Genomic DNA, 60,948 nt, shown 5'->3' with positions numbered 1-60,948 from the left:
AAATTACAATTGATGTCTTAAGAAGTTAAACTTTTTTATTGAGGAAAAAAATTACTGATTGCACTTTTAATGTTTGAGTCTGATTTGTGTTTCTCTCTTGGGTTTCATCCTTTAGTTAAATGATATAACAGATATAAATAGAGCAGCTCAAGTGATTTTCCATTGAGCTGCCCAAAAATCCTTCATTCAAGTTCAAGTTGGTCTGCTCTCTGTTGCCACCTCGTGGATATCATTGTTGTGTTATACTTTCAGTCTTCTCATCTAGGTTGTTTCATCATTATTTCACTAATCCACAACAAGACTGATACAGTTATTTCATTTGTTACATTTTGAGGGAATGCTAACATTTGCGTGCTTGTAAATTATGTCCCTTCAAAGAACAACAGTAAAACGTGATCTCTCTCTCTCTCTCTCTCTCTCTCTCTCTTTCTCTCTGCCCCCTCACTCCCACGGTATTTTTGACGTATGTGTATATATATACATATATACATTTTACTCGGAGAATTACATGTAATGTGTCTCATGGTGTGAGTAGGTTACATGTCATCAGTGAGTCTGACCCCTCAAGATAAATCCGTGGATACATTATTCGCGTGGGAATCCCACTAAAATACAGAAGAAGTACATTTTCTGTCGGATCTGGTGTTTTGAAGGATAACAAACTGAAAACTGGCGCTGGAGGGATTTGTATCTTCTTGTGCACTCTTCTGGCATTATGATGTCACGTATCTCACAACCAAATCACGTCCTGTGAAATTTCTCCATTTCTCTGGATTCTACTGAGACCCTGAACACCTGTGACTTCGTAAGGTAAGATCTCAGCCTCTTTGTTTTGATCTAAAATAGAGCCATTTGTGTATTTTCTACATTGTTGGAAAAATAACATAAAGAGCAGAAACAGCTTTTATACTATTTATAATAGAATTAAATTATCCATTTTAGACGGTCTGGCAAAATAAGGATTTTTTTTTTTACCTGATCTAAAAACGTGGGGTAATTTCACACATGAGCAGAGCAATGATTTGTTGGCTATATTTCACGAAGTTCGACAATGATTGATGTGCATTATTTGAGAATATTTAAAGATCAGCTTAACTGAGAAATCAATGCGTCTTTTGTCTTTTTCTGAGTTTTTTTTTTTTTTTTTTTTTTTTGGTAAGAGCATCAGTCAAATGGATTGAGCATCTGACCTTCTGTAGAGCCATTTTTAAAAAAGAAACATTTATCATCATGACACCAATAATCGACAAATTACCTTGAAAATGATTTTTTTTTTCGGTCCTGGCGTTCGTCGACTTGGCTATATATGCTCTAGTTGAAGTGAGCAGATTCTTTATTTCGTCGTTTTAAATTATTCGATTTGAAGACCTCGTTACGGAGCCAATTAAGCCAGACTTCACGGTCTGGTGCGCACTGGTGCTCAAAGGATCTGCGACTGGAGAGCAAAACCGGACCGTCATCCAAAATACCAAATGATATAGCTCGTATTCTTTTCAAAATCACGTAATAAAATATATATTTATATTTGTGTTATTTGCAAAGTGCATTTGGTTTTCTTTATCAGTCTTTTGATGTACTGTAACGTGCGCGGTTCTATCACAGAGCGCATTTCTGTACATGGCAGAACACACGGAGCGCGCATGGCATGGCGCAAGACAAATTGTCCTATAACCGGGAGTGAATTACTGCCAGTTCAGAATGGATAAGAGAATAATTTGATGCTTGAGAATTATGCTGGAGATTCTTTGTGCTTATTATTTTAAGCAGGACATAAGAGGAATAGAATAGACCTACTTGTTGTAACCAAGTCTGAATGGTTCCATCACATCCTAAATAGTATCTGTGTATTTTTCCATGCAGCCTGGGATTCTTTTTTCAGTCTGAGATCTGAATTTACTGTCTGAGCAAAGCGGTGAGGTGTTTCTCCAGGAGTGATGGCGTCTTCAGCACCTTCTTCCTCGGCTGGTGATATGGACCCAAACACGGCTAATTTACGACAACCTGCCACAAGTAGGTCTCTCCCGGATAAAGCGCTTTTCACTTGGCTTATTTAGTCCGTGGGGTGGCGATGTTCATCAATGCCTTAGAAAAAGCACACAACACCGTGTGAAATGTCTATTAGCTGACAAATCACCCGCCAACAGCTGGATAGACAAACGGGCATGCAGTTTGTGACAGAATGTACAATATAACCTAAAGTGGGAAATTATTACAAATAAAAAAAAATAGATAGATTTATAATCTACACTATTCATAATGCATAGAAAATGTCCGTAAATCTCTCAATAGCCTAATTACTTATTGGAGATAATTATGCTCCCGACCTTGTAGAATAATGGTCTTGCATTTTGCGACGTTTTATGGGAGCAATCAAGCGCAATCATCTGCTTTGAACAGACTGGCCACAATAGGGTAATTACAAAAATTACCCTTCATTACGCTCGAAATCGCCGGGTTTTTTTTTTTTTTTTTTTGTAAATGTGCTTAAAATGCTGCCCAAAGTCAAGATTTAAATATAGACTATATTTAAAAAAAAACGGGTTTGATCTGGCTTTAATAGGTTGAATAAACTACACATTTAATTTGTGTATCTATATAGCAATAAAAAATATATATTTAATTTAATATTTACTATATTTAAAAAATATCTTCATATAATAGCAACTACTTCGTTTTGGGTCAAAGTCTATTTTTAAAATGTATATATATCTTGGGGGATGTATTCGGCGTGTTTTGCCATTATCTCCCTGCCAAGCTCTATCTCACGCTCACTGACCTGAGGGGGCTCGCGCTGTCACTGCCTGAAAATAACAGCGCGCGTCTGGGGCATATAGAGCTGGATTTGCCCCCAGACAAACACCCACCCCAGAGGATGAGACAAATACACACCAAACAATTAATAACAATATTGATTCCGCTTCTCCCTTTAAACGCACCTTTTATGCAAACACACTTATGACTGAATAGCCTAATTAATAATGCTTGCACCTGCTTATTGTTGTGAATTGTGAGTGTGTATGCATTTCGTTTATTTATTTATTTTTAAATGTTTAAATGTTTCATCTTTATGGCTACGCATCTGTCTGGTCTCTAATGCAGGAGGTCATTCATGTACTTCCAATTGTATTTTCATTTTCAGTTTCCAATAGTGGCAGTGTGAATGCTGGCAAGTGGGCGCCAGTCAAACACGCGCGTTTCACTCAATTAATTTCTGCCCGCGTTCGAGACCTCATTTCATGCCCGCTTATTTTAAACCGCCTCTTTGCCGGATGTGTGCCACCATCTATTAGCTGCCTGCCTCTCTGATAGACTCTATTGATTGCTTGATACAAATAAAAAAGAAAACCATTTAGAGCCACACACCCGGTAAAGACCCAATTGTGTAATTTGCGCATTTTCATTGTCTTCTGCATAAATGCATGATGCCCCCTCCATTGCGCGCTTTCTCAGGCACATTTTCACCCATAAATAGCTTATACAAAGTACAATATTTTGAACAGCTCTCCCAAACATCTCGTTTTAGCCTGTGACGCGTGGTACGGGGTTGCACACGGATGCACGAGGAAACTGGGCATGAAGATATGTGGTAAGTTCTGGCAATGTTCTCTCCATATAGTGGTATCATGTCAGTCTCTTAAAGGGTGCCATACAGGGTCTCTTAAGGTGGCAAGATTGAGGGCACCTTTACCTTGCTCTGTTGACCCAAGTTTGAATGCATTTAGATCTAAATCTGAATAGATATGGGGGAAAGACGGTGTCTTTGCGCGTTTCCGTCACATTAAAGGTCAGTGCGCAGTTATTTACCCTGTAGGGCACTATGTGAACAGGGTCTTAGTCTTTGTTCCCTATTCTATCGCCCCTTGTTCTCACTCATCACCATGGTATTTATTGTTTTGGACAAAGCAAACCGACTTTAAAGTCAGGATTATAAATCTCCCGAAAGGAGATGTTTATCGGCAATATAGCGCGTCAGGCGAGATTTTATATAGGCAGCTCGACAAGATTAGAGAAAAATAGCCTATAGAGACTGTGAATCAGTGTCTGGATGGAAACATTCCCTGCATGGTCAGTTAGATACGTTTTCGTAACTGGATTTGTTCTACAGTGAAGCCCTATACATCAGGAGAAAAGGGGGCTGCATATTCCCCTCTAGTCTATTAGTTTCCTTGTGGGTGGTTCTCTCTCTCTCTCTCCCTATCTTTTTACGCCACACTGCTTTTTATAGCCTGCTAAAAGATGTGAAGAGGATTGGGGGGTTTTAAAATGATGATAATGACGTCTGGGAGGATGTGGCCATGCATGTAGCTCCTGGAGAACTATTCGTTTCACAACACGTCCTTCACGTATCTGCATCTCAAAAACAGATCCTCAGAATTTAATTTTGGCCGGGTTTTTTTTTTTTTAAATGAACACCTAGTTTTTGCAAAACCACACCACATTCAGTTTAAATCAATTAAATAATGGGAGTCTAAAGCACAAACACACACACACACACACACATGCACGGATAAAAAAGGAGTGGATAATTATCATTCTGTGTACCAAACTCTTAATATTATATAAGGCGGATTGTCTCATTTTTTTTAATTAAACGTTTATTCTCTATGCTTGAAATTAATCACGCAAATTCTCAGGACACACATTTTATAAATATGTTAAACACATAATAGGCCATTTATGTATATACTTTTTTCCCACATATTTTAAAATACTACTAAAAAGGCAGTTTTCTTATATGTAACTTATAAAGTTTATGCCCTTAGGCCTATATATTCCCAAATAGTGGAATTTCAAAATGTACATTTATGTCCAAATAGATATGAACTATAATTTTATATTATATACATTTTCCCCCAAATATCATATTTCTTTATCATCTTTAACATCAGTAATGTGGTAGATATTCTGCTGTGATTATTTACCTCAAATGAAAAATGTTGTAGCTCTCCAGACTCGATTCTCATTGGTCAATAGTGCCCATCCAATAATGACTGGGCATATCACTGCCTCTGCAAGTAAGATAATACAGATTATTTAGACTAAAATCAATATTTTATGCCCATTTATTTGACGAGTTGTGTAATAATAAGTTGGATAGTGAGCAGCCAGACCCTCATTTTCGCAAAATAAACATAGACAGAACTCTGATATAAACATTGGGTTGAATTTAGCTCTTTCTTGAAACTCGTGCTCTCTATCTTATCACATAATAAAATAATTCCAAAGCAAATTATTAGGTATGTCCATTTGATTGGAAAGTAGCCGTGTAATAAGCTGGATCTGTAGCCTACCGCCAGCCGGTAAAACCCAACAGGGTGGATGGATAATGATACATAGATAGATTTAACAGGGGCGGGTTATGACTTGCAAATGTCCCGGGGCCAATTATCTCCAAGGGCCTCCCTCCAAAAGTTGTTGAATGGGGTGGGTGTGTTGTAGTTTTCATGGCCCAAAGTTGTCAAGGGCCCATGGGCACTGGTACAATTGGCCCGGTCAGTAATCCATCCCTGAGATCAAAATCCATCTTTTGGTAGAGGTATAGTCATATTTTTAGGTCTATTTATTAATGTTTATGTATTCATTTTGAAGAAAATATGTAATTGAGTTGGATAGACTCATCATAACGATTTAACGAAACGAAATAAATGCTTGATTGTGCAATAAAAATGTAGGTTAGTTTATAAAATAGGCATATTAATAGGTCTTTATCAAATGAAAATGATTTTATACAGCTACTTGTGAAAAATAAAGGGTACTCAAACTCATTGTTTGATGATCAGAGCCTTTGGCCTTTACTGTGAGAGAAAAAAACTCAAATCTATTTTGATAGCCGCAATAAAATCGTGTTGGATATTGACGTTCAGCCCATCTCTAAAGATTAACGGCATCCGTCATTAGATCTTATCAGAACTGAGCCTGAATGTGAAAGATGGGCTGCTGGTAGTGTAAGGGGGGCAGGAAAGACCATTCTCGGGGCGTCTGTTTTTTAGTGATAATATTATGTGATAGTGCTGCTCAGAATAAGAGTGATAAACATCACGCAATGAAAACCGGCTCATCATGACCTAAAAGACAGGTGTAGGAAATACGTTGTTAAACACTGTGCAATATTATTTACAATCGCACCAGACGTACAGTTATCTGCAGTCCATGCTGGTATGCAAGAGGTCTACATGGGTCTTCATAAATAAAATAAATCAAAATAAGAACAAAATTAATTTACATTGAATTCTGAGTAAAGTACAGCCTGAGAACCCCTGGGTCTCTTCCAATAATCGTTTGGACCTCTTTGTCCGTGTTCATGTAAGTTGCAACAATGTAACGTCCTCAATGAATCGGAGCTTTAGTCTATTGAATGTCCTGTCGGCAGTTAATGACATGAAGCCATTTGGTCACTCAAGCGGAATCTGTGAAAGAGCTGATGGAGAGACCTTAACTCAACCATGTTTCAAAAAAATCCTCTGATGTCATGACTAGTGCCACCTCTGAACCAATCCGTAAATAGCTGTGTCCCACTAAATACTTAAATCACTGGAATCACTCTTGGGGATGTAAACATCTCAGTCCAAACCTGCTAAGATTTTTTTTTTTTTTTTTTTTTTAACGTCCAGCATCAAGGCTGAGGACATGTTTTGCGATTCTTCCCCGTGTTGCAATAATGCAGGTTTCCTGCAGAAGAACAACAGTTTGGATGAGAAGAATCGCATGGTGGGAGGCTTCAAGGAGAGCGCAAAAAACCAGCTGTCGTGCGACAACAGTGAGCACTTCAGGCGCACAGAGACAGACTTCTCTAACCTGTTTGCTCGGGGTAAGAGCACACATTTATTATTTTAAATGCCTTTGTTTTTCAATGCACGCGCCAAAAACCAAGTGAGAGGTGTTATGGATACGTTTGTAAAAATAAAAAAGCACACATCTAATGCATGCAGTGGTGTCCAAAAGTCTGAGACACTAGTGAAAAAATATTTTGTATTATTATTATATGTATTTATTTATCTATCAAATGTGACCAGAGGGTCTTTTATCCCATACTTAGAGGTAATAGATATATAGGGCAAAATGTATGCAAAATAACTACACTATCTATTTTAAAATTGGGTCTTTTATAGGGTGCCTTTAGCCCCTGCAACAAGGGGATTTTTAATCTCAAATATCCTTTCATTTATTGAAAACATATTGAAAACTATAAGCATTTTGGCTAAAAAATAAATGAGATAATTTCAGGGATTTTAATTACATTTGCAACATTGAAAAGTTATAAAATTTTATGTCAAATTATCACAAATCAGGGCCTATTTCCCACAACCTCAGTTCTTTACTTAATCGCTACTATCTTAAGAGTTAGTAGTACTTAAAATCTTAATTAACCCATAGAAGTTCAAGGCACTCACAATAATTGTTTACTTTATATTTCACTCTAAGTTCATTAGATTATTAATATGTTGTGTTGTACACATTAATGCAAATTAAAGGGATAGTTCACCCAAAAATGAAAATTCCCTCATCATTTACTCACCCTCATGCCATCCCAGATGTGTATGACTTTCTTTATTCAGCAGAACACAAATGAAGATATTTAGGAGAATATTTCAGCTCTGTTGGTCCATACAATTCAAGTGAATACCCTTTTTGCATTTTTTGAAATGCAGGAGTTGCCAAAAAGGTTTTTATGTAGTCATAGACTTTTGGACATCACTTAATAGGTTATCCGTGTAAAATCTGATATATTTTATAATATAATGCAATCATCTTGCTAATCTCAATCTGACTTTTGTTAGAAATATGTTGATCTTTTTTGAAGAGAAAGATTGCTAGATGTAGATTTTGGAAGTCTATTTTCTTGGTATTTTGCACAATAACTCTCTGCAAAGACATTAACGAATCTCTTATTTACAAAATGTGTGATTAAATAGGCCTATTGAATGAAAGCACCTCTTATCTTTACTTGTATGCTGACTCAATTTATTCCAGATCTACTGCCAGCTAAAAATGGAGAGGAACCCACAATCCAGTTTCTTCTTGAGATGGTGGAGATCCTCACCAATTATGTGCGCAAGACCTTCGACAGATCCACCAAAGTGCTGGACTTCCATCACCCGCATCAGCTGCTGGAGGGGATGGAGGGCTTCAATCTGGAGCTGTCTGATCAACCAGAGTCTCTGGAGCAGATTCTAGTGGACTGCAGAGACACACTGAAGTATGGCGTGAGAACAGGTACAGACAATGTGTCACAATTGATCAGATTTCCAATTGTGTCCAACGTCAATTGTTACTTTATACATAATGTTTCTGATTCTGTGCAACGCAGTTTCGGTGAAAAAATAGAATGGTAGTGGAAGACAAAATTCACAAAAACTATTCAAATTTAAGACAGTTTTGAGGTAAATGTTTGAAACCAAAACCAATGCTAAATAAAAAAAATATAGTGAATTTTGAATTTTAGTACTAATTGTATTTATTGCCTACAACAGAGATTTGAGTGCATTCTTATTATGAAAGAGTTTTTGTTGTTGTTGTGCATTTTTCTTATTCATCAAAATGTAATTTAATAAAAGTTTGTAGATTTAAAATGGGCAATTTTGGATGTTTGGTTTAATTTCTACAGGTCAGTTATGTAGACAGTAAATAAATTGGATATGGATGTAAGTAATTGTTCCACATACTGTTTATCTGCATTTGAAAGCATATCAAAACAAAATGCTTATAATTTTATACTATAGTTAAAAGGCCATTAAGACCCATTTTGCTTGATTTTGTTTATCCAGTGCATTAAGCCACATTCAACAGCATAGTTTAAGTGTCCAGATACCTTTGGGGCAACTGTCAAGCTACCGATAATGCAGTTTGTTATTTGAATATAATGAGAAAGTCAAACTGCAACATGTTGAAGTTCATTTGCTTCAGTTAGTCCACTTAATGGAAGGGAAGAGTGTTTGTTTTTACACTTTTGCACTTATAGTGCCTGTAATATCTCTTCTCAGGTCATCCCAGATTTTTTAACCAGCTTTCTTCTGGTCTGGACATCATTGGCCTTGCTGGAGAATGGCTTACCTCTACTGCCAACACTAACATGTGAGTTATAAACATATGCTTTTATCCAAAGTGACTACATGCCAAATATTAATTTTTCTCAGTTTGTGTGTTACCTGCATGTGAATCGAACTCATGGCCTTGCTCTACAGTTGAGCAACAGGGAACTAAACTATCAAAATTAACCAGATCTGCTCATTCTGGTCTGTGTGCAGTCATTTGGAAAATAAATGTTGCCTTTGTTATGCATGCAAGTATTTCCGTTGCAGTTATGTAAAGTGTTTGTTTGAACGGTACAGCCGGAGGTGCTGTCTTTGTCAACCCCATATCGAGTAATGTCTCTGAATGCTGTAACCACACCGGTGCCCTCGGGGCGAGTGAGATTGCATATTGATCAGCCCATAGAGTTACATTTTTCCCCATTGTACTCCATGATATAAATAGCCATTTGAAGTGAGCTGTTCTATTGGGCATCTCTTTCTGATGAGTTACTGATGTATAAAGGCGATTTGCAAAGAAATTAAAGTATAGATTGCACTGTCACGCATCATGTTGAATTTATTTGTTTCCGTTCATACAGAAAATGCACAGATGTAAGTTTAATTGTCACCATTTTTTACCCTAGATACCTTAAAATCTTGCCAGAACAAATCTAGTCAACATTTCCTCCATAATTGCCCATGAAAATACTGTAGATATAGTTAATTTAACACATGTTGACTTCTTATGACGAGAGATGGGCATGTTGTCAGACTAAGGGGTAAGTTGTCACAACAGGAATTTGCAATAGGAATTAAATAGTCCAGACTATTCAGCAAAATGTAAACAGTAAAACTGTTATTAAAAGCAATTAATGAAACAGCCATTTAAAAATAACCCAAAAATAACAACCCATTGTTTTGGCCAACAAAAATTGACAGCATATAAGGACATAAGGACAGCTTGCTCCAAAATAAATGTGACAACTTGCCCCAACATGACAAGTATGTTAAATACCCATCTTTTACCCAGTGAAAATCTGCTTTCAATATATAGTTGACCCTAGCTTTAATGTCTGACAGAGTGGTTCCTGATGTAACTTCCCCTGTGACATCAAGCCCCAGTTTCCCCTACATCCAGTACAACACATGAGATAAAGCTAATGAGTTTTTCCATTAAGCTTCCTGTGCTGCTTTAAAATTTTGTTATGACTGAGTCAGTGTTGCACTCAGGAGTCTTACAACACTAAAGCACAGAATGGACTTGTACCAAATCTATTTAACAGTCCATTGATTACGTCTGACTGTGGGCTGGTAGGAAGTCTGTGCCAGCTGGGACCAGCCAGTCAAATCGTGCGTCCCAGCGGGCTGAGCAGTCTGGCCATCGCATTTTACTCCCGGAGGCCATTATGATCTCCAAGGACCAAGCACTTCATTACAGCTGTCTTTCTTAATATAAATACAGGGCTTTTTATAATAGAAGTCACTTAGGATGAAAAAGGCTTGTTAAATAGCCATAACTAAGAACAATGGCTTATGGCAATAGGGAATTTATTTGATTTATATGCTCTTATACTAATTCTTGCGACATGCAGAGAGGAAGAGAGAGAAAGAAACAAAGTTCTTTCTTTATCAGATTTAATCCATGTCATATTTGCACCCTTGTGTGTGTGTATGTATGTAGTTTGACGTATTTATTTTAACCTTCTTCAGAAGTGCAAACTCAAATATTCATTGATTCTGTTACAAAATCTAGCGAGGCATCATAGGCGCGATTCCATCGCAAATGCTGTTCGGAAAGGTAGGCAGCTTCATTATGCTATCTTCTAAGATACCTGCATATGGCCAAATCCATAGGCAAAGTTGCATGTAACCTTGGCGGAGAAGGCAAACATCATGAAAGTCTCCTTCCAAGATGGCGGACAAAGCAGAAATGTTGATAACAGAAATATACTCAGAAATAATTCAACCTAATAAATGTTTTCACTCCTTTACCTGTAAAATGTGTGTGTGCTTTATAGTTAATTCTCATTTGAGTATCCTGTCATTAAATTAGCAAAAGGCTATCGCTAACGCTTGAAATCAATCCGCATGATTATAGGGATTTGCTGCGTACAGTATGTAGATTTGCTGCGTACAGTATGTATCCAAATCGGCCACTTATTAGTTTCTGTTCCAGTTAGAATGCTGCCTTAAGGCCCCTGCACATGTGTGTGACATCATTTTGAACAAAATCTGGCTAAAACGAAGGTTTTTGTGTTTGTTTTGGTGGTTTGAAAACAGCTCGCCAGTGTGAAATTTCAGGACAACTTCGCACCGGCTGCTAAACACTTGACTGCCATTGGTCCACATCATCGGTGGACAGATTTCAGGTTGACAGATTTTCAGTTGTATTATTCATTCAGTCAAGATCAGTCAACATAAAACTACCAGCGTGCAGATTTATTAGCGAACTGGTGCCAACTTATCTACATCTGTATGATCGTTCACGTAGAGAAAATTCCCAAGAAAAAGTCATGTTTTTTTTTAAATATGCTGCCTTCATTTGCTGTCAGAATTATTCTACTTCCCACTTCTAAGTGGTAATTATGAGTACTTTGCACTGGAAACATGGACGATGCCAGGCTCGTTCATGCTTTTCTTGAGGAACTTTTATTTTGACACCATAATACATTTTACTCAGGTAGGCTGCTGATAGTAATGGCATTTTGGTCAAATTAAAAGCTATTTTCACAGTGTAAAATGTACAATATGCATAAAATGGTTGCTGATATACATAAATGTACATGACAGAAACAGCAAGCGTAAGCAATTAGCTGTATTTACCTGTCATTCTCTACAGAAACCGTCCAATCCTCTGCCATGTTTACATCTCCTCCCAACTCAGAAACTCTGGTATACAAATTGTCTTAGAGTTTCTCTGTTGTAATTACGACTTCAGGGGTCGTTCATGTGCAAATTCTGAATGTGAATCTCGTATTTACGATAATTCAGACAGCACCTGAAGGCAGCATTGGACTTCAAAAGGATTCAGTGTCAGTGTCATCATAAATTACAATAACTGAGTGTAACCTGTGCATATTATAGCTGCGTAAAGCATGTAAGCACATTAGCACCATGAAGGCAAAATGCGAACATAACAAATGACACATTATATACTGCATATATATTACTTTGGGTTTTCTTTTACTGATCCTGTGTGAATTCTACTCATAAAATGAGGCATGAAGACATTGATAACACATTTCAATCTCACATTAGTTAAAGTTTTACATAGTTTTGAGCTTCTTTATATTTAATTGTACCTCTGTATGCCTCACCCAGTGGTGTGGCTAGTGTCTGAATGTTAGCAGACAGTATACCATCGCTCAGCACTTTCAAACTTCTTTTTGGCACTGAGCCAAGAACGAAGAAGCACTTCGCCGTGAGTACCATACACTGGGGCCTTAAGAGACCGTTCACACCGAAGGCACTTTTGTGCCCATCTGTTCTGGGTTTAACTGTTTTTCTATGTAAACATGTGCTAAGAGGACGTCTTTGACCGTTGTGCCACGTCTTGTTTTTTTCTTCAAAGTCTTGCACAGAAGCACCACGTATACATGCAGATCCGTCAGTAAGCAGCTTTCTCCAGAGCAACGTAAATTCCCTGCAACACTTGTATAAATAACAAATATGGTATCTAAGGAAGACTTCAGAGTTGTTGCTGTGTTTGCAACCTTAATATTCTATTGTGACATGCAGTGGAACTGCTCTTCAATAGTGGGGTTTTCCTCTTACGTAAAACTCTGGGATTCCCCCAATGAACGAACGCATATACGCAAACATGAGGAAACTTCAATATTTTACATTAGTGTTTATAAATGGGTATGGTTTATAGTGTATGTGCTTTTCCCAATGTACTTCTAGAAATGAATGGGGCATATTCGTAAGCGATAAATACTCACTGTTTTAAAGGTATAGCCACAAGTCGTAAACAATATGTATAGTAACATTTACTATTAACACTTACTAATGTTTTCTGTGTAAAGTTACATCCAATTGGCTATATAATGCCGTAAACCCTGCAATCTCACAAAAATTATGTTTTAAACAACTTTACAGTTCAAATAATACACAAGTTTTAACAGAAGAATTAATGTGATTTGATAAAATTACAAGCTTAAAATCTTTGCCTTTAAAACCCCAAAAATTGTCACTATTCACTTCCACTACATTTTTTTTAAATAAAAGGCATTCTAAATAAAGTTTTATGGTAGTCAATATCATGGCACAAATGTTGATTGAGCTTAACTTGTATTCAACCCAGAATGTTCCTTTAAACTTAAAAAAACGCATTTCGAGACAACTGTCTTCTGTTCCATCCATTGTGCTGCATTTAAAAAAAAAATTGCGCAAGAATGGTATACTTGGGTTTTTCACGTACCGCTTTGTCACAAAGTGTTTGTGATGCAAATTTCATCCTCAACACAGTAAGCACGGGCTGTCCGTGTGCAGCCCAGTTTTCCAAGATGGCAAAATAGTATACTTTGAAAGACTAGAGCGCTCAACCATGAAATTAAAAATAACCTAGCCTTCAGAAGACAGCTGCCTATAGGCAGTAGACAGCAAGGCAATTCACTTGGTTTTGGAACAGAGCCAATAGAGCTTTCTTTTTTCTTTTTTACCTTGTGGCATTTGCTTCAGATGTCACCACAGTGTGAATTTCAATACAGCATACACGAAGAACACCCGCTACTGCCACTGACATTTAAAAAGTCAAGAGGTGATTGATTGTGTTGAGCAGTGGTTTTCATTTCTTATATTAAACATTGAAGTTTGCCCTCCATTCCTGTAAAACATGAACATGATATTAAAAAACACTATTTTTGTATCTGAAAATATGTGAATACAGTATCTCACAAAAGTGAGTACACCCCTCACATTTTTGTAAATATTTGATTATATCTTTTCATGTGACAACACTGAAGAAATGACACTTTGCTACAATGTAAATTAGTGAGTGTACAGCTTGTATAACAGTGTAAATTTGCTGTCCCCTCAAAATAACTCAACACACAGCCATTAATGTCTAAACCGCTGGCAACAAAAGTGAGTACACCCCTAAGTGAAAATTTTCAAATTGGGCCAATTAGCCATTTTCCCTTCCCGGTGTCATGTGACTCGATAGTGTTACAAGGTCTCAGGTGTGAATGGGGAGTAGGTGTGTTAAATTTGGTGTCATCACTCTCACACTCCCTCATACTGGTCACTGGAAGTTCAACATGGCACCTCATGTCAAAGAAATCAAAAAAATAATTGTTGCTCTACATAAAGATGGCCATGGTCGACCAAAGAAGTTGAGTGTACGTGCTCAGCGTCATATCCAGAGGTTGTCTTTGGGAAATAGACGTATGAGAGCTGCCAGCATTGCTGCAGAGGTTGAAGTGGTGGGGGGTCAGCCTGTCAGTGCTCAGACCATACGCCGCACACTGCATCAAATTGGTCTGCATGGCTGTCGTCCCAGAAGGAAGCCTCTTCTAAAGATGATGTACAAGAAAGCCCACAAACAGTTTGCTGAAGACAAGCAGACTAAGGACATGGATTACTGGAACCATGCCCTGTGGTCTGATGAGACCAAGATAAACTAATTTGGTTCAGATGGCGTGTGTGGCGGAAACCAGGTGAGGAGTTTGTCTTGCCTACAGTCAGACATGGTTATGGGAGTGTCATGGTCTGGGGCTGCATGAGTGCTGCCGGCACTGGGGAGCTACAGTTCATTGAGGGAACCATGAATGGCAACATGTACTGTGACATACTGAAGCAGAGCATGATCCCCTCCCTTCAGAGACTGGGCCGCAGGGCAGTATTCCAGCATGATAAGACCCCAAACACACTTCCAAGACGACCACTGCCTTGCTAAAGAAGCTGAGGGTGAAGGTGATGGACTGGCCAATGTCTCCAGACCTAAACCCTATTGTGCATCTGTGGGGCATCCTCAAATGGAAGATGGAGGAGCACAAGGTCTCTAACATCCACCAGCTCCGTGATGTCATCATGGAGGAGTGGAAGAGGACTGCAGTGGCAACCTGTGAAGCTCTGGTGAACTCCAAGCCCAAGAGGGTTAATGCAGTGCTGGAAAATAAAGGTGGCCACACAAAATATTGACACTTTTGGCCCAATTTGGACATTTTCACTTAGGGGTGTACTCACTTTTGTTGCCAGCGGTTTAGACATTAATGGCTGTGTGTTGAGTTATTTTGAGGGGACAGCAAATTTACACTGTTATACAAGCTGTACACTCACTAATTTACATTGTAGCAAAGTGTCATTTCTTCAGTGTTGTCACATGAAAAGATATAATCAAATATTTACAAAAATGTGAGGGGTGTACTCACTTTTGTGAGATACTGTATGTGGTTACATCCTTGGTTGATACGTAGCACGGGGCTTACTCCAAAGATACTTATTATCACTAACTCATGTTATTCCATACTATCGAGAGGTGTTTAAGGGATATGAGAGTGTAAAAGTCTGTCTGATGGTTCTGTCTCAAAACCTTCTAAGTTGCCTTGATGCCTACAGTCTACAAAGGCAGATGCCTTCTAAAGCAATGTCCACACTAATTCGATTTTGGTTTAAAACACACTGATTTTGTATGTTTATGCCTCTCAGCCACACTGGAACAGTGTTTCGTCCACTGAAAACTGCTCTCGAGAGCCACGTTCTCTGGAATACAGTGACATTAAGAAACAGAAAACGTGTTTGTGTGGACGTGGTCCAGGTTTTGGAACAGAGCCATTGATTAGTACTTCACTTTCTCTCTGAAGCTCTAAAAACAGACGCATTTGCAGCCTGGAATCTCATGCTCAACATTTCTCCATCTCACACACATTATTTTGTCTTCTTGCTCAATGGATAAAGCTATTTCATCCGCCTCCCACTGCTCCCTGCCCCCATTTTAAAGGACTTCACCTGTGATTTTTGAAAACATTTAATTTCTTCACTGCCGTGAGTGTCGCTAATGGTTTCCCCACCTCCCAACTTAACTCACACACACTATTTATAGAAAGGGATTTGTGAAAAGATAAAGGGAAGTGTCCTGTTGTCCGTGATTCAGTGAATGAACAGGCTGCGAATGCTGCTTATTCTGTCATTATTCACTGTGACTAATTCACACCCATTATTTCTCATCAGCAGGGACACACACTGACCGGCAGCTAATGGACTAACACACACACACACACACACACACACACAGAATTACCCATACACACCCTTAAAATAGCTTCACATAAAAGACATAAATGACTAGATTTTTTTAATATTTGAGAAAATGTCTGTGTTTGATGGTGCAAAACTTGCCACCACTATTTTGGTGTGCACAACACAGTTGCTAAGTTATTCTGAGGGTTTGTTTTTTCGTGCATTGCTATGACATTCTATGAGGTGTTAAGTTCTTCTAAGCATTGTTAACCCTATAACGACGTGTGTATCAAATATGATGCACAACGTTTGACGGCTCCTGTTTCAATCTCTGTTCAAGCTGATGAGCCAAACAACCTATGGTATGTAAGTTTCACAAGTTTATGGCACCATCTAGTGGTTATTTGTAAAACAAAAAGTGGTTTCAATGTTTATGTTTATCTATTTATGATGGTGGCAGACCTGGCAGCAAAAAGTGACTCTTTTGTTGGGATAAATGACAGCTTATTTTAATAATGTAAAAGTGACAGTAATTATTAGATTGTTACTGATATTTTAAAAATGAGTATTTGCTGAATATAAGCAACTTGTGCTTGGTTAAAATTTTGTATATTAATTTATTGAAGAAAAAAAACATGGAAATCCATGTATCAAATATGATACAACAGGCTTTTGAGGCACATCTCTCAATAACAAGTACATTCCATTAATGCCTTTAAAAATTCTACATATACATTTTATAAGATATATTTCAAGTGTGAACTAATATTTCTATTTATTTTCATATATGCAGCCTGTGCTGTCTTTATAAAGATTTCATAATTTTAAATTACAAGCGATTATGTAATGAAAAAAGTAAAAAATGTTCCCTTTTTAAATGTCAATATAATGTTTGGTGCATAAAGAACATATGATAAAAATTGTTTTTTGAAAAAGTAATATTTTATTCATATTGAATTTGATGCACTGAGTTGAACTGTGATATATTTCAATCCATATATATATAGTCCAAGGAGAGGAAGTTGTCATGGACAGACTCTCAAACATTTAAAACATGTGCATATATATATATATATATATATATGATTTATTTTTATAGTTTGTCCAATGTTACTTAAAACATTTTAATGTAAAAAAATTTAGTTTTCTGACAACTCTTTCATATGTCAGTCTTTACAGGGTTAAGCGGTTGCTAAGGTGTTCTTGTTAATGAATAGGACATTGCTAGCTGGTTGCAAGGGTGTCCTAGGTGGTTAGGTTCACTGGTGAAAAAAATTTACATTTGAAAATCTTCACATATGTGATTTTTGTTTTTTAGGTTATTATTATTAGGTGGTTTCTAGAGTGTCCAGGGTGGTTGATAGGGCATTGCTAGATGGTTGCTAGGGTGTCCAGTTTATAGGGCATTGCAAGGTGGTTGCTAGGGTGTCCTGGGTGGTTAATAGAAACATTTTCTTGTTTCTGGATCTTTGGTGTATCCATTTATTGTACATTCAAAATGATATTTTTTTATTCATGTCTGTTGCACAAAAATGCTACATTTTAATACTTGGTTTGGGGGTTGTCAAAAGTTATGTTTATCTAGTGCATTTTATTATGATTGTATGATCTGTTCTGCACATGCATCTCACACTAAATCAAATTTCATTACATTACAGTACATATAAAATAGTCTCAGCATGCAGTAAGCTGAAATAATACTTTATTCAGGCTGGTATTCAATTTCCTGTTAATTTCTATGTGAACATGGACAAAAAGGCAAAAAAAAAAGCACAATTTGTCAAATCAAACATGTGTCTAGACCCGCATAGAAACATTATTCTGCATATGACAGTATGACAGCAGGAATCGTGACTTAACTGCACATTATTGATGATTCTCTATTATTTTACGGTCCTAAATCTTTGTTCCTCTTTGTGATGGAACTGAACAATGAGTCTGCCCGAGGCTGTTCCTTGTCCTAGTTGTTTCATCACATAGTCATCCACTTCGGTCCATCCTTTTGCGTATGAGATGGATTTGTGCTGAAGCGTATTCTTATCTCGTCTGTGCAGACGTCCGCTGATGTGTGCTCTGTCTGTCTCACGTCAGGCTGTACTCCTCCATTTAGACCAACTGATATTCATCAGAGCACTGACTCCCTTCATTAAAACACCCTGAAATGAGCTCTTATCTGGCCCATCACACCCGTCTTTTAATTAGCGAAATTCAAAGCAGCCAAGAGGGGCTGAATTTATCTCTGATGGAAGTGTACATTATGCTAAGAACCATAACGCTCAGAGGTGTAGTTGCCTGATTTTTTACCATTTTAATGTTGTTAAACATAAGGTGTAATCCCATGAAACCTGTCAAGAAAATGTCCAGGCCACATCTAAATTAAAATCAAATCAAATAAAAAAGAAGAAATGATGTTGTGTAAAAAAAATACTTAAAAAAAAAAAGAAAAGTAAGGTTTCTTGCATCGTGACATTATTTGCATGACAATTAAGCATTAATGTAATGCAAAAAACTATTAATTATACATAATGACATATTAATTAAATATAAAAGTGCTTTTTTATAAAAGGTGTTTTTTATTATTATCATTACAGTAATGAGAATCTAATTATAATAACTATTCTGTGTGTGTGTGTGTGTGTGTGTGTGTGTGTGTGTATATATATATATATATATATATATACATACATATATATACATACATTTTGCATTGTAAAATTATTTTCAGCACACATAACATTTTATCCAATTCTCGGATGTTTTACTTTTACTATTCCCATTGTATTCCATGATGATTCTCATTATCGTAACAAAGTCAGTTTTTACAGTGTGAAGATTTTTTTTTTATTAAAATCAACGGAAAAGTAAAGGAAGTATCTAGGGATGTATGACGTATAAATACTTTACGAATTCTGGTGAATTTTTGGGCTGCTATCCGTAATTTTTCACAATTAAATTTAAAAGTCATCATTCACAAATCTGTGGACTAATTGCCAAAAATTTTCACATTTTTCTGAAATCCCCCTAAATAAAAAAAGACACTTTTTATGTGTTTATCATCTATGATAAACAAAGTTTTTTTTGAAAAAATAAAATAAAAAACATTTTATTTATTGTTGTCCTAACATTGTAAACATGCAATTCTGGTTTTGTTCACTCTACCTCACTTTGAACATATTCATTTTATTCAACTAGATGGCAGCAAGCACTAGAAAAAAAAATGTCTATCACATTCCATCACAATTTACAGGTCTGAAATGTAGGTGGCGCTCTAACGCATTTTAGCCATCACAGATGTGCTCGTCCATAGACATTCAGTCTAATTTTCAGTTCAAGCACCACCCTCATTGTTTCATTGAATATCTCGGCCTCTGAGTGGACTAGAAGCTCAATCTATGTCTTAATAGAAAGCTGAGATGCTCCTTTTGTGATTATATATACAAACATTTTATCATCAGTAGTCGAAAACATATTTTTTTCTGATTACTTTTTAACATGCTTATCCTGCTGGATGGCATATTTTGTTCTTGACATTTAAAATATAACATTGGATTATTCAGCCACACAAACAAGTAAAAAATGGCTCTTTGGAAAACTGCCTAAGGTAAAAGCAGATATAAAGTTTTTAGCTGTTTGGGGCTTACAGCAGCAGTGATCAGCACTTTGTATTTGATCGACATTTGTATTTGATGACTAAAATAATCACATTTTAATTTGTGATTCAATTGAAAATCTTTTGAGCTGTGGTTTTAGGGCAACAATATATACTGTAAAGTCACATTCCTGAGAATAAGAGCTTTCATTTGCTATATGATTTGTCAATTTCGGTGCTAAATGAAGGACTTTTATTTTCGAATAAGTATTTCTACCCCATTACCACTGGGGGGCACTCATTTTCAACGCTAATGATTTGAGGCCTTATTTTGTTATTTTAAGTAACATAAATGCAGAACTGATGATGATCTCTGAAAGGTTCAGATTGTAAGCTTTCAAATGATACCTCATATGCCTGACTTATTTATTTGGAAACTTTAACGTTTTAAGTGTTTTAAGCGACCCCTTTGGGTCCAACAGTGTTTAAGGGGTTAAATAATATTTATTTTCTTTTTTTAAGTTGCAGTAATGAGAATTGGGGGGGCAATATGTGTATAACTGTCTTAAAAATAGCGTCACAATGTACAAAAAGTAAAAATAGGCTTCATTTTGAATGTGCAAAATAAATTGTCTAATTTGTTTCCTTTGATCTTATGGTAGAATTGGAAGAGGACATTTTCTTGACAGGTTTTGTTAGAACAAACCTCCTGATCATGGTCTTCTGTGTGTGTATCTCTGTTTCTCTCCTCTGACAGGTTCACATATGAGATCGCCCCTGTGTTTGTTCTCATGGAGCAGCTGACCCTCAAGAAGATGAGAGAGATCATTGGCTGGCCTAACGGAGAGGGCGATGGACTTTTCTCACCTGGTAAACACATTAAATAATCCATAATAAACCAAACAAATGACACATATAGTAAGTTGAATTTTTACCCCCTCTACACAAATATATTGATATTGCTCACAATGCAGGTAATAATATTACTAGGGAAAATATCTGATCTTCCTTCATAGGAATTGGTCTTTTACATACAACAGAAGTGGGAGGTGATCTATGCAAAAAGGAAAAAGAAAAGCTTAATTAAAGTATCACAGTTGAAGTCTGTACGACTCGTATACTATCTCATTCTTATTAGCGCGAGTGTTTGAAAAAAATTGTGCTAGGTTTGACGTCGATGACGATGATTACTTAAATTTAATTCTGTTTTTCACACACACTAACATCTGATTTTGTGTTACATGAAAGAAAAGAAAATAATACATAGTTGGAATGACATGAGGGTGAATAAATGGTGACAACATGTTAATTTGGGGGGGTTAATGACATCTTAACATAATATTTATTTGAAAAAAGCTGCTGTCTTTGGGCCTGGACATGAACTGATTGTCTTATCTCTCTTCACAGGTGGGGCCATATCAAACATGTACAGTGTGATGGTTGCACGGTATAAGTACTTCCCAGAAGTCAAAACCAAAGGCATGTCTGTTGCACCACGACTGGTGCTTTTCACATCTGAACATGTAAGTAGACACTGCTTGTGCTAAAGGAATCTTTCAACCCAAAATGTAAATTCTCTCATCATTTACTCACCCTCGTGTCATCCCAGATGTGTATCACAAACAAAGGTTTTTAGAAGAATGTTTCAGCTCTACGATGCAGTTGAATAAGGTCCAAAACTTTGAAGCTCCAAAAAGCATATAAAGGCAGCGTAAAAGTAATCCATACTCCAGTGGTTTAATCCATGTCTTCCGAATCGATCCAATCAGTTTTGGGTGAGAACAAACCAAAATAATACTCCTTTTTCACTATAAATCTTGACTTCAGCAGTTTCCTTGGTGATCATGATTTCAAGCTTGGTTACACTTCCTAGCACCATCTAGTGCTCTGTGCATGCTTCAAACACTAGGAAGTGTAATCAAGCTTGAAATCATAATCGAGCCTAGAGACTGCAATGGAGTTATATTTTGGTCTGTTCGCACCCAAAACCGATTGGATCGCTTCAGAAGACATGGACAAAGCCACAGTAGTTTTATGGATTACTTTTATGCTCCTTTTACATGCTTTATGGAGTTTCAAAGTTTTAATCACCATTCACTTGCATAATATGGACCTACAGAACTGAGATATTCTTCTAAAACTCTTTGTTTGTGTTCAGCAGAAGACCGAAAGTCACACATCTGGAGAATTTACATTTTGGGGTGAACTATCCCTTTAACAAGTAGAGTTCCCCATGAACAATAGCAAGCGTGCAATCCAGTTTTACAAAGGATTTGTCTCCCTCTAGGGGGAGAATATATAAATATATATCATTTTAGTTGAATTATTAGTGAATATACAGAACAGAAGTGGAATTCTCTTACAGTTTATTCTGTAGTATTTTGTGAATTCAGTTAATTTGGCCACTTTGTTGCTTTTTTGTAGAGTCATTATTCAATCAAAAAGGCAGGAGCTGTTCTGGGCTTTGGCAAAGAAAATGTTATCCTGCTCAAGACAGATGAGAGGTATCATCACAATACACTTCTGTGTCACTTATATAAGGGTAATAAGAACATAAATATCAGAACAAATCATTCAATATATTCAGAATAACACTAAAGTCAACATGAAACCAAAATTGACGATGATTTATCCGCACGTTATTCTCAAAAAGAAAAAATGTTCATCAGAATGTATTAACCTCTTAAATGGAAATTATTTTGTTGAAAATCCTTGCAAAAGTTAAAAATGGTTTCAAACTGGTTTGCAAAAGCCATTTCATGTTGACTTTAAGAGCTAATGCTGCTGTTACAGAGATACATAATGGCTTATGTTAAAAAAATATGTTAAAAATTTAGATTTACCCAAAAAAAAAAGATCTGTCATAATAGAACACAAAAGGAGTAATGCTGATGAATGTACTGGTCGCTCTTTTCTATATAATCAAAGTGAATAGGGTCTCGGGCTGTTGAGCTTGGAAATCACAAAAAAAAGTTTTAAAATATTAGCCTATTGTGCACTACGTTCCAAGTCTCCGGAGTTCATTCCATAGCTTTGTGTGGCAAACATACAGAAATGCAATTTGTTATTCACTTGCCCACTGTAAGACCCATCATGCCAGGTTCAACGTCAGTGACAATTGGTCATGTCATATTGAGCCACAGAAGAACAAATGTCATGTTTTTATTCACGTAGTACGTCCCTTCCTCTTATATCTCATTGGCTGTCTTGTTTCAGGGGGCGTGTCATACCGGCTGACCTAGAGGCCAAGATCATTGATACCAAACAAAAGGTTAGTAGCTGTACTATCCTGTAATTATAGTCCCATCAGTACTCAGAGCTGAGACAAGTGAGTGAGAGTATTTAACCCCAGTGCCTGTAGACTTCACCGGATCAATACTGGAGCAGGTATTCCCCAATGGATGATGGATGAATTCACTTTCAAGAACTAATTTTAGGTCCATCTGTTAATAAAGTGGTGACTCTTAGGGCATAAGATTACTCCATTCTCATTATCATCAGGACAATCAACAGTGTCTCTCTTCAGTGAATGTGGCTTGTTGAAGGTGATTTTAAATGTTTATTTTAGGGTTATGTGCCGCTGTTTGTGAACGCGACGGCTGGAACCACGGTTTACGGAGCATTTGATCCCATCAATGACATCGCCGACATCTGCGAGAAGTACAACCTGTGGCTACATGTAGATGTGAGTTTAATTTGTTTTAAACCTCTAACCTCCTAACGGTCCATTGTGTTTAATAAGTATTTTAGAGTATGAATCAATCAAAGTTGTTTGTTTGTCTCTAGGGTGCATGGGGTGGAGGACTGTTGATGTCTAGGAAACACCGTCACAAGTTAAGTGGCATTGAAAGGTATGTGAAAACCACACCTGATGGGGCACTTAAATTACGGTATATTACAGTAATAGTGCAGTTTAACTTCCTGAAACCCTTTGCCTGTTTGTTGCAGGGCAAACTCAGTCACGTGGAACCCTCATAAGATGATGGGTGTACCATTACAATGTTCAGCCATCCTGGTCAGAGATAAGGTAAGAATTTGGGCCAGAAAACGCTCAAAGATATAAACAGTTTTTATCACATACTAAGTCCGCCCAGAGTGTGTATGCTGCACATAAACTGGAAAAGCACTTTCTTTTTTTTTATCCCCTTTTCTCCCAATTTGGAATGCCCAATTCCCACTACTTATTAGGTTCTCATGGTGGCGCGGTTACTCACCTCAATCCGGGTGGCAGAGGACAAGTCTCAGTTGCCTCTGCTTCTGAGGCCATCAATCCGCACATCTTATCACATGGCTTGTTGTGCATGACACTGCAGAGACTAACAGCATGTGGAGCTCATGCTACTCTCTGCGATCCATGCACAATTTACGATATGCACCATTGAGGGCGAGAACCACTAATCGCAACCACAAGGAGGTTACAACATCTCTGGTGGAGTGCGCCCGAACTCCCAAGGGGCCCGGCAGGTCTTGTGAATGGTAAGCCAAAGATATGGCATCCACAATCAAATAGGCCATCCTCTCTTTGGAGACAGCCTTCCCATTCTGCTGTCCTCCAAAACAGACAAAGAGCTGCTCTGAGCGTCTAAAGCTCTGCTGTCCAGATAGATGCACATGACATGAACTGGACAAAGCAACGACAAGGTCGGGTCTTCCTCCTCTGAAGGGAGCGCTTGCAGGTTCATCATCTGATCCCGAAACGGAGTGGCACGTAACCTGGCCGGGGTCTCAAGATCACATGAGAATGTCCCGGCCTGAACTACAGGCATTTGCTGGTGACAGAGAGCGCCTGCAGGTCCCCAACCCTCTTGATAGAGGTGAGCGCTACCAGAAAGGCTGTCTTCAGCGACAGAGTGCTGAGCTTGGCCTGCTCCAGGGGCTCAAAGGGGGCTCTCTGTAAGGCCGGTTGGACCACAGAGAGATTCCAAGAGGGAATCAGGCACGGCCTAGGAGGATTCAATCTCCTCGTGCCCTTGAGGATCCTGATGATCAGGTCGTGCTGCCGCGAGGGTCTACCATCCAGTGTATCATGATACGCTGCTATAGCAGCCACGTACACTTTCAGGATGGAGGGAGACAGCCGTCTCTCCAGCCCCTCCAGTAGGAAGGGCAACACAGATCCGACCGCACACCACTGTGGATGAACCAGAGTCTCAGAAACTAAAGTAAAGTACAGAAACTGTACTCTCCTCCACCATGTTGAAAGTTTAGGACACCTCCCATCTCAGAAACTCAAAATTATCTCTTAATTTCCCAGTTGGAATTATAACTTGAGGTGTCGTTCATGTGCAACTTCCGAGTGGGAAACTCGTATTTACGATAATTCCGAAAGCACATGAAGGCAGCATAAGTGGACAGTTTTTGGCCAGAATAAGCTGTCATGTGGACCAGACTTTATGTTGTTAGTGAAAAGTCTCAACCTCTGTTACAGGGTATTCTGCAGGGCTGCAACTCCATGTGTGCAGGATACCTCTTCCAACCAGACAAACAGTATGATGTGAACTATGACACGGGGGACAAGGCCATCCAGTGTGGAAGACATGTGGACATCTTTAAATTCTGGCTCATGTGGAAAGCCAAGGTGGGTCACAATGGCTTCCATTCTCAATTAACATGATGCAGATGTTAGATTATGTAGCTGCAGTGTGCCTTATATAAGAATGTATAGTTGTAGTCCTGGATGCTGATTGGTCAATACAGCATTACAGATGTGCTAAACGTTAAGCAATGTGGACTTTTAGAAAATAAAGTCTTGTTTAAAATGTTTTTCACTCTTACAAATGTTTAAATATGTCTATAAACAATGTCCAACAGTGTGTGTACATGCATCACAGGATACTGATGTGTCATTTTTGTATTTTTTTCTGAAAGTCATGAAAATTCTCACCACAATGTCATTTCCAGCACATCTTAAATTCTGTATTGTGTTGAACTGAATTCTGTGGTAGAATTTTTTTTAAAATAAAATAGCTGACTCCATTGTTTTGCTAAGGTTAATTTCATAGCAAACATTTTATGTATCCTAAATACACACAATTAAATGATTACAGGATATTTTCAAATTTTTTGCTTAATTTGGAAATATTAGGTCATTTGGAAAAATGTGTCATAATTACAACAAAAAAAAAAATTATTGATTTTTTTTCAATATATATTCAAATGGTTTATGACTATTTCACTCTTTGTTTCGATTATCATAGTTATAAACATGTAATACTTTGTATTTTATTAAGGATTTTCATAGTTTCATAATACTGCAAGTCTGGGACAAGGCTAAAGGTAAAAAAAAAAGTAGCATAGCCTATTTTAGATTTATTTTAATACTTGCTGAATCAACAGTATTTTTGGTCACCGTAACAGATTTTATTCTGATGTTGTTGATTCATGCAGGGAACAATCGGGTTTGAGCAACATATTGACAGATGTCTGGAGCTGTCGGAATATCTCTACAACAAAATCAAGAACCGTGAGGGATATCAAATGGTGTTTGAGGGCCAGGTTTGTATCTGACACACAAACTGCTCACTCAGTTTTGATTTTAATGTGCTCTCATTGCTTGTCTTTCACTCTCTCTAGCCCCAGCACACAAACGTTTGTTTCTGGTATATTCCACCGAGTATGCGGGGCATGCCAGATGGAGATGAACGAAGGGAGAAGCTACACAGGGTACATTATCTCATCTCTTACCACTGCCGCACATTCTCAGTAAAGTCACCATAAACATTGGGTTTCAAAGCGAGGCCACAAGTGAAAATTCTTTTATTTTGCATATTTCTAATTTTCTAAAGTTTGTGTAAAACCTGATCCATGTAATCCATTTTGTGTGCTTCATTGGAAGAAAGTCAGACCTTTTGTACAAATGAGTTAACATGGTCAATGTCACATTCTTTACGCAAGTGAATGCAGTCATTTCTAGATACGCAAGCTAAATTTTGTGCATTGTTGCGTTCCAATATGTGTCATTCCGCATTTCATAACCCACCGCAAGTGCCACAAAAGGCGCTAAGCAGACATCTTCTACAGTGAGATTTCTGTTTCAAGCCAGCTACTGTCATGGTGCAGCAACAGTTAATAGAGAATTTTGCAAAGCAAGTAAATTAATATATATTTATAGCAACCTACCTGAATAATCACAAATCCAATATAATGGATTTGTTCGATGGTAAACTACTTTTTTTTAATGAATCATGGCCAAAGTATACTTCGGTTTTCCGCATTCCGGATAGTCTCACACACGGTCAAGTGCTCAGCCATTTTAAGTACACTCTTTTGACCACAAGCGAATACAAATGCGCTCAACGCATGCGCACTACATCTGCTTTGTGATACTCTTTTAGTACAGTCAACGCCAGGCGCATGCGCTGTGATGCAGACAGATGAGGACTGTCTGTGTGTCAAGAAAATTGTGGTGATGACGATATATGCATCACACATACATTACGCATTAAATGCAGAACCTAGAAAAATGAAGTAAACCCAAGCCTTCAGTTGAGTCAATGATTCAATTATAACTTAAAACACACACATTTATTGCCACCTACTGGGGTCAAGATGTACCGAACGAATCAGTGAACCTTTTTGGGGAACAGATTCAATGGCAGGAGCATACACCAATGATGCAGACAGTTGAGGACTGTCCGTGTGTCGAGAAAATCTGGGTTGCACATGGACAGCCCACGCAGACTGTGGTGATGACGAAATGTGCATTACTCATTCTGTGCGCGATCCAATCTGGAAAGCAGAAAAACCAAATAGACCCCATCCTTCAGTTGAGTCAAAAATTCAATTATAACTTAAAAGATGCTCATATGTCGCCACCTACTAGCACGAAGATGTACTGAACGAATCAGTGAACCTTTTTTATGAACGAATTCAATGGCAGACGCATTCACCATCGATGCAGACAGATGTGGACTGTCCACGTGTCAAGAAAATCTGGGTTGCACACCCCGCAGACTGAGGCGATGACAAAATATGCATCACACATACTGTGCGCGATTAAATACGGAACGCAGAAAAACAAAGTAAACCCGAGCCTTCAGCTGAGTCAATGATAACATAAAAGACGTTAATTTGTCACCACCTACTGGCGTGAAGATCTGTACTGAATGAATCAGTGAACTTTTTGGTAAAAGGAGTCTCGACTCATTGGGATGAATCAAAATCCCAACCATTCTTTTAAAAAGCCACGAAAACATAAAAGCAGTGTTACACAAATAGTTGAACATCCCAGTGCTGTTATACTGAATATCAGCACTCTAGGAATGCAAAGTCCTAACTAACTGTTGTATAAGTGTTGTACAATTATAGTGCCCCAAATGTTAACAACTGCCCACAAGAGTAACATGTGCATAGAAAATGATGTCATAATAACTCTGCCTCCCCTGTAGGTGGCGCCCAAGATCAAAGCATTGATGATGGAGTGCGGTACAACCATGGTCGGATACCAGCCGCAGGGAGACAAAGTCAACTTCTTCCGAATGGTCGTCTCCAATCATGCCGTGACCATGTCTGACATCGATTTCCTCATCGATGAGATAGAGAGGCTGGGTCATGACCTGTAAGAGCGCCGCTCTGCTGGGTGGAGTTTGGAAATGCAGCACCATGTCTGCACGTTTAATGGCTATGTTTTGACATTGTGTTGTGGTCCAATGTGTTCTCCCCTCCATCTCTATGTCATTAGATCTTAAACTTACAGATAGCATAGCCTCTATAGCTACACGGTCACCTTACAGTGTAGTTTAACTCCATTGGGAATCATACTCTGATGTGCGTAACAGTCGGTGCTTCGGTTTATACATACAATATAAAGACAAGCACGGCGCAGCACCCTTTTAATGAAACTCAAACCCCTTTCTGTGTAGTGCTGGGGTCTGTGTGATTGTAACCAGTGGTTGTAATACGATCTGTATTTAGTGTTGTGTACTTTAGCCTTACTTAACCTTGTAGTAGGTCATGTAAAGTGTTTTAAACAGCACCTTTGTGAGGTGACACATAAGTGTTCAATTTTCAGCTTGAAATGTTCGACTGATATAAATATAAAAAGGCTATTTATATTGTGACCTAAGCAGTGTTAAAAGTTTCCCATTTGTAACATTTCTTCATTTGTATTCTAAGAAATATTATATAATCAAATAAGTTTAGGTTAATGTTTATAGTCCAGTATAGTGTATTTGTGAGCCAAAGACAGAACTTGTGCCATACATTTTACAATATACTCAATAATCTTTGAGATAAGCAAGCAAGCATATGCATTATAATAAGTCTATTCACAAGAAAATTTATATATACATATAAATATGGATATAATATATATGTTTGTTGTCCAGGCCCTGAAATCTGTGCAATCAGTGTGTCAGTGTTATAATGTTATTGTGTGTATCTCTGACTGAATGTTAAAAGCAATCCTATCAATTATCTGGAGATAGTTACTGTATAATTACCACTAGATATTTATTACTCATTATTGATATTAAACTCAGGCGATTATAGGCTATTATGAAAAATAAATAAACAACAAAAGACAGTAAATAAGCACAAACTTAGAATAAAGGATGGAAACGTTGTTCTCAGGATGCTGAAAGATTGTGTTCATATAAACATATACAACAAGTTTATTGATATTTCACTGCTGTATTTAGATTCAGCTGTTGTGAGTCTTTGAAATGTAAAAGATTTCAGTTTATTTAATGTTATCTCTTTGTTCAAAGTGTTTTTGACAAGTTAAATTAATGCACAATAATCTTTTTCCTCTATTGCTGTAAAATGTTGACTGTATATGTTGAATGTGAGGAGGGCAGTCTGGTCTCCTCAGTAAGGCTGGCACTTTAAAATGCAATCACACTATATGTAAACTGTTATTAACACTTGTAAAGTGCACAATAAAATCTATTAAAGTATAAGAATGTTCTGTAAGTCGTCTCTTCAAAATGTAAATTATATAATAGATACTAAAATATATGTTCAACTTTTATTTTAATGCTCAAAATAAACAATGATTTCACTCAAAGTTTGAGTTTTCTTTTATGTATATTTTGACCCTTTTTATTATCACAAATTTACCTTTAACTCATTGTCATGGGTTAACCCAGGTTTGATGCTTTACAAAACGAACTGCAACAGAGAGGTATCTTGGCTAAATGATGGTAAAAGATGATTTTGATTTATGTATGCTACTGACTGAATGGCAAAATTGCATTTGATGGAATTACAGTTGTTCATGCCCATTTGCCATTATACGTTGATTATACATTAACCAACCTCTGCATTATAGACTATCAATAACAACTAATTTTACCAAGGGGGTGTTTCTTTCATATTTTTTATTTTCTCTGTACAGTAATTCACTTGTCACAGGGAGCAGAATATCACTGTGTGAAAGGAATGTTGCTAGAAACACGCTGCAAACAAAACTTCCACCAGGGGGCGCTCGGTGGCTCAAAAAACGAATGTCCATTGGGAAGCATTAAAAACTCGATACGTTTTTTTGACTTGTTGCTGGAGATGTTGTTATATCATAATTAATTATATAATATTATACATATACAAATGTAATCTGTATGAACGCGACATACAAATTAACGTTCTGTATCAGCAATCTTAATTAAACGATGTTTAAAATTAATTCTCCAGTAATCCCGTATAACCGTAATTGGTCCATCCCAACCAGTAACAAATACCACCTGACCACGTTTTCTGAGGCGCTATTTCAACAGCAGTCTCGACAATCATTTAAACCTGGATAATGCTGTTGAAATACTTTAAAGGCAACTAAATATATTATGTTTATTTATTATGATAATATGATAATTATTATTTAACCCTTGTGCGCCAATATAAAACATAAATAATTAAAAAATTTAAATTTTTACCTTAGAGAACAAAAATGTTCGTGCCAAAAACTGCTATAATAATATTATTAAAATTATATCTTACACAATTAGTACATTTTTTAACCATCAGTCATGATCATTCATAACTACCAAATATTCATTCATTTTCAGGATTTTTACCCTTTAAATGCCGGTTGGTTTATATAATGTCACTGTTGTTTAAATCACACACACACACACACACACACACACACACACACACACACACACACAAACAAATGATTGTTTTCCTTATACTAAATGCTAAGGGAATTTATTTAAAAAAAAAATATATATATATATATTATTTTGTTTTTTTTGGATTATCAAATTCTGGGATATTGCAGTTTTAGTAGGTTTCAATGGGGACATTTTTGTCTTTAAGGTCCTGAGTGTGACTATTTTGTGTACACAGTGTATTATAAGAACTGGAACTGAGGTTGAAATATCAAAATTCCCCCAAAACTAAATACACACCTTTGGCAAAATGAAAAAGACAAAAATGTCCCAAAGAACGCACAAGAGTTAAGCTCCACCCAGTTTTAGACCTTGTTGCATGTTCATTCAAACAAATTTACATACGTATCCTCGGTTCCCTAAGACAAAGGAAATGAGACATTGTATAGTAACACATATGGGGAGTGCCTTCTTACACAACCTAGTTGAAATCTCTCTACAATAATGGCAGTATTCTAATATTGGCTATGGTGTTTTAGCCCTGCCTGTTTTGGCTCGAAACTATCTGCTATAAAAACAGGTGCACAAACACCATTTCCTCAGAATTTCTGACTGAGAACAAGGAGCGCATTGCTCGTGTCTCAAGAGTCTTGTAGTGAGGCAAGCATTCAAAATGTCTCATTCCCTTCGTAACTGAGACGATCCCTTACGACTCAGTACACTCGACATTGCGTAGTAACGCATATGGGGAACAGAATCCCATCACGCCACACTACACGACATAACTTCCCAGAGAGGAAAATGCCTCCGCAGTCTTGTGGGACAGCAACCGACATGAGTATGCCGCAGTGAGTGATCCTTGTGTTGGCCAGGAGGAGAGCATTCATAACGAATATATGAACTATAGTCATATAGGTTGAATTAACGCCTTATGAAACCAGTTGGGAAGGAAGTTTATTTATAATGAAAGTGCTTGTGACTTCATGGTAAATTATAACAGCCTGAATGCAAGCAGTTGTGTAAATGATGTGGAGCCCGTACTTGAAGGCAAGGGCATAAGTATATATATTTAGCCAATGAATAGCATGTGCTCTGAACAGAGAGGACTTCTGAAGAAAGAGATGTTACGTCTAGGTTGAAAACCTTGCAAATGTGTTTTGAGAGGACCATCCTGCTGCAAAGCATATGTCTTGTAAGGACACACCATTCGTCCATGCCTATGAGGAGGCCATGCCTCTAGTTGAGTGTGCCTTAACACCAATTGGGTAAGTCTTACCCTGTGACTCATAAGCCAGGGTAATTGCATCGACAATCCAGTGAGAGAGCCTTTGCTTGGAGACAGACATTCCTTTTGTGCATTCTCCATAGCATATAAAAGAGCTGATCAGACAGTCTCAACTGGCAAGTACGCACAACGTGTGCATGTAGTGCCCGCACAGTGCATAACAAATGGAATGATTGTTCCTCATCCAAATTATATTGAAGAGGGAAGATGTTCTGAAGGTGAACCACCTATGCTTTGAAGGGCGTGGTTAGGACCTTGGGTACATAGCCTTTCCTGGGTTTGACCATGGCTCTTGAAAGACCAGGGATAAACTCTAGACATGAATTGTCGACTAACAGTGCATGCAGGTCAACTACCCGTTTTACTGAGGCTAGAGCCAGCAGTAGTACAGTCCTGACGGAGAGCATGTGCAAATCAAAACATCGAGTCCAAAGGCTCGAAAGGGGGCCCTGCGAGAGCTTGTAGGACTAAAGTTAAGTCCCAAGTCGGGACTGTAGCCGAACGAGGTGGGTTTAATCGCCTTGCTCCCATAGGTACTTTATGATTAAATCATGCTGGCCTATAGAGGTGCCAAATTCATGTGCATGATACGCAGATATAGTTGCCACATACACTTTGAGCGTTGACTGGGTGAGTCCTGTGTCTAATCACTCTTGAAGAAATATTAGAATTTCATGAGTGGGTAAGTTTAGTGGGTCCTTGACATGTATGAGACACCAATCTCGTACATGGTGCTCTGGCCTGTAAAATGGTGTTCATGACTGAAGCGTGAGTTCTGGTGCGTGTAGTGCACCCCTCTCCATTATTTCCGGAAACCATGGCTGGTTGGGCCATTTTGGTGCAACTAATAGAACTGTTTCCTTGTCCTCTCAGACTTTGTATATGACAGAGTGAATCAGGCATAATGGGGGAAACACATATTTGCATTTCGCCAGCAATTTGTGTGCCATTGCATCCGTTCCCAGCGGGGCGTGGGACTTTGAGTACCAGAGGGGACAGTGGGCATTCTCCACTGAGGCAAATAGATTGATTTCTGCTTTGCAGAATATTTCCCAAATCCTCATTACAGTTTGAGGATGAAGTCTCCATTCGCCAAGCATCACCCCATGGATTGACAGTAGGTCCGTGCTGTAATTCAGGCAGCCTGGGACATATGTCGCTCTCAGGGAGAAGAGATGATGCTTGATCCATAGGAGGAGGTGACACGTCAGTCTCAACAGTGGCGGTGAATGAATTCCGCCTTTTTCCGGTTTTATATATGCCACAACTGTCATGTTGTCTGAGCAAACCAGGACATGACGGCTCACTATTTCTGCCTGAAAAGCCTTTAAAGCTAGAAATACAGCCAATAGCTCAAGGCGGTTGATGTGTCACGCCCTCCTCACACCTGTCCAGGTGCCGAAAAATGGGTGTCCATCTCACACTGCCCCCAATCTGTGTTGGAAGCATCCGTGGTCAACACTTTCCACCTGACAACTTGCCCCAGCGTGACACCTCGCTGGTAAAAGGCAGGAGTTGTCCACGGTGCTAAAGCAGATATACAGCAGCAGGATTTAGTGATGCGCATGCACCCTTGGCACTAAGTATGTTGTGGCACATGGTGCTTCAGCCAGCACTGAAGAGGCCTTATCCTTAACCATTATCCTATAAGAGAACTTATAGGATAATGGTGGGTGCCTCCACTATAAATCCCAATGTTTTCTGAAACAGCTTCAGTGGAAGAGTTCTACCCAGTTTGAACTGAGACAGACACTGTAGAATGTCCTGAACGTGCATGCTCATGAGGTGCACGCGCCCGCTTGTGGAGTCGAGGCGGACTCCCAAAAAGGAGATTTGTTGGCTGGAGGAGAGTGTGCTCTTTGCCCAGTTTACATTGAGGCCCAAGCTGTTTAGATGCTGAAGCAGTAAGTCTCTGCGCTGGCATAACAGAGCCTCTGATTCCACCAGTAACAGCCAAGCATCAAGGTAGTTCAAGATGTGTATGGCGCTCAGTCTAAGAGGGGCAAGAACCACATCGTTGCACTTCGTGAATGTGCGAGGAGCCAGAGACAGTCCGAAGGGCAGGACTTTGAACTGATGCACTGTTCCCTGGAACGCGAATCTCAAAAACATCCTGTGATGTCCATCAATTTGGATATGAAAGTATGCATCCTTCAGATCTATCGACTCAGGGCATACATGTGATAAAATCAGTTTTTGAGTAATCATTTTGAATGGGTGATTTATAAGTGTGTGATTTAAATGTCTCAGATCCAGGATTGGCTGAAATCCGCCGTCTTTCTGGAGCAAGAATATAACGGCTGTAAAACCCTTTTTGTGCTTGACAATTTGGTACAACTTCGTGCAATCATGTTCGATCGTTTTTTTGCACCCATTCTGAAATACCCGTTGGGCTCACCATGCGTCCGCATAATAGGACAGAGGGCAAGTCAAGTCAAGTCAAGTGGTTTTTATTGTTGTTTCAACCATATACAGTTAGTACAGTACACAGCAAAACGAGACAACGTTCCTCCAGGACCATGGTGCTACATAAAAACAACAAAGGACCAACATAGGACCACATGAGACTACACAACGAAATAAAATACCTATATAAACTACCTATATATACCTATATAAAAACATGTGCAAAAAGTACAGGACAGTACAACAAATTACTGACAATGAACAGGACAATAGACAGTGCAGCGCCGACCAGTACTCAGTAGTGCAAAAAGATGACAGTTTCTAAAAATGTAAACATAACATACTATGAGATAATGTTCTATGCACATAGCAGTTATTGAGGTAGCAGACAGTTATAAAGTGACAGTAATTAAAGTGCAACTCAGGACACGTGTGTGTCAAACCAGTCTCTGAGTATTGAGGAGTCTGATGGCTTGGGGAAGAAGCTGTTACACAGTCTGGCCGTGAGGGCCCGAATGCTTCGGTACCTCTTGCCAGACGGGAGGAGGGTAAAGAGTTTGTGTGAGGGGTGTGTGGGGTCGTCCACAATGCTGGTTGCTTTGTGGATACAGTGTTTTTTGTAAATGTCTTTGATGGAGGGAAGAGAGACCCCAATGATCTTCTCAGCTGTCCTCACTATCCTCTGCAGGGCTTTGCGGTCCGAAACGGTGCAAGTCCCAAACCAGGCAGTGATGCAGCTGCTCAGGATGCTCTCAATAGTCCCTCTATAGAATGTAGTGAGGATGGGGTTTGGGAGATGTGCTTTCCTCAGCCTTCGAAGAAAGTAGAGACGCTGCTGGGCTTTCTTGGTGATAGAGCTGGTGTTGAGGGACCAGGTGAGGTTCTCTGCCAGGTGAACACCAAGGAATTTGGTGCTCTTGACGATCTCCACAGAGGAGCTGTCGATGTTCAGCGGAGTGTGTTCACCTTGTGCTCTCCTAAAGTCAACAACCATCTCTTTTGTTTTGTCGACATTCAGGGACAGGTTGTTGGCTCTACACCAGTTCGTCAGCCACTGCACCTCCTCTCTGTATGCTGACTCGTTGTTCTTGCTGATGAGACCCACCACGGTCGTGTCATCGGCGAACTTGATGATGTGATTCGAGCTGTGCATTGCTGCACAGTCGTGAGTCAGCAGAGTGAACAGCAGTGGACTGAGCACACAGCCCTGGGGGCCCCAGTGCTCAGTGTGGTGGTGGTGGAGATGCTGTTCCCGATCCGGACTGACTGAGGTCTCCCAGTCAGGAAGTCCAGGATCCAGTTGCAGAGGGAGGTGTCCAGGCCCAGCAGGTTCAGCTTTCCAATCAGGTGCTGGGGAATGATTGTGTTGAATGCTGAGCTGAAATCTATGAACAGCATTCGAACGTATGAGTCCTTATTGTCTAGGTGGGTGAGGGCCAGATGGAGGGTTGTGGTGATGGCATCGTCCGTTGAACGGTTTGAACGATACGCAAACTGCAGTGGGTCTAGTGAGGGGGCAGCTGGGTCTTAATCTGCCTCATGACGAGCCTCTCGAAGCACTTCATGATGATGGGTGTAAGTCGCGACGGGACAGTAGTCATTGAGGCAGGACACTGAAGACTTCTTTGGCATGGGGATGATGGTGGTGGCCTTGAAGCACGTTGGAACAACGGCGCTGCTCAGAGAGATGTTGAAGATGTCGGTAAGAACATCTGCTAGCTGGTCTGCACATCCTCTGAGCACTCTGCCAGGAATGTTGTCTGGTCCAGCAGCCTTCCGTGGGTTGACTCTACGTAGAGTTTTCCTCACATCTGCCGTGGTAAGATAGAGCACCTGGTCGTTGGGAGGAGGGGTGGACTTCCTCGCCATCACGTCGTTCTGCACTTCAAACCGAGCGTAGAAGTTGTTCAGCGCATCTGGAAGGGAGGCATCTTTGTCACAGGCAACTGATGTTGTCCTGTAGTTGGTGATGGCCTGGATGCCCTGCCACATGCGCCGCGTGTCACCGCTGTCCTGGAAGTGACTGTGGATTCTCTGGGCGTGTGCGCGCTTTGCCTCTCTGATTGCCCGTGACAGTTTGGCCCTAGCTGTTCTTAGGGCTGCCTTATCGCCTGCTCTGAAGGCGGAGTCTCGGGACCTCAGCAGCGTGCGCACCTCCGCAGTCATCCACGGCTTCTGGTTGGAGCGTGTGGTGATGGTCTTGGAGAAAGTGACATCATCAATGCACTTGCTGATGTAGCTGGTCACTGATGCTGTGTATTCCTCCAAGTTGGTAGAATCACCATATGTTGCAGCCTCCCTGAACATGTGCCAGTCAGTACACTCAAAACAGTCCTGAAGAGCAGAGATGGCTCCTGCTGGCCAGGTTTTCACCTGCTTCTGAAGCGGTTTTGTGCGTCTGACGAGCGGTCTGTATGCTGGAATTAACATAACAGAGATGTGGTCTGAGTAGCCGAGGTGGGGGCGGGGCTCCGCCCGGTATGCACCTGGGATGTTTGTGTAAACAAGATCAAGCACATTCGCCCCTCTCATTGCAAAGTCCACATACTGATGGAATTTAGGGAGCAGTGTCTTGAGATTTGCATGGTTGAAATCTCCGGCGACAATAAACAGTCCGTCGGGATGAGCGTACTGCAGTTCGCTCATAGCCCCATACAGTTCACAGAGCACTTCCTTAGCGTTAGCGCTGGGGGGAATGTAAACTCCGGTTATGCAAACAGTGGTGAATTCCCGTGGTAGATAAAAAGGTCTGCATCTAACAGTCACAAGCTCCAACAGCGATGAACAGTAACTAGAGACTAGCATAGAGTTCTTGCAGTATTCCGTGTTGATGTAAACACACAAGCCACCACCGCGAGTCTTACCGCAGAGAGCTGTATTTCTGTCGGCACGAAACGAGGCGAGCCCGTCTAGCTGAATGGTGGCATCCGGAACTCTGTCGCTGAGCCACGTCTCCGTGAAAACAAAGACGCAGCAGTCTCTAAACTCACGCTGCGTAGCCTGCTGGAGTCGGATATAGTCCAGTTTATTGTCCAGGCAGCAAACATTTGAGAGCAGGATAGACGGAAGAGCCGGCCGGCCGGGGTTTGTTTTTTGTCCAGGCAGCAAACATTTGAGAGCAGGATAGACGGAAGAGCCGGCCGGCCGGGGTTTGTTTTTAGCCTAGCATGGACCCCCGCCCTCTTTCCACGCTTCCGCTTTCTCACACACCGCTTACGACGTCCTCTCCCCCGGCCACCGGCATCAGGCGACGCCGAGGGCTGGAGGCCTAGTCTCCGCAGCAAGCCGAGTACGCGTAGCGCCTCCTGCAGGTCATCATGCAGCTTGGTTTTTGCATGAGTCTTATATTTACATTTATTCATTTAGCTGACGCTTTTATCCAAAGCGACTTACAATTGCTATATATGTCAGAGGTCGCACGCCTCTGGAGCAACTAGGGGTTAAGTGTCTTGCTCAGGGACACATTGGTGTCTCACAGTGATTCAAACCCGGGTCTCTCACACCAAAGTCATGTGTCTTATCCATTGCGCCACACCACCCCCATATTTCAGTAGTGTCTGGCGATGGTAGACACGAACACCGGTTGCTCCGATGTCCATGTGTTGCAAAAGTCGGGCTTTTTTAACAAAAATAGCACCATTGTGGATCCGGAGTGGCCGCTGCGTGCTACCGCGCCGCCATCTTGGATCAATCCCGTGCAATTTGGTTTGCTCATCGTATGATATGATGCGGCGCTCACTATAGAAGAGTGGTTGCGCATAATGTGTTTGCTTTGAAGAGGAAAAGGGCTCTTTTTTGAGAATGTATGAGCATCTTGTGCATTTGCAACAAGTGCTATATCCTTCATTGCATTTTGTATAGCATTTTTTATTGCTTAGGACACAGAAACAACATTTTGCAAAATATAGTGAACACTCCTTTCCTGACAAACAGCAGTGGGGAGATGGGGAAGCATTTTCTGTGTCTCTTATCAATCTTTCTTCAGGGCACCGGAGGGAACCACGGGCTCTGTTTTCCACTTCAAAGCGTTGCATCCATCAGGAGCGCTTCCGCTGCGTGATGGTGTTCCTCACGTCGGTGCGAGGTGGGTGCTGGTATGGCTGCTTCCATCTGGGCCATGGCTTGCATGCCCTCAACGGTGGCAGGTGCTGGCACTGAGGTAGCGGGCATGGGTCATTTAGCCAGGTGCTGACTTGAAACAGAGTGAGAGTGAGCCATCTGTGCAATGCACCGTTAGGGCATTAAGTGTCTTATAGCTTGAGACTGCTGCTGAATCGCGATCTAATGCTCAGCAAATTTACTCACCGCGCTGCCAAAGAGGCTGGCTGAAGATACTGGAGCATCCAACAGAAATGTTTTCTCTCAGTTACTCATCTCCGTGAGGGTCAGCCATATATGCCGATCCAGAATGACCAGGTTGCCCATGGATTTGCCGATGGCTGCACTATGACTTCTGTGGCATGCAGCATTAAGTCTGTAGCGGTCTGTAGCTCTTTGAAAGTTTACGGATTGAAGCCTTGCTCATCCATTGTCTGAATGCAGGGGGCCAGAGTTCGTCTCGCACATAGCATATTGGGAAACATGTGCTTCGTAGAGATTGATGGGCTCGCGGGGCTTGTGCCGGCATGAGATCCACCTCAAATTCATCCTGCTCAACCTCACGGCCCCACCAGGCATACTCATGTGAATCCTTGGGTATCAAAGAAGAGGCGGGTGGGTGGTGCAAGATATTGAATCGTCCCTCAGAACGAAGCCAATTAATGAGCAAAGTGACTTGAGACTCATGTCCTCACAGTGAAGATAGTCTGTCTCCACGAGAGCTGACTTTGCGTGGGAGCAGCCCAGACAGAAAACGCAGCTTTCATGCTGCTCTGACGGCGGGTTATGTCTTTCACAAAATGAACACATATGGAACGACATCTTGAAAAAATGGCTCTTTTCTATATTTATATTTATATCACACAAATTAAAGATTGCTTTTAAGGATACCCTACACCAGCTGACGCTCTGTGGAGAATCAGGATGCTGAGGTCCATTCTCCAGCGAAGCGCCAATCGGTGAGGCGGAAAGATGTTCGCTGGAGCTCTGCAGTGGAGCGGAGAGTCTTCTCCCTGCTATGAAGATTCTGCCCGCTGACTCGTGCATATCCAGGTGAAGGTAGAGGGCTTCCAGACAACAGATGATCGCTGTCTTGAAGGAAATTCTGAGGAAATGGTGTTTGTGCACCTGTTTTTATAGCAGAAAGTTTCGCGCCAAAACAGGCGGGGATCAAACACCATAGACAATATTAGAATATTGGCGTTATTGTAGTGAGGTTTCAACTAGGTCGTGTAAGAAGACACATCCATATGCGTTACTACGCAAAGTCGAGTGTACTGAGTCATAAGGTAACGAATGTTGCACATAGTACACCAACAAATGGCCAAACAAATAAACCCATGCTTCATTGACTAATAAAATAAAAACTAACTGAAACCTTCGAGAGAACTGCAGCGCACTCACCCGTGCGCCACAGAAGCACAAGCCCTTCTTGCACTGCCACGTCACTCACAGCCGTCGCGCGCATCCTGGGAAACTCGCTTGCGCTTTCTCTGTCCGACGTGTCTGTCCCACAAAACCGGCTGGTGAGGGGAAAAATAAAACAGACGACATTCTCACCGGTGACACGGACACGTTGCGGGGATCATGGGGGGATCACAGAGTGTGGAAATACCCGGAGGTGGTTCGGAGGGCTATCATGTTCTCAGAGTGAGTGTGTTTCTCTCAGTTCTCTCTCTCTCACTCGCGGGGTAGATCGTGCGTCCCTGGCGGCGTAGCCTTCAAAGCGAGGCCGGGGATATGAGTGCGGCCTGCTAGCAGCGGCTACAGGCCAATGTGGCTAAATAAAAACCTCTGGTGTGGCATTGGTACATTTGACTTGATTTTTAGATTGAACATCCACAAACAGATGTCCTTTCAAAATTATGCAGAAATACAACTTTATTTGTTCTACTGTGTCATTAAATGTAACAGTGAATGTTGTTTGATGGACTGATGGGGTTCAAAATTTAAGCAAATTTTGCTTTGCTGACCAGTTTTCGTCATTCATAATAATTCATGTTAATCTAAAGCAGTCGAAACACATGGAATATAGCCTAATCTAGGCATGATCAGGATGTTATTTTAATAATTGGGGAAATAGATGCATGATAGCTTCTATTGAAGGTTGAAAACTCATGCATTAGTTATTCGGTTAACACATTTATTTATTTATTTATTTGTCTCTAACTAGTAGTGGAATTGGCCAGTTTGGAGTTTTGCGTGTGCATATAGAAAGAAAGAAAAAAATATTTTAATAGATTGGTTTGAGTGGGTTTTTCTTTCTCTTATGCAGGTGCAGGAGAATTCGCCCGGGCACAGAGCAGGTCTGGAGCCGTTCTTTGACTTCATTGTGTCCATTAACAACACTAGACTGGTAGGTTTATTGCATATGATGCAAGGGCGGTCCACATGCGATCAAAACTGAACATCTGTTGAACACAATTTGGTGTTCTTGAGTTATAAACATGAGAAATATACGGTTGGAGAAATAGGCTTGATGCTCACTATCAATACATGAGCTCACTATTGTCACGGTTGTGATATAAAATCTTATTACTACAACAGTATATATCCATATATTTATTTCAGTGGATAACATTTTGTCTTGAGTTTAGTTCCACTCCATATTTTGCATTAATCTATGTTTCTTCGACACTCTAATGTGTAAATAACGTAAAGCAGTTATGCCCCACTACTAGTCATTCAAATACATCAACCACTTTGTAAATGGTATGGCAAGGTATATACCGGCTTACACATTTCTGCCATTGTTTGGTATGTAGTGTACCGTAATACTGCCCAGTATCTTACCTAGTTGGATTGCTGGATTTTTCATGAAGGTTTTGTATTTATTTTTTATTCAGAACAAGGATAATGACACACTGAAAGACATTCTGAAGGCCAGCGTGGAAAAGCCTGTGAAGATGCTGGTGTACAGCAGTAAGACGCTCGAGCTGAGGGAAGCCACTGTAACGCCTAGCAACATGTGGGGCGGACAGGGCCTTCTGGGGGTCAGCATCCGCTTTTGCAGCTTTGAGGGAGCCAATGAAAATGTCTGGCATGTTTTGGTGAGTAAATGATTCCCAATGGTGGAATTTACACCACTTTTTTTTTCTTTCTTTTTTTCTAAGGGTTGGGTGCCATTTGATGAAACTCTTTTTGAAATCCTTATGGTGAATTTGTCGTAAAACAAGCCACTAACAATCATTTGTTATAGCCGCTGCATGCAATAATCGTGCTCTGCAAATGAGACAGTCATGGTGTTCTGAACGGGTGTGTTCTTGCTAAACAGACCGGTTGGTCGAGCTATGAATGGAGGCTTTGCTCAGTCTAGAATGCTCTAATTCCAACCTTTTTTGTATGAATTTGTCTGATTTTATAGGAAGTAGAGCCAAATTCTCCAGCAGCATTAGCAGGATTAAGACCACACACTGACTACATCATCGGAGCAGACACGGTTATGAACGAGGTATTTTTCTTTCATTCTCACCATCAACTCATTACACTATTTGAGAATAGTTCACTCAAAAAATAATATTCTCTCTCTTATTTCCTCTGTGGGACACAAAATATGTTTTGAAGAATGTTCATGCTGCTCTTTTCCTATAAAGAATGTAAAAAGATGTTTTGCTGTTGAGCTCTAAAAATGACAAAAAATGTATACCATGTAATAAAATTAGCCCACATGACAACTGTGCTATAGTCCAAGTCTTCTTAAGCCATATAAAACCGTTAAGTGAGGCCTCTATGGACAAAGAGAATGAATTTTGTGTTTACTCGCCAGACTTTTGAGGATTTGTAAGCAAAATGCAACTACAAAAGATATTAAGAAAATTGAAAAAGGGGCATCTACACATATATTATTCATTTAAATGACATCCCGCGCTGTAGAATGTGTTTTAATGAATTACGTTTTTTGCGTTTTAATCATTTTAATCACATTTTAGCAGTTTTAAATTGTACAAATTGCATTTATAATAATGATACAAGCTGTTGTCACTGTTTGAAATTTCATACACATTTTTAATACAAGATATTCACAAGGTCGGAACCAAATAATAAAAATAGAATTCCACATCTAACATTTTAGTGTTACGGTCTCTTTAAGAGTACCGGTGGTTCCAAGTGTTTACAGTTGAATGAGTATATTAACGAGAGTTTTGTTAAATGTTCAAATTAAAATCTACAAGTTCTTGAGTTTTGCAACACTTTTTATATAAAAGCATTAAGATGAATTGTAAGACGTTTATGAGAATGTTTCTAATTGCTAATCATTAAAAGGGTTGTAAGCGATTTCAGCCGTTCTACTTCCACAAAACTGAGCTGTTGAATTAGCCACGCCTTTCTTTCCTAAACCCTACACTCCAAAGATATCAAATGAGCTTTATTGAGACCGACATTATGCAGAAACGGTTGCTAAAAACAACAGCAGCAAAATAGCGCACTCAATTGGCAACTGTTATGGACAACATGGCATTAAATTGGCATTAAGTCTCAAAAATTCGCTACTACTACAATACTGTGAGAAGGTGCAAAATTATCGACAGACAGAAAGCATTATTGAGCGTGGACAGATTTTTGTTTACGGAGTCTAGAGCTGTCACTGAGACCGGTGAGATATCTCACGACACTTATTTCAGTAATATCTTTTAGTGAGTAGGAAAAGATTTTGCATACCTTTACATGAAAAAAATCGCTCGCAGTAACTTTAAGAACATTCCTTGGAAGTCTTTGTGCAAAAACAAGACTCCAGAAACTAAAATATGAAGATACAAAAAAATATTATTTGATAATAATTTCCTTTTTAAGAAAGTTTGTGAATTCAGCCCCTGGTGAATGAAACATTGCATTGCTTTTTGGAGCTGAACTTTTTTTATTTTTTTTTCATTATTTCTGTGTGTATTATGTTTTCTCTCCAGTCAGAAGACTTATTCTCATTGATAGAAACTCATGAGGGCAAAGGACTGAAACTCTACGTCTACAACACAGACACAGATAACTGCAGAGAAGTGGTCATTACACCCAATAGTGCCTGGGGTGGAGAGGGCAGGTGTGTATGAAACTCTCTTTCTCTGGTTCCTGCCTGTGTGTAGAGGCTATTATTTTCCTATTTAGTATAGGCTAAATGTGTCTGACACTATTATTTTTCTCTGTTCAGCCTCGGCTGTGGTATTGGCTATGGTTACCTGCACAGAATCCCTACTCGACCCTTTGAAGAGGGCAAGAAAATTAGTTTTTCTGGACACAACCCCAGTGAGCCAACCAGCCCGCTGAAGGATGGCTTCACAGAGGTCAGTAAGAGTGTATATGTGTTTTTTCAGAGGTTGCCTTGGTCAGATATTTCACTTTCATGATTTTTCTGTTTAGGTTCAGCTGTCTGCAGTAACTCCACCCCCTGTGTCACAGCCCACCCCCATAGGGCTTGAAGAGAGCCTGTCTGGCCTGTCACTCAGCTCTGCCCCACCTAAAATTCCCAGCGAGCTCCACACAGGTGCTGCACATTTTCTAATTATATATAATATACTGTTATTCTACAGCCTTTTGTTTGGAATTTTTCCAAAACCCCGAAACCAGGGGTTTAAACGGGGCGGTACCACACACCCAGGGGGTGTCCAAGGATGCTAGGGGGTGCTGAGAGCAAATTAGTGGGGGGATGTGTTAGGTTACAAATGGGGGGTGTTTATCAGTCATTATAAACTATCATCAAGTTCCTCTTTGCATTTAAATGTTTATCTAGACTTGGATTAAATGAGTTGGTTCTCAATTAGTTCATCTGATTTTTGAAGTCTAGCGAAGAATCTGGTTTAGCAGAGGCACCTGTATGGCTCTGTAAATGGTAAATGTTAAATAGTCTGCACTTATATAGCGCCTTTTTTAACCTTAGAGGTTACCAAAGCGCTTTACAATGTGTCCCATTCTCTCACACACACACACTCACACACCAATGACGGCAGAGCTGCCATGCAAGGCACTAGCCTGCCATTGGTAGCAACTTGCCGTTCAGTGTCTTGCCCAAGGACACCTCGGCATGTGGGCCGGGAATCGAACCGCCAACCCTGCGATTAGCGGCCGACCCACTCTACAATCTGAGCCACAGCCGCCTCTGTAGATGATACGGCTCAATGGACAGAGCAGCGGGAGCGCAAAGCTCTTAAAGCTCAAGCTCTTAAATGTGCAGCTTTGTGAGTAGCAAGCGGAAACCATTTGAATTCGGCACAGAATTCTTCATCACCAGCCTTAAGTTTACTATAGTAACACTATCTGTACTTTAGGCAGAATATATCATAATAAACATAAATATTATCATATCACTACTATTCAGCTCTATTAAATTTGTCATAGGCTACATTAGGGGAGTGAGGGAATTTAATAAATTTTTGTTACACCTTATAAATATTTAGTATTTATTGTTTTTACATGTGTAACCACTGCCCTAAACCAAGAACAAAATCTTAGAGCTTTCAAACTATGTCCACCAAACTTAGCACAGACCTTCAGACTGTTCTGATTCATGTTGCTATATTCTTGATGGAAATACACATTTTTGCATAGCAGACTTTCAAAAATAAAACAACATAGACATTGACAGAATGTTCAGACGGGCCAGTGGAATGCTTGTTAATTATGTGGGCTTGACAAAGCCAAATCCTGTTATTCTACTAAATTGGTTTAGTGGTTATTCAAAATCTACAAACCGAGACCAATATTTCCTAGAGCATTCTAGTTTTACTCATCTAATTTGGTACAGACCTCCAGACTGTTCTGACTTCGTGTGTTATGTATTTTCTTATTGATCGGACTTAAGGTTTTCACACAGAAAACGTTCAAATTTGAGATAAAACGCATAACTAAGTAAACCAGAAGATAGTTTGACCAAGAGTAACTTAATTGTGAATGATAATTGTTGTTTCTGTTCAGGTGTTCCAACAGTTCCCCTGTTGCCCACTCATGTGACCCCAGGGTTGGGTTCCCTTCCATCCATCAACCCCTCTAACACCTTACCAGGTAAATAAAAATAACCCTGTCCTTCCTATTACTGTTACATGAATAAAAGCTTACAAAATATTTGTAATCTGTCCTCAAGAATGAACATTTTCTTGCGCTAAAAAAGCTTGACCCGTTTCTTATTTTAAGCTGTCTTTCACTGAACACAGCATCTAAAAATACATGGCACTCCTGCGCAAGACACTGTAAAAAACAGCGAGACTCAGCGCAGCGATCAAAGACGTCTTCCTAGCACATATGTACAAAGAAAAACTATTGAAAAACATCACAGATGGATGCAAAAACATGTTCTGTGTGAACAGCCACTTATTGTGGTACTTTACTGTGCTTCGAAATGTGAATATAATGTAGGTAAATGATGTTTATATATTTTGTTTATCCTCAGGTTTGATGCCCTTACCGTCTGGCCTCCCTCCGCTACCCAACCTGCCTAACCTCCCGAACCTCAATATACCTTTACCGGACTTTAACGCTTTATCGTTAGCTGGATTCAGTGGTTTACCTCCCACCACAGCAGGTACACACACAAACACACTCTCCGTTCTTGTGTCTAATACTCTTACAAAGCCAGACTTTACCATTTTTATTTAAAATCATGACATTCCATTTAGAAGGCACTGAAATATAGAATTAATGTAATAATGTTTTGTTTTAATCAACTTTACGTATCTACATTTGCTGTACACGAGAGTGCTCTAACGAAACCATGCGGCTGCATTTTGCATTACCGCAGTAGAAATGAAACTCAAATTTCGACAGATTTAACGGGTATATTGCCCACCCCTATATTAAATATTTGATACCACAATGAGTGGTGTGGGGAAAAACTCATTCAGATAATAGTTTTTTTTTTCTCCCCAATTTGGAATGGCCAATTCCCAATACGCTCTAAGTCCTCGTGGTGGTGTAGTGACTCACCTCAGTCAGGGTGGCGGGAGATGAATCTCAGTGACCTCCACGTCTGAGTTGGTCAATCCATGCATCTTATCAAGTGGCTTGTTGAGCGCGTGCGTTACTGCGGAGATGTATCGCTTGTGGAGGCTTCACGCAACACATCGCGGCATCCATGTACAACTTGCCACCAAAAGCGAACCACATTATAGTGACCACGAGGAGGATATCCCATGTGACTCTACCCTCCCTAGCAACTGGGCCAATTTGGTTGCTTAGGAGACCTGGCTGGTGTCACTCAGCATGCCCTGGATTTGAACTCACGACTCCAGGGGTGGTAGTCAGCATCTTTACTTGCTGAGCTACCCAGGCCTCCTCAGATAATGATTTGTAAGACTTAGTTTCTCAGTGGGCTGATTAAAAAAATCTGTTGGCTATCAGAATGGAGCTTGATACTACATGGTAATATCTAGACATGGATAAATACTGTATGTTCTCCTGACTGTGTAGAGTATTTTTTTCTCTCTCTGTCTTTAGGTTTGCCCCCTCTCGCCCCCCTCCCTCCTCTGAATCTTACTGGCATCTCTTCTCTACCCATGCCCACCGTTCTGCCCTCCACTCTGCACAGCATGCCAGGAGTCACACTGTCGTCCACGTTGGCCCCCTCTGACCTTATACCGCCTGTCTCCTTAACGACCAAGCAGACTCCCATGCTCATACTGGAAGCCACCCCTGCAGTCAAAGACACGCCCTCAGGGATGCCTGTTGCCACTGAGATGACCAATGCACAGGTGGCCGCAGAGTCCTCGTAACCATCAGACCGTGGCCAGAGGGCATCTCTAATGTATTTATTCAGTACAAAAAGATTCCAGTGTGCAAACACACACATAAACAGTTCTGATGAGAGATGCCAGAGATAATGCGTGAGAGATGGACAGATAAAATGTTGAAATATTACACACAAAAAAATTTAAAAAAGGAGTTGACTGTAGGTGATTAAGAGCATGTATGTCCAGTTTGCGCTCTCTTCAGAATCTGTGCTTTCTCAAGCTTTTCCTTTCTGAATATCCTGTAATCAACTTTCAAATGTCAGTATAGCATTCCCTGTAATTACAAATTGCTATGTGATTTTACTATGTAATGTTTGTTCGTTCTTTCTTTGCACCATGTTTGCTCTAATCTCAGAACATCCTCTATAAATCAGACTGGGCTCTGGGCCTCTTTCTCTCACTCGCACATCTTCAGTAAGATAGCGCTGTCAACATGTACAGAAATACAAATGTGTGCTTGTGCAGTTTGAAGATTGTGTAGGAATCTCTTATTCAAACATATACAAGCAATAAACTACCCAATTTTACACCACGAGTGCCTCCTGAGTCACTGAATTCTAAGTTTAAAGGTGACATATTGACAACACGCCAGAGGACCAAAATGTACCGTTAAAGATATAGCGCAAAAAATCTATTCTGTCATTTACTCACCCTCATGATATAGTTTTTTCCATGGAACACAAAAGGAGATGTTAGGAATTGTGTTGTGAAGTTAAATAGCGATGTTACAAGCTTTACATTTTTCAGTAGCGTTACAGTAACTTTTCCAGTAACAAGCTATATTTTCCAACGAGGAACAGTGTAGCATCACAAAAACGCTCCAGTCATCACATTTTAGAGCGATTATGGAGGAGCAGGTCTGTCAATATTAAAAATAAATATAAATGTAACAAATGATTATTGATACTTTCATTTATCTATATTTGTCTCTATGGTAATGAAGGCATGTTTTCTACTTCAGGTATAGAAATTGAGCTCCGAGTGAAACTTGGAGGCCTCTGTGACATCAATGTATTAATAAATACCTTTGGAATTATATACATGTATATATAAATGAGGAAAGAAAATACATGTGGAAATAAAAGTATATAAATCACTTAATGTATTTCTATGTACACTTTTAATTTATCTTACGTTAAATTTCCTGTATATTTATTTTTGAGATTGACGATTATATTATGGTCCTCCATGGTGCAGAGGGAGTAAAGAAACGCACTCTGATGTATGTCTGTGACATCTCAAAAACATGAATAAGCAACACTCCTGGAAACATAAACAAAAATCTGACTTTCTATAACTTGGTATTATTTAAAATTTCACAACTTAGTCCCACTGTCCACATATGTGGACATATATTTTTAAGGACATTTTTGCATGTTTATTAGGGGCTACAAATCACAAAGGGGAATGGGAAATGCACACTGCAGTCTCGGGAGGTTAAAGGGACTTTGTCAGAAGTCCATTCCTTTTTTTTTTTTTTAAGCTAAATATTGAGTTTATTGCTTCTGTGTATCACTATATTTTGGAGTGTTCTCCAGTTGTATTAGGTTATATTGAGTAAAAATGTATAACTTGATTTAGGCCCATCGTTATTATTAAATAATCATCTGATAGCGTTTAGTTGAGATAACCGGTATTATTATGCACTTCTAGGGCTGGGATGATTAATCGACGTCATCGATTACAGACATGTCGATTTCCATAACATGCGCTGGTGCGTCAGATGGCATCACCCAGTTTAAACATGGATTCCCCGAAGAACAATCTGCAGCTAAAAAAAACTTGCCCATGGTGGCCTGGGAGTATTTTAGCCAAGACCCAATGATGTGGTGCTGTGTAAAGATATGCAAATTGGAAATGGCTTATCACAGCCATACAACCGCCATGAACAACACTTGAAGCAAAAGCATCCCGGATCGCTTGTCAAGACGGCAGCACCGTAAGTCCTGTTTACTTTTTAAGTCCCCACCCTCCCAAACATGATATATTATTACAACACGTGTTTCTGTTAGTATTAGTCACTTAAAATATATGTTCTATAGTAAATTTCGCACTATGCGACCAAAAACGTCTGTTATTTACGGAAGAGGATTAGGGCCAAGCAACAATAAAAAAAAAATAAAGCTATCTCGAGATTAAAGTCATTATAATGCGAGATTAAACTCGTTAAATTTCGAGAAAAAATTCGAAATACAAGCTTGAGAATAAACTCATTAAATATCGAGAATAAAGTCATTATAATGCGAGATTAAACTCGTTAAATTTCGAGAAAAAAGTCGAAATACAAGCTTGAGAATAAACTCATTAAATATCGAGAATAAAGTCATTATAATGCGAGATTAAACTCGTTAAATTTCGAGAAAAAAGTCGAAATACAAGCTTGAGAATAAACTCATTAAATATCGAGAATAAAGTCGTTGTGTTTCGAGAAAAAACTCGTTAAGTTTAATCTCGCATTATAATGACTTTATTCTCGATATTTAATGAGTTTATTCTCAAGATTGTATTTCGACTTTTTTCTCGAAATTTAACGAGTTTAATCTCGCATTATAATGACTTTAATCTCGAGATGGTTTTATTTTTTTATTATTGCTTGGCCCTAATCCTCTTCCGTAGTTATTAGCCACTGGCAATTACATTTTAACATTAGAGCGCGGAGGATAAAGCACTTGTGTCTCTTTCACTTGAACTCCAAACATCTCAGGGAACCGACCCGCTGACGTGACAAGAGCAGCTCTCTCGAGAGTGTGTGAAGATGAACCACTTCTCAAGCGCTCTGACGTGCACGCAGTCTACAGAGGCGTAAGCAAAACTCCCGCGAAAATTTAAACATGGTATAAACGGATTCGTTTTGAGAACGAAAGCGCTCCAGTTTCACTTAACGGCCATGTAATATCAAATATCCGCGGTCACATACAGTGAGACAGAGGAGATGATCAAATGCAAGAAACAGAATCTCAAAGACTTCCTTCATGAGAAATAAGGGCTTGTGAGTTAATCAGAGAGCCTTAAAATAATGTGTGAAAGTGAAGAATTTAAGGCAGAAATATTTTACTATTTCATAATATAATATAATTGCTATACAGGTTAGCTGGGTTACAAAAGAAGCAAAAGAAAACAAAACATTGAAAGTCCAATGGATCAAAAGTAAATCGGACAAATAAGAGAGATATATTTTAGTTATTTAGACATAATCTGATCATTAAAATATTATTTTATAATTTTATTTGACTGTAATTCATACATTTTTGAAGCCTGAAAAGGAAATCATATACCCTTATTTTATTATATGACCCAAGCTAAATTTGTATAAATGATTTTGTTGTGTGCATGACGCACACATAGTGAGTTTGTATGGTAATTAATCATCATATTCGTGAAACACCTAAAACAGACAATTAATCATCATATTCCTAAAACAGTAATCATAGTCATAATCACAATTATTTGTTTGACAATTAATTGTCAGCCAAATTTCACAATCGTAACCCCTAAATTTCATTATTAGGTTCCTACCTTGTGAATTGTTTTGTTACAAATGTTTTATTTACTGAGAGTTGATTAAGAATGCACAAGTTTTAGTTATTCCTGTTAGAAAAACATTGAAGTGTTACTCAAATTGCACTAATTTTACTGTAAAATAATTTGATGTTGGACTGCTAAACTCGAGGTTGCACAATGTTTTGATATTCCTCATGAAAGTAACTTGAATTTTACATTTTGTTTAATTTATTTTGTTGTTGGATTGCTAAATGTAGATTCTGCTAAAAGGAATTTACATTATTCTACAACATTGAAGATGCCAAATTGCAAACAGATTTTTGATGTATTGAACGGTTACCATGGCGAGGCAATAAATTAATGGCAAAAAATAAGAAACAGGAAGTGTCTCATATCTTCTGCATATATACAGTCAGGTCCATAAATATTGGGACATTGACACAATTCTAATCTTTTTGGCTCTATACACCACCACAATGGATTTGAAATGAAACGAACAAGATGTGCTTTAACTGCAGACTTTCAACTTTAATTTGAGGGTATTTACATCCAAATCAGGTGAACGGTGTAGGAATTACAACAGTTTGTATATGTGCCTCCCACTTTTTAAGGGACCAAAAGTAATGGGACATATTAACAATCATAAATCAAACTTTCACTTTTTAATACTTGGTTGCAAATCCTTTGCAGTCAATTACAGCCTGAAGTCTGGAACGTATAGACATCACCAGACGCTGGGTTTCATCCCTGGTGATGCTCTGCCAGGCCTCTACTGCAACTGTCTTCAGTTCCTGCTTGTTCTTGGGGCATTTTCCCTTCAGTTTTGTCTTCAGCAAGTGAAATGCATGCTCAATCGGATTCAGGTCAGGTGATTGACTTGGCTATTGCATAACATTCCACTTCTTTCCCTTAAAAACTCTTTGGTTGCTTTCGCAGTATGCTTCGGTTCATTGTCCATCTGTACTGTGAAGCTCCGTCCAATGAGTTCTGAAGCATTTGGCTGAATATGAGCAGATAATATTGCCCGAAATACTTTAGAATTCATCCTGCTGCTTTTGTCAGCAGTCACATCATCAATAAATACAAGAGAACCAGTTCCATTGGCAGCCATACATGCCCACGCCATGACACTACCAAAACCCTGCTTCACTGATGAGGTGGTATGCTTTGGATCATGAGCAGTTCCTTTCCTTCTCCATACTCTTCTCTTCCCATCACTCTGGTACAAATTGATCTTTGTCTCATCTGTCCATAGGATGTTGTTCCAGAACTGTGAAGGATTTTTTTAGATGTTGTTTGGCAAACTCTAATCTGGCCTTCCTGTTTTTGAGGCTCACCAATGGTTTACATCTTGTGGTGAACCCTCTGTATTCACTCTGGTGAAGTCTTCTCTTGATTGTTGACTTTGACACACATACACCTACCTCCTGGAGAGTGTTCTTGATCTGGCCAACTGTTGTGAAGGGTGTTTTCTTCACCAGGGAAAGAAATCTTCGGTCATCCACCACAGTTGTTTTCCGTGGTCTTCCGGGTCTTTTGGTGTTGCTGAGCTCACCGATGCGTTCTTTCTTTTTAAGAATGTTCCAAACAGTTGATTTGGCCACACCTAATGTTTTTGCTATCTCTCTGATGGGTTTGTTTTGATTTTTCAGCCTAATGATGGCTTGCTTCACTGATAGTGATAGCTCTTTGGATCTCATATTGAGAGTTGACAGCAACAGATTCCAAATGCAAATAGCACACTTGAAATGAACTCTGGACCTTTTATCTGCTCTTTGTAAATGGGATAATGAGGGAATAACACACACCTGGCCATGGAACAGCTGAGCAGCCAATTGTCCCATTACTTTTGGTCCCTTAAAAAGTGGAAGGCACATATACAAACTGTTGTAATTCCTACACCGTTCACCTGATTTGGATGTAAATACCCTCAAATTAAAGCTGAAAGTCTGCAGTTAAAGCACATCTTGTTCGTTTCATTTAAAATCCATTGTGGTGGTGTATAGAGCCAAAAAGATTAGAATTGTGTCGATGTCCCAATATTTATGGACCTGTGTCTGTGTGTGTGTAGTGGTCTAAACCACATAACTAGTAAACTGGTAATCAGAAGGTTGTTGGTTCGATCCCCACAGCCACCACCATTGTGTCCTTGAGCAAGGCACTTAACTCCAGGTTGCTCTGGGGTGTTGTCTCTGTAATAGGTGTACTATAAGTCACTTTGCATAAAAGCATCTGCCAAATGCATAAATGTAATGGATGGGTGGGTCATTGGGCATCCAGCTGGCAATAGATGTGACACTTCAAATAGACTTTAGGAAAACCATTATGTCTGAGCATAATGTAAGACATGGTGTCTTGTTTACTAGACCAAATGCATGTTCCCATCATGCATAATTTTCCAAAAGCCACCAGGTGGAAATGGACCCATGGTGCTCAGGCATCACTGCTTGCAGCTATATTATTCTATGAAGTTAAATATGTGCAAATTATTTCTTAAGGTGTATGTAGCACACATGCACCTTAAGAAATATGACAACGTATATGAGACATCGTAAAAGCCCTAAAAGAGTAAATTAACTGTCAAAAACACAATTTGACAATCTTGACAATAAAAGCTCAATCGTGACAGCCCTCATTTCATTTAGACATCAACCTACTTGAATATCTGGTGATATTTCTATCTGTAATTAGAACTTTTGATTGCATAATATTATCTGATTATGTATTTAAAACCTATTTTCTTTTTTAAGCTACTTTTTGTTAGTCCACCGAAGTGTAGCAAACTACATTTTTAAAAAGTGAACTTGACTGTACTCTTAAGTAGCTTCAAAAATTGACAACTTAGCCAAAATGTTATCCTCAGTCACCATTAACTTTTACTGTATGAAAAGAAACCCATAGTGGAAAGTCACCACAAACACACACACAATGAAAAAACGCAAGTGTGTCGAAATATTTTTTTAAATGTTTATTTCTCTTTTGGCTACATTCTCTACAGTTGCAGCAGCACTTTAAAGACAGATCAACATGTTGAGCTGAAAACTGGTTGAAAGACTATTTGGAGAGAGGGAACAACCCTGAAAACAGACTTTGAAAGCTGGACAGTTTGATCACAGTCCGGTCCGGATCAGCAAGGGTTGCTAAGCAACATGACAGCACTGGGTCTGGGCAAAAAGGGTAAAATGATCATGGTTGAGGTCTGGCCCACCTTCTATCTGTTCCGTGAATCACATCACACACACACTCGGGCTCACAACGCAGTTCATTCAACAAAACAGTTTTTCCATCCTGTGATTTCCTGGCAAATTTAATGTTAAATTCTTAATTTGATTCGTAATATGGAATTACACAAAAAAGTCTAGTCTTTAGCAACATCAGGGAGCAGTGACATTGCTTCTGACAAAAAAAAAAAGCTACAATGAACTGTGAATAACAAACCCTGCGTACACAGGTTGAGTTTGTAAATGTACTTGAACATGACGTTTGAACATTTTAAAGGAGGGCCATTAGGATCTTTCTTGACTCAGTCCCCTCCGAAATTTTATTTTATTTTTTCCTACTACTTTTAAAACATGTCCAGGTCATTTTTCACCCCAAAATTAAACAAAGCATTATTTATTTATTATTATTTTTGGACAATTAAGCAACATTTTTATTATAAAAAAAAAAAAAAAAAACTACTATTTATCCATCATGGTAGTTTTTGTTGTACTGCCTTTATTTTATGCTGATAAAAAAAAAGAAGTTTACAGTAATAAGAACCACCATTGACAACAATGACACTTACAAAAACCTCAAAAGTAAAATGTCTGAAAATTACAGGGAATTTAGTGGGTAAACGTCCTTAATTGACATGAAAATAATGGCAGAATGCAAAAATAGGCTTCATATTCTTTATGCAAAACACATTTCATTTCTTATGATTTTAGTGTGAAATGTGAACTGGACATGTTTCCGCAAAAGTCACCTGCCCATATTTGCAATTATTAAGCCAACATACACACTGACACACTGTTCATGTAACTTTGAACTAAAATTGATGGCATTTTTGTAACAAACAAACTTTGCATTCTGTGGCCATCAGACGCGCATGTTATAAACGGCCAACGCATTTTATAACGCACTGTGGCGTAAAAAATCCATTCACAGGTGCGCACACACACAGACAAGTCGTGTTACATTTAAACACTCGTTTGTCTATTTCCAATCACACTACAATTAATTGCCTCTAATTTTCACACTTACACAAAACGAAACACCCCTTTCTAGAGGCGTAGCTCAGAGAGAATATCAATAATAGGCGCTAAAGCGTAAAAGTCAATCCCCTCCAACCCATCCAAATCTACTCCACTTCACAAAATGCCTTGGGTAAAAACAAATATCCATTTTTAAGCGGATCTATCGCTGACTGGCATCTGGATACACACAGGAAATGACATCAGCCATTCACGCCGCGATAACAATGGCAGTCACTGTGGCCGGTGTGGGCTTGTCCTTCAGCTTTCAAGCCGATACCTAGCCCCTCCCCCTTTCCGTCCACTCAGAGGTGGTGATGGGAGGGAAAATGCCGTTAGAGTCATAATACATCAGCCAGTGAGATCAGTAGGAGATGATGCCTGAAGATGCAGGGCTGGCGGGCATGGCCTGCAAGTTTCCTGACGAATTGGATCGACGCATGTGAGGAAGAAGGTATGAGTCACTACCCAATTGGTGGACGTCAAAGCGATCCTCCTTCCTGTAAGCCAGACAGCGTCGGATAAATGCCTGCAGAGTATAAGAGAAAGAACTTACACAGCCATTTCCATGTAAACATTTACATAACAAGAGAGTGCTTGTAACAGCGTTGTGCATTTAAAATACAAAGTATGAGTAACTGTATTCCATTATAGTTACAATTTAAATCACAGGTAATCAGATTATAGCTTCATTGCAAAAATATGTTGATTATTGATGGGATTACTGTAATTTTGACAGTCCACTGATATGGGTCTTTTAATGGCCTGTCAAAATCTAGAGAGCAGGGTGGCAGATAGGCAGATTTAATGCAGATATCACCTCGACCTGTAGTCGTTTTATCTTTATTAAAAATGTATTTATTCAGACTGATTATCAGTTAAGAACGACTTCAGTAATTGCGGTCTGTTCCGCACACAAGTGTTGGGCAAGTTTTCAAAAAAGCAATTTACTACAAATTACTATCTAAAATTTTTTAATTATCTTAAAAATCAGATTACACTTCTCATTTCATGGAAAAACGAATTCAATGTATTCAAAATATATTTCTTGTTCATGGTCACATGCAAGTCATACACTCATGTTTCTCCTTCATGACTCGTTAGTGCATCTTCAGCTTAGAGGTCGACCGATTAATCGGCCGATTTTTTTTTACATAATCGGCATCGGCCAATATCCAAGTATATCAAGCCGATTATTAGGCAGGCGCATCTGTGGGCAGCCTAGTGTTGTTGTGGAACACGTGTTCGACGCACGCTGCCCCTAGAGTCATTTTCCAGTGAGCAGACCTCATCCAGTGCCTAAGGAAGGAGCTAAGTTCCTTGGAGAAAACAGTAAGGATTAAATTTGTATAACTTTTGATATGTTACTGCCAACTTCAAGAAAAAACGCAACAAACGCGATAGGCGACATGACATTCGGCTACTTTGTTTATTGATAGCGTAGTTGAAGTTGCATTGTCACAGCAGAAGGGTTGCTATCATGTCACAATAAGTAAGCAAGAATTTTGCAATTACAGACAGTGAATCTGAGACTTTTATTTGTTCTGTTTGTGTATCTTATATTTGAGAGGGTTGTCACTCAATGCAGAGAAATAAGTAATAAAAAAGATACCAACGCACTATAGGCTATTGAAGGACTGGCTTTGGTAAGCTCGGACGTTACCGGTTCTGCAGAAATTAAGAAAATACATTTATTATTGCTATAAAGAGAAAGTTATTTGATCTCGCCAGCCATTTCTATGTATAATAATATGAAACCATTCATCTGTGATGCAATTTAGCTATTCGCAGTCAGAGAGAGAGAGAGAGAGAGAGAGAGAGAGAGAGAGAGATCTCGCGCACAGCGAGCACAACACAGCCCTGCTAAATGAGTGACAGAACTAAACATTCAAACGTAGCCTGGTTTAGATCTGTGATTTTAGTCTGATTTTATTTTAGATTTCGCCTTCCAAAGATTATAAAAAGAATATTTATACATAAGCCGCATTCTGTCTAGCACAACTTCCTTCCCTTCACAGCGGTGCACTGACATTTCTCCCTAAAACTCAAACTTAACATCAGAATCAGCACGATCGGTGATTGTTGTAAAATGCAGTCTAGCTACTGTTGCTAAATTGCAGGACGCGTTTAATAATAAAAAGAGCGCAAGAGATACCGTTCCCAAGGCGGTGCGTGCTCTGAAACAGCCCGCAACGAGACACGCAAAGTATAGGATACTTTGGGTTTCATGTGCGCGTCTAAACGATCAAATATACACAAAAATATGTCAAAACGACCGGCTTGGAGATTCACTTAAACAGTTTATGTCTTAAATGGACGTAGTTATGGAAATAGTTGGGGAGAAAATATGCTACATCAGGAGCTTATTAGATCTGAACTCTGTCTTAAAGGGGAAGCATCCTAATAAACATGCTGACGATTGAGCCATTACTGCGAATCAAACAACAAAAGGCAAAGAGAAAATCACTTACAGCTCTTGAATGAATAACTTCTGCATTAAGAAGCATTAATCTATCTATGATAAACTATGCAGTGTTATTTTACGATTGATTACTTTATTAGATTTCTTTTTAGACCACACCTGAACAGTAATGTTAGTAGACCTTCCTGAAATTAAATCACTGTGCCTATATAACGTTTATCTTTGTGTAATATATATATATATAAATAACAAAAAGAACCGTTAAGAATACAGTTGAAGTACCGGATCGATAAGCAGTATCGGTAAGATAGTAATACCATTAAAACCTTAACGATGCCCATCCCTAGTTATGCCTGTGCTTCTCTTGGATGCTCTGAATATTGGATTACGTGTCTGGATTGCCCCTTAATTAAAGATGCATTTGGATCTCAACCTTCGTGTCTTGGAGCAGATCGTAACACCTGCTTTGTTTATTTAATAAATTTGTTATACATTATTTATACAATATGTTTTTACATTATACATTTTTAATTTAAGTGTCAAGTGTTCAATAAATGTATTTGTTGAGAAATTTTGTCTATCTTAAGTAATTATTTGTGTTACATTTTCTTTCAAATAAAAGGTTCAAATAAGAGGTTAAAAACAAGCACATATCGGCCAAAATAAATCGTCAGCATTAATCGGCCATCGGCCGACCCGGATTTCAAAAGATCGGCATCGGCCTGAAAAAACCCATATCGGTCGACCTCTACTTCAGCTGTCAACTGACTATGTAACTGTAATCGGATTACACAAATTAAAAATGTAATGATTTACACTACTTCTACCTTTAAAGTAATAGGATTACATCAACTAATTACTTTGTACTCCGATTATACCCAACACTGCCTCACATAAACCAATCATATGACTTCAAAAACCTGTAGTACCTGCATTTTAGAGTAACCGTGCGTTCAGACCAGAGGCTGCGAGAGCATAAAAATTTGCTCTGGCTGCCCTGCCAACAACGCTATCGAAGATTTGTGGATGCTCTAACATAGTTGAAATAGGCGTCAACATTCGTTGAGAATGCTTGGTTTTGTGAACTATATTTAAAAGGGCCTCAAAACACCCAGACATGTCGACCGGTATCTTTTTGCCGACCTATCACAAGTAGCGTATATCCTCATGAAATCTTTTAAATGTGAACGTAAGAAATCGATCGGTGGCAGAAATAGAAATTATGGTTGTTTGTTACCAAAATAAACAAAATAAAATACATATATTCCTGTAAGCAATCAGGGACAGATCGTATATTAAGGGAAAACCCGCCACGGCAATAATTAGTTTTTCCTCCATTTTGTCTTTGGAACTATTGTTTGGTGGGAAACAAAGTTTACACGGTTATGTTCTCTAGACTTCGCTAGAGTGGAGCACTTCTATATTCCAATAGGTTGCCGCCGAACCGCGTCAACGTTCTTTACCATAATGTTGCCCGCACTTGAACTTTCCTCTGACGCCCACAATGCCAAAGACGCGTCTGACACGGATGCGCCGCTTCTCACTGCCGAGAGATGCTGGCTTCTATAGAAAATGTATGACTTCTGCTCGATTTGACGATCTCTACCGCTCTGGTCTGAACGCACAATAAAACTTCCAATCATGAATATAACTCATGTCGCATGCTTCAAACTAACCTTTGCCTCATTGCTGGCCACAGGTTTAGCTGGAAACTGCACCTCAGTGGCTTTCAGGATGGTGTTCTCCTGAAGAATGTCTTGCTGGGACTGATTATGGCCAAATGGCTGCAGAGCAACAAGATTTAAATGCCAAGTTATCCTACAATGCGTTATACATTAATAGCGGTGTGTGGCAATAGTTTTAAGCAATGAATCTTACCTTTCGTCCATACAGGCACTGAAAGAATATGACACCCACTGACCAAACGTCTACTTTATTAGAGATCTTTGGAGGCTCTTTACCAACAACAAAACACTCGGGTGGCAAATACCTTAAACAAAGATGTATTGTTACTTTTATTTTACAAACTTAAAAATATTAGGGAGATCTTCAGGAAACCTGTCAAGAAAACGGACTGGTCATATTTAAACTTAAATAAAAAAAAATACAAATATAATATTTTACATAAAAATTTTTTAATTCACATTCACCCCACTAATTCTCATTACCACAGCGCATCCAGGGGTTTTACTTTCACTATACCCATTGTTTTCAATAATGATTCTCATTACCGCAACACACATTTTTTTACATTAAAATCTGTGAAAATGAAAGGCAGTACCAAGGGAGTACTACCATGATGTGGAAACACTTAACTGAAATAATATATCCTTTTTTTCACGTTGCAGTAATGACAAAATCATAATGACCAACTTTTCTCGCATTGCGGTAATGAAAATTGGGGGTTATTAAGTCATGAAAATATCGTTGCAATGTAAAAAACTTAATCGTACTTAAAATAAGGTTAATTTTCTACATGCAAAACCTCATTTCTCATTTGTTTCTTTTGATTGTGGATTAAAATCGGACCAGGACATTTTCTTGACAGGGTTTGTGTGAATCACCAGTCAGGTACTACAGGTGAGACAATGTTGTTTTAAGCTAGGCGCACTAACCAGTATGTTCCTGCTCCCTGTGAGGTCAGATCCATTCCGTCCACTCCATAACTATCATCATCCATGATTTTAGACAGACCAAAGTCTGTGATCTTTATCTCACCACACGCTGTTCCATCAACAAGCAGGATGTTCCCTGAGTAACCAAAAACACAAAACTTCATACAAAAACCACATGGCAAATATTAATTTAGAAGTACATTTAAGGTTTTTGCTAATTTGATAACCTTTTCAAAATAAGGAAATTGTTCAGAAGCTCTGATTATTTGTGTAGAAACATGATATATTGAGTAACACAAAAATAATTGAATCTTTCAAATAAAATGGAAAAGAACCATTATCATTTACAAATGATCAGAAAAACAAAAAGAACAAATATAGCAGCTAGCAGTTACGGGGAATGGCAAACATTTTGATTGAATTTGGAATTCCAGTGATGGTTTTAAGCAGAGTGGTGGAAAAAAAGACCTTAGTTTAATGACTTAGTGTAATACAAGTGCTTCTAACTTTTGATCAATAGGTGGTGCATCATGTCACATATGAAGTTTCATGTCAATGCACCAAAGCCTTCATGAGATACAGCCTCAGATCCTTTTTGGCATCAAGCAATATCATTTGTTAATACATTACACAAGACCGGTCTGGTCAATCAAAAAGATTTTCATAACTTCATCATGAGTGTCCCTAGATGATACATGGCAAATTTCATACAAATCGGATGCAAGGCCTAGGAGCAGTTTGAAAACGTAGGTTTTCAATGAAATTCAATATGGTGGACAGGAAGTATGGCCAACCATGGCAAATTGGGTATTATTCCACTCCGTATCTAAAGCGACCTGTCTCATGATTTTCGG

At 39.2% G+C, this 60,948-nt stretch overlaps 3 protein-coding genes across 4 annotated transcripts in view; 2 read left to right on the top strand and 1 right to left on the bottom strand.

Annotated features, from left to right (window-relative positions):
* The first annotated feature begins 468 nt into the window (after positions 1-468).
* Positions 469-29,778, top strand: gad1b (glutamate decarboxylase 1b). 2 transcript variants are annotated; one of them, XM_052130240.1, is made up of 17 exons: positions 472-810; positions 1,861-2,010; positions 3,524-3,586; positions 6,665-6,808; positions 7,972-8,214; positions 8,982-9,072; positions 20,537-20,649; positions 21,187-21,302; positions 22,204-22,283; positions 22,996-23,050; positions 23,348-23,464; positions 23,566-23,630; positions 23,728-23,806; positions 25,208-25,357; positions 26,167-26,274; positions 26,353-26,442; positions 28,167-29,778. In XM_052130240.1, the coding sequence occupies exons 2-17, from the start codon at positions 1,935-1,937 to the stop codon at positions 28,338-28,340; spliced, it is 1,764 nt and encodes a 587-aa protein (XP_051986200.1). In that variant the 5' UTR covers positions 472-810; positions 1,861-1,934; the 3' UTR covers positions 28,341-29,778. The 2 variants fall into 2 exon arrangements, with proteins under 2 accessions (XP_051986201.1, XP_051986200.1); XM_052130241.1 differs by lacking the exon at positions 3,524-3,586 and having other exon boundaries at positions 469-810.
* Positions 29,779-40,064: 10,286 nt separating this feature from the next.
* On the top strand, positions 40,065-47,853 carry gorasp2 (golgi reassembly stacking protein 2). Its single transcript, XM_052130284.1, has 10 exons — positions 40,065-40,263; positions 40,889-40,969; positions 41,460-41,663; positions 41,978-42,064; positions 43,515-43,645; positions 43,754-43,886; positions 43,963-44,086; positions 45,514-45,600; positions 45,986-46,117; positions 47,029-47,853. Exons 1-10 carry the CDS (start codon positions 40,201-40,203, stop codon positions 47,301-47,303), a joined length of 1,317 nt encoding a protein of 438 aa, XP_051986244.1. The 5' UTR covers positions 40,065-40,200; the 3' UTR covers positions 47,304-47,853.
* Positions 47,854-53,774: 5,921 nt separating this feature from the next.
* Positions 53,775-60,948, bottom strand: part of tlk1b (tousled-like kinase 1b) — a 38,031-nt gene continuing 30,857 nt past the window's right edge. Inside the window, exons 19-22 of the mRNA XM_052130518.1 lie at positions 60,095-60,230; positions 59,358-59,469; positions 59,156-59,263; positions 53,775-55,586 (exon numbers count right to left, since the gene is read on the bottom strand). Coding sequence (XP_051986478.1) covers positions 55,422-55,586; positions 59,156-59,263; positions 59,358-59,469; positions 60,095-60,230 — 521 coding nt within the window. The 3' untranslated portion in view covers positions 53,775-55,421. The remainder of the gene's footprint in view (positions 55,587-59,155; positions 59,264-59,357; positions 59,470-60,094; positions 60,231-60,948) is intronic.

This window comes from Xyrauchen texanus, chromosome 7, assembly GCF_025860055.1.
Source record: "Xyrauchen texanus isolate HMW12.3.18 chromosome 7, RBS_HiC_50CHRs, whole genome shotgun sequence".
NCBI classification, from domain to species: domain Eukaryota; kingdom Metazoa; phylum Chordata; class Actinopteri; order Cypriniformes; family Catostomidae; genus Xyrauchen; species Xyrauchen texanus.
Note: the sequence above shows the minus strand (reverse complement) of the source record. Positions and strands in the feature narration are given on the sequence as shown.

What these genes read in the sequence shown, in the direction of transcription:
- gad1b (XM_052130240.1), top strand. Translation starts at nt 1,935, where the DNA reads ATGGCGTCTTCAGCACCTTCTTCCTCGGCTGGTGATATGGACCCAAAC. An exon ending in GAAGTATGGCGTGAGAACAG is followed by an intron (nt 8,215 to 8,981) that starts GTACAGACAATG and finishes ATCTCTTCTCAG; the next exon opens with GTCATCCCAGATTTTTTAAC. An exon ending in TCATTGATACCAAACAAAAG is followed by an intron (nt 23,051 to 23,347) that starts GTTAGTAGCTGT and finishes TGTTTATTTTAG; the next exon opens with GGTTATGTGCCGCTGTTTGT.
- gorasp2 (XM_052130284.1), top strand. Translation starts at nt 40,201, where the DNA reads ATGGGGGGATCACAGAGTGTGGAAATACCCGGAGGTGGTTCGGAGGGC. An exon ending in AGGGCTATCATGTTCTCAGA is followed by an intron (nt 40,264 to 40,888) that starts GTGAGTGTGTTT and finishes TCTCTTATGCAG; the next exon opens with GTGCAGGAGAATTCGCCCGG. An exon ending in CAGACACGGTTATGAACGAG is followed by an intron (nt 42,065 to 43,514) that starts GTATTTTTCTTT and finishes TTTTCTCTCCAG; the next exon opens with TCAGAAGACTTATTCTCATT.